Here is a 67,399-nt window from a genome sequence, read left to right as displayed (position 1 = left end):
TTATCACTAGTTGGGTTAAATTCAGGAGCAGGACTAGTGGGTGTATCGTCATCCGGTTGAGTTTCATCAAAATCTATTTCCTCATCATCATTTTCATCAATAGTTGGATTAGAATAAAGAGCATTCATTAATTCATGGTCTATTTGTTCACCAGCTCCAACATTATGGCAAAATTGACTCTCAGTAAATTGTAATAAACTATTATCGCTATCAAGAATAACAGGTGTAGGACGAATATGGGGTTTGGGTCAGGGAGCCGGGGCAGTGGAGGAGGAATAGATTGGCCACTAGATTCGCCACTCTTGGATTTTTTCTTATTTTTACCAAATTATTTTTAAGGAAGCCATCTTAATTAATCAAATAATAGAAAATAAATAAAACAAACAAAACTATAATATTAAAAATTATGAGTTGGAACGAGTTTACCGAATTGACGAACAACTTGTTGAAAATTGATTATCGTTGAAGACTTGAAAACTTCAATTCACCAACTTCATAATTTTTTCACAAATTGTAACAATAAAGTAAGGAATAGTAGCAATTATGGAAGAAAATTAGAGAGAGATTGATGATTTTATGAGAAAATAAAAGAATGAGGGGGTATTTATAGTTGAAAATAGGGAAAAGTGTAATTATAAAAAGTTTGGGGTTAAAACAAAGTTGGGGGGTTAAATGGCTGTTTTGTAAATAGCCAACGACTATTTTTTAAAGGCCAACGACCAGATTTTTCAAAGCCCAACGGAAAAGTTTATTTTTTTTGAATTTTGACTGTTGGGACCGTTTGGGCCCGCCAAGAACCGGTCCGGTCCCGGACCTAGCGGTCCTAAAGTGAAGAACCGGCCCGGAAGACCGGACCAGGCCCACGTACATGGTTCTAACCAGTTCAGGCCCGTTTAGGCCCAAAAGACCGTTTGGTCCGCGGTCCTGGGCCGGTTCCAGACCTGGACCGACCCACTTGCCACCCTTACCTGCATCTGTATAACTAATCAGTTGTGAACTGAATTCATTTGAATAAAATAATCACATATCAATGGTTCTTCGGAGATATCTGAATAGATGCTTAATACCATTCCAATGTCTTTATATTATAGAAGAACTAAATCTTGCTAACAAGCTTACTGAGAAAGCTATATCTGGTCTAGAATTATTAGCAAGGTACATTAATGCCCCAATTGCACTAAAATATGATATTTCAGCACCTAGAAGTTCTTCATTATTTTCATGAGGACGAAATGGATCTTTATTTATTTCAAGCGATTTCACAACCATCGGGTACTCAATGGATGTGCGTTATCCATATAAAAGCACTTCAAAATAATTTCGGTGTACATTGATTGATGGACAAATATTCCATTTTGCAAATGCTCAATTTGTATGCCAAGACAAAGTGTTATCTTTCTAAAATCTTTCATTTCAAATTCTTTCTTCAAACATTCTAGTGCCTTTAAAAACTCTTCAGGAGTTCCAATGATATTCAACTCATCAACATACACAGCTATTATGACAATCAAATCCAGATCCTTTTATAATGACATAAGAAAAAATTGGGTCATTCTTGTACCCTTCTTTCAATAGGTATGCTAAGGAGATTATACGACATGCGCCCTAATTTCTTCAATCCGTATAATGATTTCTGAAGCTTTATCGAACAAGTTTCTCGGGAATCTTTATATGTTTTAGGCACTTTGAATCCTTCGGCGATTTTCATAAAAAAATCATTGTTCAGTGAACCATATAAATAAGTCGTGACAATTTCCATAAGACGCATATCAATTTTTTCATGAATTGCTAGACTGATAAGATATCTGAACGTTATTTCATCCACTACAGGAGAATATGTCTCCATAAAATTATTTCAGGTTGTTGTGAAAATTCTTGTGCCACAAGTCGTGCTTTATATCTGTCACGACCCAAATTATCCCTCCGTAAAGTGTCGTAATGGCACCTAGTCTTTACGACTAGGTAAGCCTAATATTGCGAAAACTATAAAGAAACATAACATTTTAAAGATAAACAACATATTATAAATAGCCAAGAGTAGTACCACTCGGCATATACAAAATAATTTTCCAAGATCCGGAATATTACTAAGTCACAAGCTTCTATAATCTATGTAGCTCTATACAAAAGTCTGAAGATAATAAAGAAAGTCTCTAGGCGAGGGAGTAGAATGGGACTCCGAAGATCTGCGGACGCAAGCAGTAGTACCTTGAAATCTCCTAAAATCAGCAGCACATACTAACCCCGAGGCTGATAGCTCGCACCTGGATCTGCACATGAAAACATGTGCAGGGAAGGGCATGAGTATACCACAATGGTACCCAGTAAGTGCCAAGCTTAACCTCGGTCGAGTAGTGACGAGGTCAGGTCAAGGCCCTACCGGAGTAAATATAATAAATTAAACAGTAAAAGATATAAGTAAAATTTATGGTGACACAGTTAAAGAAATTCTCAAAAATTTAACAATTAAGGGAGCCCTCAGCTCAAAATAAGGTAAACATAGTGGGAAATCTCTCGGGATACCGTCCCGTAGTTTTAAATGAATATGTAGTACAGGAGGATCTCCCGGAATACGTCTGTAGTCCCAAAATAAATATGCAGTACAAGGGGATCTTCCGGAATACGTCCGTAGTCCCAAAGTAAATATGCAGTACTGGGGGATCTCCTGGAATACGTCTGTAGTCCCAAAGTAAATATGCAGTACGGGGGGATCTCCCGGATTACGTCCATAGTCCCAAAGTAAATATGCAACGCAAGATGAAATGACAGGTATGACATCGAGTTATACAGTTTATACTGGACACAGATAAGGCAAATAAGGACTTAGCTAAACATGACGCACAGAATGTCAATTAGGCAGTTAAAACACGTAAACATATTTTTCTAGTCTAAACTACACAATTAAACATATTAGTACAACTTAATAAAAGAAGCAATTTATGATTTAAAAAGGCTAAACAGGATTTTTGCAATAATAGCCCGTGTACTTATTCGTCACCTCACATACACGGCGCCCACACACCAAATAATATCAAGATATCCTAAGGGGGAAGTCCCCAACACAAGCTTAGGCAAGCCACTTACCTCGAACCTCTCAAATCACCTCGATAACATGTTCTTGCCACGAGTATCCGACTCCAAACGGACCGAATCTATTCAAATAAATTGCATAATGTAAATATAACTACGAGTAACTAATTTAGCTAATTAATTCAAAGCTAAAGCGTGAAATTAGGAAAAACGCCCAAAAAGGTCACCCCGGGCTCACGTTTCAGAATCGGGTAAAATTCGCAAAATACGAACACCCATTCACTCACGAGTTTACTCGTACCAAAATTGCTCAAATCCGATACCAAAATCTCGATCAAAATCCCAAAATTTGTCCTAAGAATCTTTCTCAATTTCTCACCTTGAATCCGAAATTAAACGATGAAATCAACCATAGATTAGTGGAATATAACCATAAAGGAGTTAGGAATCATTACCCAAAAACTTCGGCCAAAAATCTCTCCAAATTTCGCCTTCTTCCGAGCTCTCAATCAAATTTTTGTGTTATGAACTCAACCCTCGTTTTTGAACCTTAAATTCTGCCCAGGTGCGTTCTTCTTCGAGAACGCGACATCACGATCGCAAACACGATGAACAATCTTCCACTGGCCCAAAATTCTTCTTCGCAAACGCGAGGGGAATCTCGCGAACACGTACCTTCCACTGACGGACCCTTCGCGAACGCGCGAACCTCTTTGCCAACGCATAGGCTTAATGCCCGAAGCTTCCTATGCCCCGTTCCTCTACGCGAACACGAGGACCATATCACGTACGCGTAGGCTTAAGGTCCCACACCTTCGCGAATGCGGGAACAATATCGCGAACGCGAAGAACAACTTCACTGCCTTTCCCAGATGCTCTACGCGATCGCGAGGCACCTCTCGCGAATGCGATGAAGGATTTTTCTGCAATAAAACACTAGAAATCTGCCACTTCTCTAAGTTTAAAGATGACTCGTTGAGCATCCGAAACACACCCGAGGCCCACGTGACCTCGACCAACCATACCAACCAATCCTAAACACCATACAAACTTAGTCAAGCTCTCAAATCACATCAAACAAAGCTAAAATCACGAATCACCCTCCAATTCAAACTTAAAGAACTTGAAACTTCAAAATTCTACAACCGATGTCGAAACCTACCAATCACGTCCGATTGACCTCAAATTTTGCACACAAGTCATAATCAACATTGCGGACCTACTCCAACTTTCAGAATCGGAAAACGACCCCAATATAAAAAATTCCACTACCGGCCCAAAACTTCAAAAATTCGACTTTCACTATTTCAAGCCTAAATGAGCTACGAACCTCCAAAACACAATTCGGACACGCTCCTAAATCCAAAATCACCTAAGGGAGCTAACGGAACCGATGAAATTCCATTCTGGAGTCGTCTTCACACAGTTCTGACTACGGTCCAAATCCTAAGGCTTAAGCTCTCATTTAGGGACTAGGTGTCCCAAAACACTCCGAAACTCAAAACCAATCATCCCGGCAAGTCACAATAGCAGAAAATAGATTTGGGGAAAGCATTTAATAGGGGTTCAGGGCTCTAACTCTCAAAACGACCGGCCGGGTCATTACATCCTCCCCCTCTTAAAACAATCGTTCGTCCTCGAACGAGTATAAAGACATACCTGAAACTATGAAAAGATGAGGGTACTGGCTGCGCATATCCTGCTCGGTCTCCCAAGTCGCCTCCTCGAGCGGCTGACCCTTCCACTGGACCTTTACTAAAGCAATATTCTTTGACCTGAGCTTTCTGACGTGCCTGTCCAAAATGGCTACTGGCTCCTCAACATAAGATAGATCTTTATCCAGCTGGACTGAGCTGAAATCTAATACATGAGTCGGATCACCATGATGCTTTCGGAGCATAGACACATGGAATACCGGGTGAACTCCTGCTAGGCTGGGAGGCAAGGCAAGCTCATAAGCAACCTCCCCAACTCGCCGCAATATCTCAAAAGGACCAATGAACCTCGGGCTCAGCTTGCCCTTCTTACCGAACCTCATGACACCCTCCATAGGTGATACCCGAAGCAAGACCCGCTCACCAACCATAAATGCCAAATCACGAACCTTACGGTCTGAATAACTCTTCTACCTGGACTGGGTTATGCGAAGTCTCTCCTGAATAACCTTCACCTTATCCAGGGCATCCTGGACCAAATCTGTACCCAACAATCGGGCCTCGCCCGGCTCAAACTATACCACTGGGGACCGACACCGCCTACCATACAAGGCCTCATACGGTGCCATCTGAATGCTGGACTGGTAACTGTTGTTGTAAGCGAACTCTGCAAGTGGCAAGTATTGGTCCCATGACCCTCCGAACTCCATCACACATGCACATAGCATATCCTCAAGAATCTGAATCGTGCGCTCGGACTGCCCGTCCGTATGAGGGTGAAAAGTTGTGCTCAACTCCACCCTAGTACTCAACTCCTGCTGTACGGCTCTCCAAAACCATGATGTGAACTGTGTACCTTTGTCTGAAATGATGGATACTGGAATACCATGAAGGCGGACAATCTCTCTGATATAAATCTCAGCTAACCTCTCAGAAGAATAAGTGGTCAACACTGGAATAAAATGAGCTGACTTGGTCAGTCGATCCACGATCAATCAGATAGCATCGAACCTTCTCAAAGTCCGTGGAAGTCCAACTACAAAATCCATGGTGATCCGCTCCCACTTCCACTCTGGGATCTCTAACCTCTGAAGTAATCCACCCGGCCTCTGGTGCTCATATTTGACCTGCTGACAGTTGAGACACTTGGCCATAAACCCAACTATATCCTTCTTTATCCTCCTCCACCAATAGTGCTGTCTCAAATCCTGGTACATCTTTGCGGCACCGGGATGAATGGAGTACCGCGAGCTGTGGGCCTCCTCGAGAATCAACTCCTGAAGCCCATCTACATTGGGCACACAGATCCGGCCCTGCATCCTCATCACACTGTCATCACCAATAGTCACATCTCTGGCATCACCTCGCCGAACCCTGTCCTGAAGAACTAGAAGATGAGGATTATCATATTGGCGCTCCCTGATACGGTCATAAAGAGAACACCGAGCAACCACACATGCTAATACCCGGCTAGGCTCTAAAATATCCAATCTCATGAACTGGTTGGCTAAGGCATGAACATCCAAGTCTAAGGGCCTCTCAGCTGCCGGAAGATATGCCAAACTCCCCAAACTCTCTGCCCGGCGACTCAAGGCGTCGGCCACTACGTTGGCCTTCCCTGGGTGGTATAATATAGTGATATCATAGTCTTTAAGTAGCTCCAACCACCTCCGCTGACACAAATTAAGGTCCTTCTGCCTGGACAAGTACTACAAACTCTGGTGGTTAGTGTAAATCTCACAGGGAACACCGTACAAATAATGACGCCAGATCTTCAGGGCGTGAACAATAGCTGCTAACTCGAGATCATGAACTGGATAATTCTTCTCATGCACCTTCAACTGTCTAGACGCGTAGGCAATCACCCTACCGTCCTGCATCAATACCGCTCCAAGGCCAATCCTCGAGGCATCACAATAGACAGTGTAGGACCCTGAACCTGTAGGCAATACTAATACTGGGGCTGTAGTCAAAGCTGTCTTAAGCTTCTGAAAGCTCTGCTCACACTCTTCGGTCCACCTGAACGGAGCACCCTTCTGGGTCAGCATGGTCATAGGTGTTGCAATGGATGAAAATCCCTTCACAATGCGACAGTAATACCCCGCCAAACTAAGGAAACTACGGATCTCCGTAGCTGATGACGGTCTAGGAAAACTCTGCACTGCCTCCACTTTCTTTGGATCTACCTTGATCCCATCACAAGACTCTGTGTGGCCCAAGAATGCCACTAAATCAAGCCAGAATTCACACATAGAAAATTTTGCATACAACCTCTTCTCCCTCAAAGTCTGAAGCACGATCCTCAGGTGCTGCTCATGATCTTCCCGAGACCGGGAATATACCAGGATGTCGTCAATAAACACAATGACGAAGGAATCAAGATAAGGCCGGAATACACTGTGCATCAAATGCATAAAGGCTGCAGGGGCATTGGTCAGCCCAAATGACATGACAAGAAACTCATAGTGACCATATCTGGTTGTGAAAGCAGTCTTCGGGATATTCGGATCCCGAATCTTCAACTGATGATAGCCAGAACGCAAGTTAATCTTGGAAAACACCCTGGCACCCTGTAACTGATCAAATAAATCATCAATGCGAGGCAAAGGATACATGTTCTTCACTGTAACCTTGTTCAGCTGCCGATAATCAATACACATACGCATAGAACCATCCTTCTTCTTCACAAATAAGACCGGAGCACCCCAAGGTGACACACTGGGCCGAATGAAGCCCTTATCAAGCAACTCCTACAACTTCTCCTTCAACTCCTTTAATTCAGGAGGAGCCATACGATATGGAGGAATAGAGATGGGCTGAGTGCCCGGCAACAAATCAATGCCAAAATCAATATCTCTGTCGGGCGACATGCCCGGAAGATCAGTTGGAAACACATCTGGGAAGTCCCTCACTACTGGAACTGACTCGACTGTAGGGGTATCAATACTGACATCTCTCACATAGGCCAAATATGCATCACACCCCTTCTCAACCATTCGCTGAGCCTTAAGAAATGAAATGACCCTGCGGGGAGTATACTCTAAGGTACCTCTCCACTCTAATCTCGGCAAATCTGGCATAGCCAGCATCACGGTCTTAGCGTGACAATCAAGAATAGCATAATGAGGCGACAACCAGTCCATGCCCAAGATAACATCAAAATCTACCATACTGAGTAATAACAAATCGGCTCTGGTCTCAAAATCACTAAGAGCAATCAAACACGACCGATATACACGATCCACAACGAGAGAATCTCCCACAGGAGTAGATACATAAATAGGAGAACTCAAAGAATCCCGAGATATCCCCAAATATGGAGAAGAATAAGAAGACACATATAAATACGTAGAGCCTGGGTCAAATAATACTGATGCATCCCTATGACAGACATGGACGATACCTGTGATGACTGAATCTGAAGCAACGGCCTCTAAACGGGATGAAAGGGCATAGTACCTGGCCTGACCTCCCTCTCTAGGGCGACCTTGACCTCCCCGACCTCCACCTCGAGCTGGCTGAGGAGGTGGGGTAGCAGCTGGTGCTGGAAGAATGGCCGGAGGACCCGGTGGAGCACATGGAGGTTGATAAGTCTGTGGAGGTGCACCCTTCCTGGCTCTGGGGCAATCTCTAACCAGGTGACGAGTGTCACCATACTCAAACCAACCTCTCGGAGGACACGGCGGCTGAGACTGATTCGGACCTGGCCTGCTAGACTGGCCGATAATAGCACCTCGAGTAGGAGGCATAGTGGATACTGGCGGTGCATAATAGGGCTCCTGAGGTCTAGGAGGAGCTAGAACACCGCTGGCTGCTGGAAGAGCTGAATGAACAGGGCGACTCACAAAACCCCTACCATAGCGTGCTGCTGGTGCACGAGCTCCTGAATAATGACCAGTCTCTCGAGACCTCTTGGCTTCTCTCTCCTCTCTGTCCCGGGCAAATATTCCCTCCACTCTCATAGCAATGCTCATTGCATGCTGATGTCCATCTCCAACTCCCTAGCCATACTGGTCCGAATACTGGGGTGGAGTCCCTCAATGAAGCAACGAACCCTCTCTCTGACTATAGCAACCAGAGCCGGTGCATGGCGAGCTAACCCACTGAAATGGACTGCATACTCCGACACAGTCATAGAACCCTGACGCAACTGCTCGAACTCTGCGCGCCAAGCATCCCTGAGGCTCTGAGGAATATACTCACGCAAGAACATCTATGAAAACTGAGTCCAAGTGAGTGAGGCTGCCTCGTCCGGACTACTCAGCTCATAGGCACGCCACCACTGATATGCTGCTCCTCTCAGCTGGAAAGCGGTGAAAGAAACCCCACTCATCTCCACAATGCCTATAGTGCGGAGAATACGATGACACTCCTCAAGAAAACCCAGAGCATCATCTGAAGCTAGTCCGCTAAAAGTAGGTGGGTGGTATTTCTTGTGCCTCTCAAGTCTGAGCTGCTCTGCCTCAGAAGCAGCTATCCTGATCTCATGCTGAACCGGAGCCACTGGGGGCATAGGAATATACTCTGGGGCCTGATCAACCTGGACCCTCTGCTCAGGGGTGCGGGATGCGGGAATCTGTGCCCCTCCCCAGTCCTGAGATGTAGCGGGAGCTATCGAAAATAGTCCAGCCTGAGCCAGAGTGCTGAACATGCTCAAGAACTGAGCTAAAGTCTCCTCGAGGGCTGGAGTAGCAATAGGGATCTCCGGTGCTGGCCCTCCAGCTGGAGGTGTTGGGGGCTCCTTTGACGCAGCTCTCGCAAGTGCTCGGGCTGCACCGCATGGTTGTCCTCTACCCCGATCCCGGCCTCTGGTGGCTTTGGCAGGAAGCTCGGGTGCCTGATCGTCGGTCCTCTCGTTGCGGGTCCTCACCATCTATGAGAAAGAATAGAATAGAATCTTAATTTTCTTTTTGGTGTCAATAACTCGCACGACAAGGAAATTAAAGAAATATGATTGTTCTTAATAGTTACATAGACTCTCGAAGATAAGTACGGACGTCTCCGCACCGATCCGCAAGACTCTAATAAACCGGCTTGTGACTCGCGACTCCTATGAACCTAGTGCTCTGATACTAACTTGTCACGACCCAAATTATCTCTCCGTAAGGTGTCGTGATGGCACCTAGTCTTTACGACTAGGTAAGCCTAATATTGCGAAAACTATAAAGAAACACAACATTTTAAAGATAAACAACATATTATAAATAGCCAAGAGTAGTACTACTCGGTATATACAAAATAATTTCCCAAGACCCGGTATATCACTAAGTCACAAGCTGCTATAATCTATGTAGCTCTATATAAAAGTCTGAAGATAATAAAGAAAGTCTCTAGGCGAGGGAGTAGAAGGGGACTCTGAAGATCTGCGGACGCAAGCAGTAGTACCTTGAAGTCTCCTAAAATCAGCAGCACGTATTAACCCCGAGGCTGATAGCTCGCACCTGGATCTGCACACAAAAATATGTGTAGGGAAGGGCATGAGTACACCATAATGGTACCCAGTAAGTTTCAAGCCTAGCCTCGGTCGAGTAGTGATGAGGTCAGGTCAAGGCCCTACCGGAGTAAATATAATAAATTAAATAGTAAAATATATAAGTAAAATTTATGGTGACACAGTTAAAGAAATTCTCGAAAATTTAACAGTTAAGGGAGCCCTCGACTCAAAACAAGGTAAACACAGTGGAAAATCTCTCGGGATACCGTCCCGTAGTTTTAAAATAATATGCAGTACAGGGGGATCTCCCGAAATACATCCGTAGTCCCAAAGTAAATATGCAGTACAAGGGGATCTCCCCGAATACGTCCGTAGTCCCAAAATAAATATGCAGTACAGGGGGATCTCCCGTAATACGTCCGTAGTCCCAAAGTAAATATGCAGTGCTGGGGGATCTCCCGAAATACGTCCGTAGTCACAAAGTAAATATGCAGTACAAGGGGATCTCCCGGAATACGTCCGTAGTCCCAAAGTAAATATGCAACGCAAGATGAAATGACAGGTATGACATCGAGTTATACAGTTTATACTGGACACAGATAAGTCAAATAAGGACTTAGCTAAACATGACGCACAGAATGTCAATTAGGCAGTTAAAATACGTAAACATGCTTTTCTAGTCTAAACTACACAATTAAACATGTTAGTACAACTTAATAAGAGAAGCAATTTATGATTTAAAAAGGTTAAACAGGATTTTTGTAATAATAGCCCGTGTACGTACTCGTCACCTCACGTACACGGCGCCCACATACCAAATAATATCAAGATATCCTAAGGGGGAAGTCCCCAACATAAGGTTAGGCAGGCCGCTTACCTCGAACCGCTCAAATCACCCCGATAACACGTTCTTGCCACGAGTATCTGACTCCAAATGGCCCGAATCTATTCAAATAAATTGCATAATGTAAATATAACTACGAGTAACTAATTTAGCTAATTAATTCGAAGCTAAAGCGTGAAATTAGGAAAAATGCCCAAAAAGTTACCCCGGGCCCACGTCTCGGAATCGGGTAAAATTCACAAAATACGAACACCCATTCACTCACGAGTTTACTCGTACCAAAATTGTTCAAATCCGATACCAAAATCTCGATCAAAATCCCAAATTTTGGCCTAAGAATCTTTCTCAATTTCTCACCCCAAATCCGAAATTAAACGATGAAATCAACCATAGATTAGTGGAATATAACCATAAAGGAGTTAGGAATCATTACCCAAAAACTTCGGCCAAAAATCTCTCCAAATTTCGCCTTCTACCGAGCTCTCAATCAAATTTTTGTGTTATGAACTCAACCCTTATTTTTGAACCTTAAATTCTGCCCAGGTGCGTTCTTCTTCGCGAACGCGACATCACGATCGCGAACGCGATGAACAATCTTCCACTGGCCCAAAATTCCTCCTTCGCGAATGCGAGGGGACTCTCGCAAACGCGTACCTTCCACTGACGGACCCTTCGCGAACGCGCGAACCTCTTCGCGAACGCGTAGGCTTAATGCCCGAAGCTTTCTCTGCCCCGTTCCTCTACGCAAACACGAGGACCATATCGCGAATGCGTAGGCTTAAGGTCCCACACCTTCATGAACGCGGGAACAACATCGCGAACGCGACGAACAACTTCGCTGCCTTTTCCAGATGCTCTACGCGATCGCGAGGCACCTCTCGCAAACACGATGAAAGATTTTTCTGCAATAAAACACCAGAAATCTACCACTTCTCTAAGTCCAAAGATGACTCGTTGAGCATCCGAAACACACCCGAGGCTCCCGGGACCTCGACCAACCATACCAACCAATCCTAAAATACCATACGAACTTAGTCAAGCTCTCAAATCACATCAAACAACGCTAAAATCACGAATCACCCTCCAATTCAAACTTAAAGAACTTGAAACTTCAAAATTCTACAACCGATGTCAAAACCTATCAAATCACGTCCGATTGACCTCAAATTTTGCGCACAAGTCATAATCAACATTACAGACCTACTCCAACTTCCAGCCCAAAACTCTAAAAATTCGACTTTCGCCATTTCAAGCCTAAATGAGCTACGAACCTCCAAAACACAATCCGGACACGCTCCTAAATCCAAAATCACCTAACAGAGCTAACGGAACCGACAAAATTCTATTCTGGAGTCGTCTTCACACAGTTCCGACTACGGTCCAAATCCTAAGGCTTAAGCTCTCATTTAGGGATTAGGTGTCCCAAAACACTCCGAAACTCAAAACCAATCATCCCGGCATGTCACAATAGCAGAAAATAGATTTGGAAAAAGCAGTTAATAGGGGTTCGGGGCTCTAACTCTCAAAACGACCGATCGACTCGTTACAATATCTTACGACTTAATTTTTTTAATTTCTTTTTCACACAAAAATTTATTTGTACCCAACTGGATTTACACCTTCAGGTGTTCGGGTTATAGATCCAAAAACTTTACGTTTTTCAAGTGAAGTCAATTCTTCTTGGATAACGTCTTTTCATTTTGGCCAATCATTTCTCCGTCTACATTCATCGCCAGATTTCGGTTCAAGATCCTCATCTTATTGCATTATTTCAACAGTAACAAAAGATTATCGACAACTATATCATTTCGATTCCATCTTTTTTCAGTTGAGGTATAATTTATCAATATCTCTTCATTTTCAACATTTTTAGGTATTTGAACCTCTCTTGAAATTTTATCAATTGTTATGTCTCGGGGCTCTTCTTGAGTAACTACCTCCATATTATGACCATCTTGATCATTTGTCCCTTTTTTGAGGATTTTTTTAATATTTGAACCGATTGGTCTACTACGTTTTAAGTGCGACTTAGACTCATTTGCTTTAATAGAGTCCTACCGGGTCATCAACTCGAATTGGAGCATTTGCAGTTGAAATATGAGATTTAGTAATCCTTGGTAGATTGGTAAATGCATTGGCACTTGATTTATAATACTTTGCAAATGAATTATCTTTTGAACCTCCGGTTCATATTGATTTATACAAGAATCTAAATAAGACAGTGATAATGCATTCCAATCAATATCTTTTTTCAGCTGCTTATTCTCATCCCCTAATGTTAAAAGTGATTTTCTAATTGTTCTAAGAAATTCACAAATTAATTTCAAAACAGTGATCCATTTGTACTATAACTGATAATCCCATAATAATACCAGTATAAATTTGACCATCATATTCACAACTATTAAGAAATGTTTGGACGTATGCTTAGTGAAGGGAAAGTGGAAACACATGCGGGCCTGCATATAATAGTTATTTATTAAGTATATTAGCCTGGAGGATGTGTCTAGTTACTAATTTATTTTCAACTGATAAATAGTATGACGGTGCCAAGCAAATATTGGTGAAGGGATTATCCAGCCGCAGATGTAACTATTATCATCATTTTACTCTATTATCGTTCATGTAATATAGGTCCGAATTGGACATTCAATTGCTTCAATTTGAATTATTCGGAGAATGCAATACCTGTATTTAATCTATTTCTTATACATATTTATATATATCTACAGAGTTTCAACCAAGGCATCTAAGTGGCTTGGCACTCCGAGCCTTCCACATAAATCCGTCCCTGAATGAACAACGCATGCAGTGAGAAGCAATCTTATGGACAATCAAACCTATTTCTCGATTCAATCAAAGAGGTGAATAGGATTCCAATAGAGATATGTAAAAAGTAGGTCCAATTACGCGTACTCCTAATCCTAATTAAATAGAATGTAACGATATAGGAATCCATGTGTAAATATAGTATCTATCAAGATAGGCCCGAATGCCCCCTTCTCATAATGAGAATGTATATAACCCTATTCCGGTCTAGTCCGGTATGGAATGAACTTATAATCATGGAATCAACTAGATCATCAGATTATAAGTTCATAACCCTAGCCCATTTTCATTTCTGGCGGAACAGATCTACTAATTCTTTGATTCCGATTAGTAAGAGGGATCTTGAACTAAGAAATAGACCCTACAAGCTAAAAAAGGCTACATGCGTGATGTTGAATTCAAATAGAAGCAGTAACCATTTTGCGGTCCTTCCCGTTATGTTAAGACGTGTTTCTCGAACAAATACTTGTTTTGTAGGTCCATGAAAGCTATTAAACGTATGTATGTGAGATAACAGTAAAGCATGGTTACAAAAGCGCAAAGTACACGTCAAGATTCTACATACAAAATATGCATAGCAGTAGCACCAGAATAAGTTTAAAAGAAATATACCCTGTTCTGAGAAAGAGAATAAACAAAACTTAGGGTGTGTTTGGTATAACGAAAAATGTTTTTCAAGAAAATATTTTATTGGAAAATAAGTAGTAATTTTATTTATTTTTCGGTATTTGGTACGCGCAAACTTTCAAACACATAAACCTCCGAACTCATAACTTTGGAACTTGTAAAATTTCGAACATGTAAACCGAAAGATGAAAAAACTAAAACAACAGATGAAATTACAAAAAGAAAATATTTTTTTTGCGGGGGGGGAGGGGGGGATGCAGAAATTTGAAATTATAAAATAAAAAGTTTTTTTGTGCGGGGGTGGGTGGTGCAGAAAAATAAAAAATAAAAATTTGAAATTTCAAAAAAAAAAAAATATTTTTGGGGGGTATGTGTGTGTGTGGGGGGGTGGGGGGTGGAGTAGGGTGGATGGTGGAAAAAAAAAACTGAAATTTGAAAAAACAAAAGCTTTTCTGAGAGAGGGGGTGGGGTAGGTAGACATGGGGTGGAGTTAGGTGGGTGGGTTGGTGAGGGTAGGGAATAGGACGGGGAAGGTTGAGAAGGAGTTTTGGAAAATATTTTCCTTCTCTTGATAAGGAAAATATTTTTCTCCAATTGGAGAAAAATGAGTTAATAAGAAAAATATTTTTCAAAATATTTAAACCAATCAAACATGAGAAAATTGAAAAATATTTTCCTTCATACCAAACAAACCCTTAGAGATAATGAATGTGTTATAAAATAAAAGCAATAAAGCAAGAACTATGTAATTAACTAAGACTAATAATTGAAGAGAATGATAATATTAGAAAGGAATGTTTCTTTCTTTATTAGGTTTATTAATGAACCTATTTATAGAAATATTTCAATGTTACAAATCAATCCTAAACCTGTTATGAATACAAAACCAATTCAAAACCTGTTATGAAGGTTCGTTGCAAGTGGATGATTCCACTTGCCGAATTTATAACACAAGTCATATTTTAGTTGCTCTTCATTTTTTATTTCAATATTATTCATATTGATGTACCTTAACATTTTTCTAAAATTATCATATTTGATTTGTTTTGTTATATCATTTCTCTTAATTTTTTTTTATATGAATATGTGTGGGGATATATGTATAGTTCGCTGTGAGGCACCAGATTGAGAAATATTAAGAATAGAATAACACAGGTTACCATTGTTGATTATCATGACATCAATAAACGTACCATCAAGAAGCCATTAGTATCTTTAGAAAACTAAATAAAATTACTTAACAAGAATTTCGAAAAATATTATAAAACTAGATATTAATAATAAAATAGATAAAACCTTGAAATAACTCCATTTGAATTTGAAGACTAAAAGACTTTATTAAAATGTGCAATAGTTGATATTAGAAAAAAATATTATCCTGTAAATCTAATATAATTACTTTTTCTCAAACGCGAAAAGCGTGGACAACTTTACTAAGTGATTAACTAATCCAATTACGTAATTTGCTAAACAATGTAAATTCACCAATATTAAATTAAAAAGTTGATGTAATAATATGTTACGAGGGTTTATAATTTAGTTTTCATTATTTCCTTTTCATTACATACAATAATTTTCTCTCGACTCGAGAAAATAGCAAACATCATTCCTTTTATTAATAATTTTAAATTAGTCGAAAAAAGAAAAAACCACACTAGAAAGCCCATTTCGGTAAGACTTTAGCAAAAATCTTTCTAAAACCAATACACCTATATTTTGAGGGGAAAACCGGTCATCAAGTGGAGTTAGAATTCTAGCTATGGATTTAGTAGAATATATTAGGAAATTCACTGAATAACTTTTATAAAATCCAGAACCCAAAATCTCCAAATTCTGAACCGCCTCTGTATCTCGTTCCTTTAGTTGCAAATCTTGTTCTTGATCATCTAGTAAGCATATAAGTCGTATTGTTAATTGAAGAAGAAGATGGTGGCGGTGGCTCCTAATTCTAATTGTAGCAGAGATGAGAAGATGAAGAAAATCTTCGACAAGTTCGACGTTAACAAAGATGGCCATCTCGACATGACGGAGCTGGTGGAATGGGTCAAGGCTTTAGAACCCGAATTGAATAACAATGTGCAGAGCATTCAGTTCAAACTTTCAAGCTTCCTCACCCCCAATTACTACGCTGTCCTAGCTGGTAATGTTAGCCTAAACTATATTGGCTTCACCCGCATTTATGCTCAAGGTTTTCGTAACGTTGATCATGACTTCAACTCCCTCGGTCTCCAATTTCAACCCAATTCTGCAATTCAGCAGGTAATAATTCTTTTGTTTTGTTTGTTTCCCCAACCCTTATGTCACTGGTAGGGCTGGCAAACAGGCGGGTCGGGGTCGAAAACGTGTCGTGCAAAATGGATAAATTATCCGACCCGACCCATATTTAATACGGATAGAAAATGGGTTAACCGGCGGATAATATACATGCTTCTTGAATATATCACTTTTGGAGAATTACTTGTCTCCCAAATTTGATGAACCCCAATTTGAACTTTTACAAATGTAAAAGTTACTCATTAGTTATCCATTGGTTATTCATTTTTTAATCTAAGTGGATAATACGGTTCTTATCTATATTTGACCCGTTTTTAAAAAGTTTATTTTCCAACCCATTTTTTAGTCGATAATATAGGTGGATAACTGTTTTTTCCAATCCGTTTTGCCACTAGGGTTTTAATAAAGGCTTTACTACTTGGATTCCCAAATTAAAACTGTAATGTTTGCTTTAATTTGTGTGTTAGTTTTCAAGGAGTGTCAGTCTATCACCCACAAAACAAATAGAGAAGAAGAATACGACACAAATATCTAACCAAGTTCAGGCAACGCCACAAATGTCTAACCAGGTTCAGGCGACGCCACAAATATCGAACCAAGTTCAGGCAATGACACAAGTGTCTAATCAAGTTAAGGCAACGGCACAAGTGTCTAACCAAGTTCAGGCGACGCCACCAGTATCTAACCAAGTATCTAACCAAGTTCAGGCAACGGCACAAATATCTAACCAAGTTCAGGCAATGACACAAATGTCTAACCAAGTTCAGGCAGCAACGCGATTATCTCAACTTCAGGCTACCCAAGGTCGGTTAATGACACAATTATCTAACCAAGTTCAGGCAAGTATTTCATGAAACTTCAATCTTAAGTAGTCGCTGGGATTGTTATATTATTTTCTTTTCCTTTTTCCAACTTCTTTCTTTTATTAGGTTACAAAGTTTCTGTTGTCCAATGAAATTTTTATAGGGGGGAAGCTACAGTTTTGCTGGGCAGGTGAATAATTACAGAAACACACTGCAACAAGCGATACCAACACTGAATAATTGCAGAAACACAGTGCAACAAGGGGTACAAACACCTCAGCTGCCTGGGCAGGTGAACAATTATAGAAACACAGTGCAACAAGTGGTACAAATACCTCATCTGCCTTTAATACTATTCGAGAACATTTTGATAATGTTGCTTTTTGGGCACCATCTAGGCTCAAATCACAAAGTATTTTACTAAACTCCAATCTTAAATAATGTTTAATCTTCGCTCTGCAAGGCCAAATTGATTATAGATGAGATTTAATATAAAAGCGGTAGACTTTACTGCTATATAAAATTCAGTAACCATGCGTGAAACTAACACATAATGTTTTAGAGCAGTTGGTGTAGTGACACTGCAAAAACTGCTTTACTCTATTTGTACGAAGCTGAGACTTTAAGTTCTTTATAATATTCACAGCGTCCTTCTTTACAACTATCAGAATGCTGTAGCTGGCGTTAAGCCAAAAGGAGAGTATAACGGGCCTGATCCCCAACTGGCTGCTAGTCTTGAAAAAGAAATATTGGATACTACTCCAGGGGTGAGATGGGATGATGTTGCGGGACTAAATGAAGCAAAGAGGCTTCTACAGGAAGCAGTGGTACTCCCACTGTGGATGCCTGAATACTTCCAGGTACTGCAGATAGTTTATTCTGATTATAAGACTACTAAATAATGATACATCTGTGTTTGGTACGATGGAAGTCATATTTTAGGAAAATATTTTTCATCCTTTTCTGGTGTTAAAAAAGCTAGAATGATGTCATTTTCTTTATAACTACCTTAACTTTCAACTTCATATTCATCTTCTCCAACTAACATTTAGACATTACTATTGAATCTTAGTTCTTAAAAAATTTCATCAAAATACTTCCGAATTTGTTAATTTTATTATTATTTACAGAAAATATTTTTCATTGACCAATCAAACACCGAAATTTGTTTTTAGGAAAAAATGTTGAAGCATTTTCATCTGTTCTGAAAAAAGTGTTTTCTTTGGGGCAAAATAACTTCCGACATACCAAACACACTTATGTTTCCTTTTCTTTTGCCTTGTTACAAACTGTTTATTAGATGTGGAAACGGTCCTCGAAGTTAATTAAGAAAATAAGCTGGTAATAGTTTTTGCTATTGAAAACTGAACTGTCTCATATACCTGTCATCACATAACGAGGATACAATCTGATCCAACGGAAGTCGCAACTTCTTGCTATGTACAAGTTTTGACTTGCAGCTATCCACATGTTGTAACTACATGGCACATTAATAAAAAGAATAATGAATACTTATATTATGAAACTTCTATATAGTTTACATATTAAATGTTACTTGCAGGGAATCAGGAGACCTTGGAGAGGAGTTCTTATGTTTGGTCCTCCTGGCACAGGGAAAACACTCTTGGCCAAAGCTGTTGCTACAGAGTGTGGGACAACATTTCTGAATGTTTCTTGCTCTTCGTTGTTGGCAAAATTGTATGGGGAGAGTGAACGACGGGTACGGTGCTTGTTTGATCTTGCTCGTGCTCGTGCTCCAAGTACAATTTTTATTGATGAGATTGATTCTCTTTGTAGTGCCAGAGGGTAAGCAATCTGTTCTTTCTAAAATGATTTCATATACATGTGATAGCTGAGGATTTTTCTCATTGTCTTGCTGTTGTGTAAGATTTATTTTCATCACCATATGTGATAAATTTATGTACTAGGCATAGATTATATGTTACGGGTCTACACGTCATAGTAACTAGACTTCAATCATCTAATAGACACATGATTGGTGATGGACCGTATATTAGTTTGACGACCAGTTCGTTCTTGCTTTTTCCCGAGTAAATAAGTGAAGGGCCTCTACTAATCCAAAGCCTTGCATAGGAGCTGCAGAGAGCAGAGAAGGTTAAAACAATTACCTTAATAGAATACCTAGTAGAAGGAAATTAGAGGCTGTATGTTTTTCGGAAACTGGATCATACTGTAGTATCACTTGAGCAGCTTAGTCTGGTCTGAACTGATAGTCCCATCCGTACATACTGACAAGTCTATGTTTTTCAACCATAGAGATTTTTATCAAGCTACCAAATAATGCGTCTGAGAAGTGCCGGTGACTTTAAACTGATATTTGCTAGATCATAGATTGTTATATTATCTTTATCAGGTCACCGATTAATGTGTTATCATAAAGATTTATATCTACATTTTAAGTAACCTGATTGTGAATAATTTTTGTAACATTATTGCATACTAAATATTTCGTCCTGCTCCTCTTTCTTTCACCTACCTCGTGTGTACGCACACATCCCACAATAACATTTATGCATGTGCTCAACAATCAACATTAATTTGAGCATAAAATGTTCTTAAGTATGTTAAACTTATAATTTTTTAGTTTTACTTCTAGTGATAAAACTTCATGAACTCTGGACCTGTTTCTCAGGGCTCCTGGAGAGAATGAAGTATCCCGAAGGGTGAAGTCTGAACTTCTAGTTCAGATTGATGGGTTAAACAACTCCACTAATAATATAGCAGGCAAACCGGTCACAGTTTTGGCAGCAACAAATTTCCCCTGGGGTCTTGATGAGGCACTAAGGTTAACTTTACTCCTTAACTTCCTAGTCAATATTAGCTTTTTTAGTCTGATTTGTATTCTGTTTCGTATCTGGATCTTGGCTAATTAGTGATTCACTGTACTACTGTAGGAGGCGGCTAGAAAAGCGGATTTACATCCCACTTCCTGATTTTAAGAGCCGTAAGGAGCTTATAAAGATAAACTTGATATCAATCACGGTAAGCTCTCATTATTGGTGTTGGCTAGTTTCTTAATTTGTAGGTACTGTGCTTCATTGTCTTGAAAGAAGTTCATCTGCTATATTATCTTAATGTCTCTACTTAAAAAATAGGTTTTGATTCAAAGTCACTAAAGGAATGAGTATGACCACACTGAAAATTTTCAAGTTTCAACTTACAAAGAAAATGTACATACCATAATAATTACAAGGTTCACTCATGGATGTCTCATGGGGATCAAATCCATGGCTTGTAGTGCTATGTAGAGCACAAAGGTTCCGAAACTAGACAAATGTTTACATATATTTTATGGTATGGTCCTAACAGACATTGTTCCTTCTTTGGCTGATAGCGTAGTGGATTCAACAAAATGAGTAGGAACATGAAGATTGATTTTGTTGGTTAATTATGGCCAGCTTGGTACTATCTTTAGCTAGAAGGTGTGCCACATAGTTTGCTTCCCCGAAGCTATGCCTGATGACAGGGCTCTCCAGCTGGAGCATTTACCACCTGCAAGAATCCATAATAGTGTTATACAATGGGGAATCATTTTCAAGTAGGTTTAACACCTCCATGGAATCTGTCTCCACTTCCAGTGGCTTTAAGTAAACTACATTATGTTATTGCCGATACTAGTTCAATGATTATTAATAGTATTAACAATGAATACGATATTAGGATATATAAAAGAAAAAAAGAAAGAAGAAGAAGCTGATAATAAGAGACCTTTTGGTTGGATCTCAATATAATTTTTAAGTTACTAGAATGACAAGGGTGGTGCTGGAAATCAGTAAGAACTTTAAACATAAACTTTTGTTACATTGTGACTTGAGCTAAGCCTCATCCAGGATTTAGAGTTTGTGTGATCTCATTATATGTATAAAACAAATTTTAAAGTTTTTCTCATTTGCATGCGGCGTTTGAGCTGAAAGAAATGTGTTCAGTCGAACCATAGAACTGGCCCTAGATCTGCCTGTGATTATTATTGCTCCTCGAGATTGAACAGAAAATTTTGTTGATACTAACAATCTGTATCATGTATCATGAATGCCAGTTAGCTCCTGACCTGGATATTGACCAAGTGGCACGAAGAACAGAAGGTTTCAGTGGAGACGATCTAACAAATATCTGCAGAGATGCTTCTTTAAGCGGCATGAGACGTAAGATAGCAGGGAAAAACCCAGATGAGATTAAGAACATGTCCAAGGCTGAGATTTTGAAAATTCCAGTTATGATGGATGACTTCCTAGAAGCTTTAGATAAAATACAACCCACAGTTTCTGCAGTGGACATTGAACGACACGAGAAATGGTTTTCAGAATTTGGATCAACGTAGACAATCAAGTAAATGCAAGTTAGGAGTGCTTAGAAAATCACGTAAATGCTAGTTAGAAGTGCTTTTTTTGGTCCAGAAAGATACAATTACTAGTGAGTCATTGGTCATATGTCACAGTTGTTATTCCTTCAGTTTTGTGCTCTACCTATTTTGACATTGTCGATTGTCTGTATGTATATGAAACTGCGAAAAGGCTCACCATCGGCAAGGTTTATAATACTGCGATATTTTACAATCTGCTTAATGTGATTCAGATTTACGAAGCAAAAAAGGATCACCCCATTGAAAGTGTCTTACCATGAACAAGCTTTTCTGCACAAATAAAGTATCTTAGTTCAGAGAATTAAAATTAAATTAATCAAAGGAGAGTTGTTCAATTTTGTAAAATAAAAATAATAATTCTATCTCCGTAAGCTCTCATTATTGTTGTGAGCTAGTTTCTCAATTTGGAGGTACTGCTGGATTTAGAGTTAGAAGAGTACTCATATATAAGCATTTTCACTCTTTTGACTCATAGACGAATCCAAAATTTTAATTCTACGGGTTTAAGATTTCGACTTCAACCATTGAACCTGTCACATTGTTTGAGTTATGGGTTGATAGCTCATTTTCTTCAGTAATTTTAATGAATTTTATAGTGAAAATCCAAGTCTAAGATAAAAGTTATGAGTTCAATTGAACTCATAACTCGCCCCTGTTATGACCACCGGGAAAAAGAAGAGGCCATCTGTGTCTTCCTCCTCATTACAATACCCAGCCTTTTTCTAGAGTGAAGCTCTCTACACTTTCTTTTCTTTTTAAATAAAAATAAAAAAATGTTACAAAAATGTTTCTCCAATCTTTATTCTCGTTTGTGAAGTAATTCTCCATGTTCTCTGTATTCATAATCAATGCCTCATTTAATACCATTAAGATTAAATTGTCAGAATTTGAATGCACACTGAGATGTTATTTCTAGATCTGAGCATTGAATATATCTAATCAAATAATGCATTCATATAGAAATAAACTACTTTTCCTTATTAAGGGGGTGACAGAGAGACGATAATATATATAGAGGCTGAGAAACCAAAAGATGGAGTTGTCAAACCTCATTAGGAGCATAAACGCAACGATCTGACCGGTCGTTTTGAGAGTTATAGCCCCATTCCCCCATTTACTGCTCATTCTGTACTTTATAGCTGTATTGTGACTTGTCGGGGTAGTCAGTTCGAGTCCGGAGAGATTTCGGAATGAATTGAGACACTTATTCTCAAGGTTGAAAACTTAAGTTGAAAAAGTTGATCGGATATTGACTTATGTGTAAACGACCCCGGAATAGAGTTTTGATGATTCCAATAGCTCCGTATGGTAATTTTGGACTTAGGAGCGTGTCCGAAAAATTATTTGGAAGTCCGTAGCTAAATTAGGCTTGAAATGGCTAAAATAGAAATTTAAGTTTGGAAGTTTGACCGGGGAGTTGACTTTTTGATATCGAAGTCGGAATCCAGTTCTGAAAATTTTCATAGCTCCGTTATGTCACTTATGACTTATGTGCAAAGTTTGAGGTAAATTGGACTTGATTTGATATGTTTCGGCATAGAATGTAGAAGTTGGAAATTGTTAAGTTCCTTAAACTTGAATTGGAGTATGATTCGTGGTTTTAGTGTTGTTTGATGTAATTTGAGGTTTCGACTAAGTTTGTATGATGTTGTAGGACTTGTTGGTGTATTTGGTTGAGGTCCTGGGGGCTTTGGGTAAGTTTCGAAAGGTTAACGGATCAATTTTGGACTTGGAGAACAACTGAAAAATTTCTGGTGTCCAGCTCTGGTTTCCTTCTTCGCGTTCGCGAGAAAGGTCTCGCGTTTGCGAAGGGGAACTAGGGCAGGCGAGAGTTTGTTCTTCGCATTCGCGAAGCAAGGGACGCGTTCACGAAGGGTGAGGGCCAGTGTGCATCGCGAGCGCGAGAGAGGCCACGCGTTCGCGAAGAAGAGTGAGGGCTAGGGTGGACTTCACGCGTTAGCCTACGCGTTCGCGAATGAGGCGTCGCATTCGCGAAGGCATGGGACCCCTGGTCATCGTGTTCGCGAAGAGGAGATTTTGGGCAGCACATTTTGTGCTTCGCGAACGCGAGGCAAGGGTCGCGTTCGCGAATAAGAAATCCCTGGGCAGAAACTTTAAGTTCTGAAATTGGAGCTCGGGAAGAGGCAATTTTCGGGAGATTTTTAAGAAAAATAACGGGGTAAGTGTTCTTTACTCAATATTGGTCAAATTACCCGAATCTATGGTTGTTTTTAATATTTAATTGAGGATTTAAGTTGGAAGATTTAGAAAACCCTCTTGATTTAATTTGAAGATTTGACGGTCGAATTGATGTTGAATTTTAGTAAAAATTATATGGTTGAACTCGTGGTTGAATGGGCATTCGTATTTTATAACTTTTGTCGGGTTCTGAGACGTGGGCTTATTGAGTTAAATTTCGAATTTTATTGGAAAATTAGTATTTTCATATGGAATTAATTTCCAATAATTTGTATTGAATGAATCGAAATTATTATGACTAGATACGAGAATTTTGGAGGCTAATTCGCGAGGCAAAGGCATAGTAGAGTAAAGAATTACACAAGTCGAGGTAAGTGACTTGTCTAACCTTGTGTGGTAGAAATTTCACTTAGGATTGATATTGATATGATAATTGTGATGTGTGAAAAGTCATGTACGCGAGGTGAAGAGTGTGTACACGGGCTAAATATGAAAAACTATGGTTTTAAATTGTGTAGATCTCTGTTGCAAATTAATTAAATTATTTAACCGGTTATATTCATCATCATTGATCTATTTTTATATTTTAAATTTTTCTGACATTTTTCCTGCTAATTGCTTTACCTATTTAGTTGAAATTTTGTTTCTTTTATTTTGTGCTCAATATTTGAAAGTTGAATTTCTTAATTGAATTAATATTAATATGAAGTATTTGACATTTTAAAATTTGGTATTGAAGCAACGTGCTAAAAATTGTGAAATATTATTTTTGCTGAGTTATTCATTCCCGAATATTTTGTGAGATTTTTATACTCATTGTGATTGAGCCGTGAGCTCCTTATTGTGGAAAAATATTGTTATTGTTGATTTATTTTGGATAGCTGAAATATTTGGGTACTTGAGGTGCAAATTGTGATATATTGTGATATTGATACGCATGCGGTTGTATAAGGTCTGGGTGTTGAAACACATGCGGTGAGATAAGGGTGGCTTGATACGTGTGGCTAGTAGGGGAACTACTAGAAGTCATGCGGTGTGATAAGGGTGGCTAAAACGCGGGATGCTATTTCGGAAAAAATATTTTTTTTAAAATTAAATGTGAAGGCTCCCGCGGTGATATAAGAAAATGAGATATGAGATATTGTAAATTTATTTATGATTTGGGACTACGAGGCGGTACCTCGGGAGTGCCCTTATTGATATTTCTTTATGGCTGCATTTGCCTTTAGTTATTTTGGTGTTTTCCTTAAAGTTGTAAATTCCTGTTTTCCTTCCGTGAGGTATTCATGGACACTATAATTCAGGCCGGTTTATTTTCGGCAGACCCAGCCACATCTCAGGCGAGAAGGGGAGCACAGACTCCTACAGCACATGCTCATGGGCAGGCAGCTGCTGTATATTAGACCCAGGGTGCACTACCCGTGGGTGGAGCCCAACCAGTGGCAGCAGCTACACCTGAGCCCAGACCAGCTGCAGCCGTCGAGCCGCAGAAGCTATTGGACAGATGGACTAGGCTACATCCTCATGTCTTTGGGGGTGAGCGACATGAGAATACCAGGACTTCATTGATCAGTGCAGAGACAGACTGCACAACATGAGGATATTGGAGTCTCATGGGATAGACTTTGCTACTTTTCAGCTGGAGGGCAAGACCCTAGGTGGTGGAAGTCCTATATTCTTGGCAGACCAACAGATTCTCCTCCCATGACTTGAGACAGGTTCACCTGTATTTATCTGGATAGGTATATTCCACCCTCCCAGAGGGAAGAGTTGCGGTTTTAGTTTGAGCAGCTCCAGCAGGGTCAGATGTCAGTGATCGATTATGAGGCGAGGTTCTCTGAGTTGTCTCGCCATGCACTTATGGTACTCCCTACTGATGCGGAGAGAGTACAGAGGTTTGTTGTGGATTTGCACACTGGCATTCAGACCACTATGGCCCGAGAGGTTGAGATGGGGACTTCTTATGAGTTGGTCGTGGAGATAGCCAGGAGGATTGAGGGTGTACGTCAGCATAGCCGAGAGCAGGTTATGAAAGATAAACGGTTTAGATATTCTGGAGTAAGGGTGGCATATGGGCCGGTTAGGACCGGGCCCGGCCTAGGACCGCAAGCCCAAATAGGCGGTGGGCCTAAACGATCCTAACCGGATAGGACCGAGACCGTGGGGAGGTGGGCTGGGTAGTGGGACGGTCCCATAGGCGAGGCCCGCGAGACCAGGACTGGTTGGGACCGGGACCGGCTGGGAAGTGGGCCGGTTCAAGCGGTCCTAAACGGGCTTATCCGGGCCCAACGACTAATTTTTTTTTAAAAAAAACCTACCACATTATAGCCGTTATGGCATTTAAAATATGGCCATTTTACCTGCCAAAATAGCCGTTGGCTATTTATAAAATAGCCATTTAATCCCCCCAGCTTTGTTTTAACTCCAAACTTTTTATAATTACACTTTTTTCCTATTTTCAACTATAAATACTCCTTCATTCTTTTATTTTCTTACAAAATCATCAATCTCTCTCTAATTTTCTTCTATAATTGCTTACTTTATTGCTACAATTTGTGCAAAATTGTGAAGTTGGTGAATTGAAGTTTTCAAGTCTTCAACGATAATTAATTATCAACTTGCTATTGATTCTATGAGAAAAAAAGTTTAAAAAATATTTTTTCCCTATTCCCCTATTTATGGTGTTGTTGCATTGTTAAATTAACTCTCGGTAAATTGGGGAGACGAAGCTTACGAAGAAATGCTAGTTGAACTTGCGGAGGATGCTGCTTCGCCCGGAAGCGGTGATGACCAAGCTTCTTTTCCGCCACCACCAACTAAAATTCCTCCGGACCTTGAAGGATTTATGAAATTTGTAAGAGATACCATGTAACTTATATGAACAAAAATCAATATGTAACTTGTATTTTGGCACATCTTGATTAGTTTTTTTTCTTCTTAATAATGGTATTAGCACCTTGTTGTTCTTATTCCATAGGGGGAGGAAGACTAAGAAAGATATTGCCATATTTTTTTAATGCTATAATAAAATTATAACGCATTGCTTTGAATATTTCTTTAAAATATTTTTGTCTTTAAATTTGAATTAAAACATTTAGGTCACAATTCTATAATATAATTTATAAGGAATTGCCTTAGATATTGTTATTACTATTTTTTTCTCCAACTGCTATAAATTTTTTTAAAAAAATAGAAAGTATCCATTGGGCCCACTTAGTCCCACTTGGGCCCACTAAGCCCGGGACGACCCACTTAATCCGGAACCGTTAGTTCGTGGTCCCGGTCCCGGGTCGGTTCCAACAAGAAGCCCATGAAGCCCGGGACCACTTAGGACCGGGCGCACGAAGCCCAATTAGGACCGGGCCCGACCCACATGCCACCCTTATTCTGGAGAGTTCAAAGGTGGCCCGTCTGGGGGTAGAGGTCAGTTCGTGAGAGGGCAGTCCAGCATGCCTCCATATCCAGCACCATAGCCTTCTCGGGGTGCTCCAGTGCGACCTTATTTCAGTGCTATGCTAGAGAGTTCTTACCGCCCACCGGCTATTCAGGGTTCTTCCAGTGGGTATTCAGGTCACTAGGGCCAGACTTCAGGTTAGCAGCCCATCACATTGAGAGGTTGTTTCGAGTGCAGGGATTTTAGCCATATGCAGAGATTCTGCCCCAGGCTTCGGGGTAGACCAGTGCAGTAGGGCCAGCAGCCTATGATTACCGCACCATTTGCTCCATGGAGGCCAGCCAGGTGGAGGCCAACCAGTTAGCGCTCCAGCTCGATTCTATGCTTTTTCAGCCAGACCAGATGCAGAGGCCTCAGATGCCGTGATCACAAGTATTATTTCTGTGTGCGGCAAAGATGCCTCTGTATTATTTGACCCAGGGACTATATATTCCTATGTGTCATCTCTATTTGCTCATTTCCTGGGTGTTTCTCGTGAGTCATTGGATACTCCTGTTTATGTGTCCACTCATGTGGGCGATTCTGTTGTGGTAGATCGGATCTACCGGTCCTGTATTGTGATATTTTGTGGTTATGAAACTTGAGCAAATCTTTTGTTACTTGAGATGACCGACTTTGAGATCATCTTTGGCATGGACTGGTTATCTCCATATCATGCCATCCTAGATTGCCATGCCAAGACTGTTACCTTGGCGATTCCAGTGTTACCTAGATTGGAATGAAAGGGTTCGTCTATCAGCGCATCTAATCAGGTTATTTCTTTTCTGAAGGCTCGACACATGGTCGAGAAGGGTTGTTTGGCTTATCTAGCCTATGTTTGGGACACTACCGCAAAGACTATGGCAATTGATTCAGTGCCTATAGTCTGAGAGTTCTTCGATGTATTTCCTTCAAATCTTTCAAGTATGTCACCCGATCGTGATATTGATTTCTGTATTGACTTGGCTCCAGATACCCAGCCTATATCTATCCCACCGTATCGCATGGCTCCGAAAGAATTGAAGGAGTTGAAAGAACAGCTTGAGGAGTTGCTAGCCAAAGGGTTCGTCAGACCAAGTGTATCGCCTTGGGGTGCACCAGTATTATTTGTGAAGAAGAAGGGTGGAACGATACGAATGTGTATTGATTATCTCCAATTGAACAAAGTCACTATTAAGAACAAGTACCCGTTGCCACATATTGATAATCTATTTGACTAGTTGCAGGGTGCTAGGGTGTTCTCTAAGACCGACTTGAGGTCGGGGTACCATCAGTCGAAGATTCGGGTGTTCCGAAGACCGCTTTTCGGACTAGATATAGTCATTATGAGTTTATGGTGATGTCCTTCGATTTGACTAATGCCCCGACGGCGTTTATGGACTTGATGAACAAGGTGTTCAGGCCATATATTGATTCGTTTGTCATTGTCTTCATTGATGACATTTCGATCTACTCGCGCAGTAAGGAAGAGCACGAGTAGCATATGAGAGGGGTGCTTCATACCTTACGGGAACAAAAGCTATATGCTAAGTTCTCCAAATGTGAGTTTTGGTTAAATTCTATAGCATTTTTGGGGCATATTGTATCGGGCGGGGGGTATTAAAGTTGATCCCAAAAAGATCGAGGCAGTTCAGAATTGGCATCGTCCCACTTCGGTGACTGAGATCAGGAGTTTCCTAGGTTTAGCAGGTTATTATCATCGGTTCGTGGAAGGTTTTTCATCTATTGCAGAGCCTTTGACCAAGTTAACCCAGAAGGGTGCTCCGTCCGATGGTCCGATGATTGTGAGGTGAGCTTTCAGAAGCTCAAGACAACATTGACTACAACACCAGTGTTAGTATTCCCTTCTGGTTCGGGGATGTATACAGTGTATTGTGACGCTTCACGTGTTGGTTTGAGTTGTGTATTAATGTAGGAGGGGCGAGTTATTGCATATGATTCACGTCAGCTAAAGCCCCACGAGAAGAATTACCCGGTACATGATTTGGAGTTAGCTGCGATTGTTCACGCTCTTAAGATTTGGAGGCATTATCTTTATGGGGTGTCTTGTGAGGTTTACACCGATCATCGCAGTTTGCAGCATTTATTCAAGCAGAGGGACCTAAACTTGAGACAACGCATATGGCTTGAGTTACTAAAAGATTATGCTATTACTATCCAGTATCATCCGGGCAAAGCAAATGTAGTTGCAGATGCCTTAAGTAGAAAGGCGGAGAGTATGGGTAGTTTGGCTTTTATTTCAGCAGAGGAGAGTCCATTAGCTTTGGATATTCAGTCCTTGGCTAACAGACTTGTGAGGTTGGATATCTCAGAGCCCAGTCGCGTTCTTGCATGTGTTGTTGCCCAGTCGTCACTATCTGAGCGGATCAAGGCCCGCCAGTTTGATGACCCGCACTTATTGGTTCTTCGAGAAACGGTACTACGAGGTGGTTCCAAGGAGGTTACTATCGGTGAATATGGTGTTCTGCGACTCTAGGGTCCTCTGTGTGTTCCTAATGTTGATGGGCTGAGGGAAAATATCCCAGAGGAGGCACACAGTTCTAGGTATTCTATTCATCCGGGTGCCACGAAAATGTATCGTGGCCTAAGACAACATTATTGGCGGCGGCGAATGAGGAAGGACATAGTTGAGTATGTAGCTAGGTGCCTAAATTGCCAGCAAGTTAAGTATGAGCACCAGAGGCCAGGTGGCCTACTTCAGCAGATGACTATACCGGAGTGGAAATGGGAATGCATTACTATGGACTTTGTAGTTGGGTTGCCGCGGACCTTGCGGAAGTTTGATGCAATTTGGGTCATTGTCGACAGGTTGACCAAGTCGGCACACTTCATTCTGGTTGTGACTACGTATATTCAGAGAGGTTGGCCCATATTTATATTCAAGAGATAGTTCGGTTGCACGGTGTGCCAATATCTATCATATCAGATAGAGGCCCTCAGTTTACTTTGCATTTCTGGAGAGCAATACAGAGTGAATTGGGGACCCGTGTAGAGCTCAGCACAACCTTTCATCCGCAGACCGATGGGCAGTCGGAGCGGACAGTTCAAATTTTAGAGGATATGCTCAGTGCATGTGTGATTGACTTTAGAGGTCAGTGGGATCATTTCTTGCCTTTGGTCGAGTTTGCTTATAACAACATTTACCAATCCAGTATCGAGATGGCTCCATTTGAGGCTTTATATGGTAGGCGATGTCGCTCGCCATCAGATGGTTTGAGCCCGGTGAGGCTAAGTTATATGGTGCTGATTTGTTAAAAGATGCCTTGGAAAAGGTAAAGTTAATTCAGGAGTGACTTCATACAGCACAGTCCAGATAGAAGAGTTACGTGGATCAAAAAACACGTGATTTATCGTTTATGGTGGGTGAAAAAGTTCTCTTGAAGGTTTCGCCGATGAAGGGAATCATGAGATTTGGGAAAAAGCAGAAGTTGAGCCCAAGATTTATATGCCCATTTGAGGTGTTGAGACGAGTTGGGGAGGTTGCTTACGAGCTTGCTTTGCCTCCCAATTTATCGGGAGTTCATCCGGTTTTCCATGTATCTATGCTCCGGAAGTATCATGCCGACTTGTCACATGTGTTAGTCTTTAGTACAGTTCAGCTAGATAAAAGTTTGGGTTATGAAGAGGAGCCAGTTGCCATTGTTGACAGATAGGTTCGCCAGTTGAGGTCCAAGAAGATTTATGTGGTAAAAGTCCAGTGGAGTGGCCAACCAGTCGATGAAGCGACTTGGGAGACCGAGGAAGACATGCAGAGCAGATATCCACACTTATTCAGCACTACAGGTATAATTTTAAACCCGTTCGAGGATGAACGTTTGTTTAAGAGGTGGAGAATGTAACGACCCAACCGGTCGTTTTACCTCTTAGAACCTCGTTCTCCTAAATAAAACTCCCCGTATGTGATTTTACTAATTTATGACTTGCGGGATGGTTAGTTTGGGATTTGGAAGGGTTAGGGTTAAAATCGGAACACTTGGTTCCTTAGTTTACTTTAAAAAGGCCAAGTTTGACTTCGATCAACATTTTTAGAAAACTACGCCGGAATCAGGATTTGACGGTTCCAATAGGTTCGTATGATGATTTTGGACTTGGGCGTATGTTCGAATCGGATTTTGGATAACCCGGGAGCATTTCAGCGCTTAACAATGAAACTAGTTATTTGAAGGTTTTAAGGTTCTTTAAATTTGGTTTGGAGTATGTTTTGGAGAAATCGAGGTCCATTTGGAATTTCGAGCCTGGGAATAGTTCCGTATGATGATTTAAGACTTGCACGAAAAATTTGGTGTCGTTCCGAGTAATTTAAGTACGTTTCGGCGCGTTCGGAATAAGTTGAAGAATTTGAAAATTTCAAGTTGAATCAATTTGGTTTGAGGTATGATTTTTAGTTTTGATGTTGTTTTACACGTTCCGAGGGTTCGAGCGAGTCCGTTTTATGATTTCAAACTTGTCGGTATGTTCGGGCAGGGCCTCGGGTGTTAACTAGACGAGGCTCAGACCAAGTTTAGACTTAGGAGCAGCAGCTGAAGCTTCTAGCTTCTACTGCAACCGCACCTGCGCTTGGCCGGCCACAGGTGCGAGCTCGCAGAAGCGAGCCGCGAGCCACGAGCCACGAGCCGCAGAAGCGGCCAAGAGAGGGGCTCCCAGTGACCGCGGAAGCGGGGAAATGGACCGCACCTGCAAAGGCGCATGTGCGAGAAAGGCAGCGTAGGAGGGGACGGAGGTCGCAGGTGCGACACACGCACCGCAGAAGCGGTCTCACAGAAGCGAGCCGCTGGTCGCAGAAGCGAAGGAGCCGGCTAGAGGAAGGACCGCATTTGCGAGGCCCTTTCCGCAGATGTGGTTGTTGAGCCACAGATGCGGAAATCACAGAAGGCAGAATGCCATTTAAGTCGGGGCTCAGCCATTTTTTATCCCATTTTCTTCATTCTTGGGCGATTTTGGAGCTTTTTGAGAGGGGATTTCAACTAGAAACTTGAAGGTAAGTTAATTTTATATACTTTGAGTTAAATACATAGATTATGGGTAGATTATAACCTGTAAATCATGGAAATCAAGGGTTTAGATGAAAAAAACTAGGTTTTGATAAAAATGAGATTTTAACCACGAAAATGGTTATGGAATTGGATAAAAATTGTATATTTGAGTTCTTGAGATTATGGGTAACGTTTTCCTCTAAAAATTTTCGGAATCCGGGCAAGTGGGTCCGGGGTGAATTTTAGGAATTTTACCATTTTGGGTTGGGTAATTAATTTAATAGTCTAATTTCGAATTATTGAGTATGTATTAATTATTTTATATAACATTTGGATAGTTTCAGATTTTTCAGCATCAAATTGAGACTTTAACGCGACGTTGTGATCAGGAAGTGGACTTTGAAACAAGGTAAGTCTCTTGTCTAACCTTGTAAGAGGGAATTTACCCCATAGGTGATTTAAATTAATAATTATTGCTAATTATTGGGGCTACGTACGCACGAGGTGACGAGAGTCCGTGCATAGCTACTAATTATGCTATGTCCAGGTAGTTTAGGACTCAAATCATGAATTATTTATAATAATTACATCCTTTATTAATTAAAGTACTGGAATTATATTTAAAATTATTAGAGAAAAATAGTAAAAGACCGAAATTTCACATACTTGAATTTTTGTGTAAATTACTTGACTGTTAATAGAAATTTTACATCCTTATATATTAAACTTATAATATCTTCTCATTTTCGGAGGTTTATAAGAAAATGTCCTCCTTTCTTGTGGAGCGGGCCGAACGCCTCGGCAGTATAGATGCATCTATAGATCGTGTCGCACGTCCCTCGGCAGTGTACACGATACTCTGGACCGGGCCGAACGACCTCGGCAGAAATCGTGCCTAATAATAATAATTACACGATACCTTGGCATTTTATTGTAGCTTGTGAAGCTAATGGATAAATTAAAAATTTATTGAAATTGAAAGAATTAATTATTTCTTATTGTTAAGGAAATTAGTGTTGTTCACATAAATCATATTTATTTAAATATTTATATTTTAATATTATTGACCCATAGTGAGTATCAAGGTCGACCTCTCGTCACTACTTTTTCGAGATTATGCTTGATACTTACTGGGTACACGTTATTTATGTACTCATGCTACGCTTACTGCACTTTTTGTGCAGGATGTGAGAGAGGAGCTTTAGGTGGTCCTACCGGAGCGCATCCGCGATATCCCGAGGCCTAGTGGTGAGCTGCCTTTCTGAGCCGTTCTGCAGCAACTAGTACCTCTTCTTGTTTATATTCTGTCTATTTTATTTCAGACAGTATTTATAATTTTTATAAAATCTACTAGATGCTCAAATACTTGTGATACCAGGTCTTGACACACACACACTAGTAGAATTGGGGTTTGAATTATTTTCTTGGTTTTATTTAAATAGAATCTTTGATATTTTCTTAAATGTTGCAAGTAAAAAGAGTTTAATTACTCGAAAAAATTATTGAAAGAATAATTTTATGTTTAATTCACTAGTTGGTTGGCCTAGCTGTGACGTTGGGTGCCAACACGACCTATAGGTGAAATTGGGTCGTGATATCGGAGAAACGGAAAGATGACAATAATGATCCATGCATTCTTTCACGCAAGTGACAGGGCCGAGCCCGCCACATAGTAATGCACATTTTAATATGCAACCTATTCCCTCCTCACCAATATTAGCTTCTAACATTTGCTAAAAAAGTCACAATGAGGAAAGCTGCAACTAGAAACTTTGCCAAGTTCATGATTTTGTAATATAATGATGCACTTCCTCTTCTTAATTGAATATATTTGTTTTACTTGTTTGTCTAGGATGTTTGATGAAAGTAAAGTAACTTTATTTAGTATAAGGTCTTTCTGTTAATATTTAAGACAAATTACTCTATTAGGAATAGGGAGATAACCAAAGAGACGATAAGGGAGACCGAGGACCCAAAAGATAGAGTTATTAAAAATAATTTTCTCCACTTCATTAGGAGCATAAATCAATACATTTGGAGTAATTAATTAATATAGCATATTTGTTCTAGTCTCTTTCATTACTTTGCTTTTGCATAAAAAAAGCATAAAAGATACATATAGTCTCTCTAGCTAATTGCAGTATCTTGTTGAACATTCTTCCAAGCAGCTTCCCATCACCTTCGACTCTACAAATAATTTGTTAAAATATATGTCACAATTTACGTTATATAAACTTCATGACATGTCAGCAAACATAGAGAATTGTTGAAACAAAGAAAGTTAAGGAAATAATTATACCTTCTCTAAACTTGGAGCAACGTTCAATTAAACAAGTAAAATTACAGTTCAATATTTCAAGAGAAACGGGAAGTTGGCATTGTTTGAGGCAATCGTCAAGGCAATGGGGAGTTCTACTTAAGGCACATGCAAGTATACATTTTGCTTTGCAAGATATTCCATCGTCGCCAACAGCTTCATTATTTGTGGCTTCAGCACTTGCTAAAATAGGCACAATAAGGAAAACTGCCACTAGAACTTTTGTGAAATTCATGATTTGTAATATTATGCACTTCCTGTCCTTGATTGAATTTTTTTTTTACTTTGTAACTTGGATGTTTGATAAAAGCAAAGTAGCGCTATTTATAGTAAGAACTCTACGTCAAATTTAAGACAAATTACAATATAATCTTATCATAAAAATTAGATTACACCAAAATAAAATTACTGGGTCAGGCCTTTCATGTTTTGCAAGTTGTGTACAGCCTGTACTATAGCTTTATCAATCAGTTCCTAGAAAATACTTACCTGTACTTTTTGTTTATACCAAAACGAATAATTTAACTCTTAACCGTTAAAATTAAAGTAATATTACACATTACTTAACCCTGAATAAGTTATAGATGTGTGTATAAACGACATATCTAAAATTTATTAATTTGGTATAAATATCGAGCGCGAGTAAGTTTTTACGATGCGCGTCCCCTGTCAATTTGCGGCATTCCTTGTTCTTCAGTAAAGTTTCAAAGAGTATAAGTGTTATTTGAGCAACTAAATTAATTTACTTGGAATATATTATCCCTTATCAAACTGATCACGATTAAGAGCCATCTTGTTCTTCTCTTCTTTAGAAGACTTGTAATTAAGGGAGATAGGAATTACTTGATGACGGGGTTGTTGCTTCAAAATATATTGCTGTTGGAATTAAACAAAGATTAGTATTTCTAAATTGTTTAAAATTTGATATCTGCTAGTAACATTTATTCATGTCTAAGAGACAGAGACTCTAAATAGATTCGTGTTCGAGATCATATCATACAAAAATTTTGAGATTTTTTACTCGCATGTCAATTTGAGCTAAATTTGATACCCTTAGTTCTACCCCACTTTATGGTTTGCTGCCTTCCTTAACAAACCCTTGACTGTCCTTTGCACAACCTTTTTTGTTCGACCTTTGGCGTAATAGGACTTCTAGAGGCGCTTTTCGTAAAAAAAGATGGATTTATTTTTTTGTTTGACATTTGGATTACAGTAATAGGAATCAGTCTTTTATACACACATCTATAGTTGATTCATGGTTAAGTAACATGTGTATATTATTACTTTAACTTTTAACTATTAGTGTAACGACCCGACCGGTCGTTTTGAGTTCTAGCGTATCGTTCAGCGGGCTGAGGCCCTGAGCACCTTCACTTCAGGTATTATGACTTGTACGCGTGGTCGGAATTTAAGTTCGGGAAGTTCGGAGTTGATTTGGAAAGAAAATTCTAATTTCGAAAGCCTTAAGTTGGAGGAATTGACTAAAGTGTGAGTTTTTAGTAAACGACCTCGGAATCTGGATTTGAAGGTTCCAACAGGTTCGTATGATGATTTTTGACTTGGGCGTATGTCCGGATCGGATTTTGAATGACCCGGGAGCATTTTGGCGCCTATTATGGAAGTTGGAATTTTGAAAGAATTTCATGAAAATTGGGTTGAGGTGTATTTCAATGTTATCGATGTCCGTTTGGGATTCCGAGCCTGGGAATAACTCCGTATGGTGATTCTGGTATTGGGAGCATGTCCGGAAGTGGATTTGGAGGTCCGTAGGTCATTTCGGGGTCATTTGGCGAAAGTTAGAAATTTGAAGGTTTTGGAGAGTTTGACCGGGAGTGAAATTTTTGATATCGGAGTCGGATTCCGATTCAGGGAGTTGGAGTAGGTCCATAATATCAAATGTGACTTATATGCAAAATTTGAGGTCAATCCGACGTGATTTGATAGGTTTCGGCATCGATTGTAGAAGTTGAAGTTTCAAAGTTCACTAAGTTTGAATTGGAGGGTGATTCGTATTTTTAGCATTTTTTGATGTGATTTAAAGGCTCGACTAAGTTCGTGATGTGTTTTGGGACGTGTTGGTATATTTGGTTGAGGTCCCGAGGGCCTCGAGTGAAATCCGGATGGTTAACGGATCGAGTTTGGACTTGGATGAAATGCTGAGGCAGCTGATACCTGGTGCAATCGCACCTGCGTGAAAAAGGGTCGTAGGTGCGAGCTCACAGGTGCGAGCCACGAGTCGCAAGTGCGAAGGAGAGGAGGCTGGTCAGTAACCGCAGGTGCGAAAAATTTGGGCGCACCTGCGAAGGCGCAGGTGCGAAGTGGGCAACACAGGAGCGGGCGATGGGCACAGGTGCGACGCATGGACCGCAGAAGCGGACGCACAGATGTGCTACATGGAGCGCAGATGTGGGAATGTTGGAATACTTGGATTATGTAAGGATTTAGACATGAAAATTGGTAAAAATTTGGGATTTTGAAGAAAAACTAAGAAATTAGTATTCTTGGATTTGATCACGAATTTGAGCGTGAAATTGAGAATAAATTATATATTTGAGTTCGTGAGGTTATGAGTAAAGTTTATCTTCAAAAAGGTTTGGAATCCGGACACGTGGGCCCGAGGGTGCTTTTATTGACTTTTCGAGCGGAGTTGGAAATTGTTATAAATTGATTAATTATGAGTATTAGAGCATATTTTGATTGAGTTGCATCTTATTTGACTAGTTTTGAAGCGTTGGACATCAGTTTGAGTTGCTGGAAAGGTTTTGGAGCCGGTTATGGAATTTTGGAGCGAGGTAAGTCTCCTTTCTAACCTTGTAAGAGGGAATTAACCCCATAGGTGAATTGATTAAATATGTGCTTCTACATGAGGGGGCTACGTACACATGAATTGACGAGAGTCCGTACGTAGCTACTAGCTATGCCTATGTCCGGGTAGTTTTAGGTTTACATCCTGCCTTGTTGATATTGTTATTTGATTTGTGGTTACTATTTGCCTTGAAAAGAAGCAAGATTGAGGTTTGCGTATTAATTGACTTGAGAAGAATTTAAATTGAGAAAATTAAGTTTTCAAAAAGTTTTCATTAAGACTTTGTATTTTCGATAAGAAATTTAGGAATATTATAATAAATTAATAAATTATATTTGACCGCGTCGCATGTATGATCTGCGAGCGGGGTAAGAGCTTCAAGTCGAATTGTCTTTATTTTGAAAAGAATCAAGAAAAGGATTATGATTTACCGATAAATTTATATTTGACCGCGTCGCATGTATGATCCGCGAGCAGGGTAATAGATGCATGATTTATTGATAAATTTATATTTGACCGCGTCGCATGTATGATCCGCGAGCGTGGTAATAGATGCATCTATGGTTCGTGTCGTTCGACCCTCGGCAGTGCATAGTTTATATTTATTTGTTGGATCGGGCTGTACGACCTCGGCATGACTTGCGCATGATTGTATTAATTGCTTCGAAAATTATAATAATTGATACTGCTTCATTGGCCGGAGATATAAATTGTTAAACGATGAAAATGAATTTGGAGAAATTTCTTATTAACAAAAGAATTGTTTACTTATTTCATGATATTGGGCTTACAATCGTTCTACGTGATCCATGTTTAATTATATCATTAGTGTATTAATTATAGCCCATAGTAAGTGTCCGAGTAGACCCCTCGTCACGACTCCCCGAGGTTAGGCAGGATACTTACTGGGTACGCGTTGATTTACGTACTCATACTACACTTGCTGCACGTTTTTGTGCCGGTATATATATGTCTAGAGGCATAGTGGGCGCATAGGCGCGATCATTGCGGGGACTTAGGTGAGCTGCACTCTCTACTACGATCCGCAGCCAACAGTGTCTCCTTCAGAATATTTATATTTCTCCTGTCCAGGATTTGTATTCCGGACAGATGTATTTCATTTTCCTTCCTTATTGATACTCATGCACTGGTGACACCGGATTTTGGGGTGATTATGAGTTGTCCTGTATTGAACTTGTTGAAAACATTATTATTTATCTTGTAAATTTCATCTTTTACTATTTAATTGAAGGAAAATATGATTTTAAAATATTAAAAACGAGAACCAAATTGAGTATTTATTGTTGGCTTGCCTGACAACGATGACCGGCGCCATCAAAACCTTTAAAAGATTTTGAGTCGTGACAATTAGAGTTAATTTATTCATATTGGTACAAGCACGAAGTACAGGTAAGTATTTTTTGGGAATCGAGTGATACAGCAACAATACAGGCTTTACACATCTTTTAAAACATGAAAAGCCTGACCCAATAATTTATTTGGGTGTAATCTAATTCTTTGGATCAGATTATAGTGTAATTTGTCTTAAATTTGGCATAGAGATCTTACTATAATTAGCACTACTTTGCTTTCATCAAACATCCAAGTTACAAAGTAAAAAAAGAAAATTCAATCAAGGACAAGAAGTGCATCATATTACAAACCATGAATTTCACAAAAGTTGTAGTGGTAGTTTTTCTCATTGTGACTATTTTAGCAAATGCTGAAACCACAAATAATGAAGTTGTTGGCGACGATGGAATATCTTGCAAAGCAAAATGTATACTTGCATGTGCCTTAAGTAGAACTCCACATTGCCTAGACGATTGCCTCAAACAATGACAACTTCCCGTTTCTCTTGAAGTATTGAACTGTAATTTTACTTGTTCAATTGAACGTTGCTCCAAGTTTAGAGAAGGTACAATCCTTTCCTTAACTTTCTTTATTTCAACAATTCTCTATATTTGCTGGCATGTCATGAAGTTTATATAACGTAATTTGTGACATATATTTTAACAAATTATTTGTAGATTCGAAGCTGATGGGAAGCTGCTTGGAAGAATGTTCAACAAGATATTGCAATTAGCTAGAGAGACTATATGTATCTTTTATGTTTCTTGTTTTGTAAAAGCAAAGTAATGAAAGAGACTAGAACAAATATGATGTACTGATTACTCCAAATATATTGATTTATGCTCCTAATGAAGTGGAGTAATATTTTTGACAACTTTATTCTTTGAGTCTTCATTCTCCTTATCGTCTCTTTGGTCATCTCCCTATTCCTAATAAAGAGAAAAGGGTTAATTTTTATATCAATGCATCATTTAATCTCATTTCTATGAGGCTAGATATCTAATATAATGCTAATAAAACTCGTTTGATGCACGATCTGTTGATCATTGTCGCGCAATATATATATATATATATATATATATATATATATATATATATATATATATATATATATATATATATATATATATATATATTGAAGGGCAATCGTTAATAATGGGCTCATTAGTGTCATTCCGTTACTTGGACTAAAATTGCTCTCCCCCGGACTGGGAGGTATTTACCTCATCCTGATCACAAGGAGAGGTTCACTATGATGCCGGTATGGAACAAATAAAAGATTAGGATAGTCAGGATAACCTATTTCAACATCAGATGATCCACATTTGATCATGAATTACCAATAAGTCTAAATTTGATTCTTTCTGTGTCGATGTCTCAGCGGTTATTGGGATAGAGTTTAAATTCGTAGGAGCTTTTAAGTCATAATGAGAGCTTTGGGAAATCACTTGGCAAGTCTTCATCATAGATAGAAGGAAGAATAAGGGAGAAGATCTTATATAAAAGAAGTGATACGATTCCAAAAGATGGTCAAAATATTTTTGATTTTACCGTCTCCCTTGCTACTTACACTTTGCCTTTGGTCTTTATTTTTTCCAGATCTTTGACTATCTTCCGAAGCAGAAGCAAGAAAAAAGTTGATGTGTATGCGACATCTTACCTCTATTTTACCCTTTTTATTTGATAATCGATTGATCCCTGAGGTCTAGTTGGGCACAGTTTGAAATACAGATAATAACCTGTTTGATATTATATTTCGTCATGGGAGGATTCAAACTCGTGATATGCCTAACTCACACATCACTTATTGTCTTTTTGACATCATTATCCCTATCATTTTTGTCGGTACATTACTAGTTTGTGATCGAAGCTTAAGTGATCAAATTTATTGGTTGTTTCACTATGTGTGATGACCCAATAGGCCATCTTTAATTTTAAACATTCATTTTTGTGCTCTGATACCAACTTGTCACTATCCGAAATTCTCACCTTCGGGACCGTGATGACGCCTAACATTTCACTTGCTAGGCAAGCCAACGTTAGAATATTTTAAATAATTTTTAACAATTCACCTTAATTATATAGTAAAGAAACCAACAATCGGAATAATATTTGAATTTAAATGTGAAAACCAAAAATAATACGATGTCTAAATACCATTCAAGAACTGGAATCACAAGTGCACGAACTTCTAGAATAATACTAATAAGGGTCTGAATAAAAATGAAGTTGTCTGAATGAAAGCACACAGCTAAGATAAAGTAGAAGGGGACTTCAGAGCTGCGAACGTCGTGCAACTATACCTCAAGTCTCCTCTGATAGCTGAATACGAGCAAATCTACAGTACGCCGCTGGGACCAACTTTGGTATCTGTACAAGAAGTGCAGACTGTAGTATGAGTACAACCAATTCCATGTACTCTGTAAGTGCCGAGCCTAACCTCGACGAAGTAGTGACGAGGCTAAGGCAAGTCGCTTACATTAACCTGTACGCAATAATAATAATAATAATAATAATAATAATAATAATAATAATAATAATAATAATAATAATAATAATAATAATAATAATAATAATAACAGGAAAAGAAGTAAGACCGGTAAATTATATCAATAATTGAAGTCAATTTAGCAGTCATAAACCTTCAATTAATTTTCGTTGCGGTGTGTAACCCGTTCCAACAATATAAACTTAGAATAAAGTTCGTTGCGGCGTGTAACCTGATCCAACAATATAATCTTTCAATAAATCCGTTGTGGCGTGCAATCCGCTCTAACAATATAAACTTAAAATAAATCTGTTGCGACGTGTAACCTGTTCCAATAATATAAACTTAAAATAAATTCGTTGCGGCGTGCAACCTGCTCCAACAATATAAATTTAAAATAATTCCGTTGCAGCGTGCAACCCGCTCCAATAATATAATTTAATAACTTTTAAATGTAAAAAGAATTCTCGAATAAGTACCACATTCAATAAGAAATTATTAGGCAACAAGGCATACAATGATTATGATTTATTTAGGAAACAAATAATGACAAGTAGCAATTAATTGTGAAAATCAGGGAGAAAATAAGTAATTTAATATTTAATATGTTAAATGTCAAGTAGCAATTAAGACACATAAGTCAAATAAGCAGGTCGCAATTATAGCATGAATTCAAGATATAATATTGAATATGAGAGAAATAATTAATATAATAATTAATTATGATTTAAAATGATTTATGATTTTCAGATAAATACGCAAACAATCAATTTGACGACGTATAGGCGCTCGTCACCTCGCCTATACATTGTTACACATAAAATTAACGTAACAAATAATTCAAGGGTTCTATTTCCTCAAGTTAAGGTTAACCACGACACTTACCTTGCTTCGCAGTTCAAGTGATCACTCGACCACGGCTTTTTCTTTCGAATTATTCTCCAAACCAACCAAACCTAGCAATTTATTTACCAACAATTCAATTTGAGCTTTAGAAATTATTCACAATTCGAAAGAGACTTAATTTAAGTCATTTTCAGAAAAGTCAACGTGGGTCCCATTTTTTGAAACCCGACAAAAAATTACGGAATCCAAATACCCATTCTGATACGAGTTCAACCATACAAAAATTATCAAATTCCGGCATCAGATTGCCTTTCAAATCTTCATTTTTCATTTTTGGAAGATTTTACAAAAATCTGATTTTCTTCAATTAAATTCACGGACTCATGATGTAAATGAGTATGGAATTATGAAATTTAATCAATATAGGATAAGGAACACTTACCCATTTCGAATTTGTTAAAACCCCTCTGAAAATTGCCCAAACCGAGCTCCCCAACTCTATTTTTGTCAAAAATGGCAAAAAACCCCGTTTATAGAGCCTCTGCTATTTCGAGCGCCACAAGTAGCGTGGGGCGCTGCCTGTGTCACAGTTTCTAGAACCCCAACAATTCCCAGCGCCAGGGCTAGCACTCCATGCTACCCTGGGCGCTGGCGGTGACGGAAAATATTTTTTGACATGGAAATGGGCATAACTCTCTTATACGATATCCAAATTCGATAATTCATTTTGCTATGACTCCAAAATTTCAATATGGATCTAATGCTTCAATCAAAATTGTATTTTGAGCTCATTTTCTTAATATGATATAACTTATTCTTGAAGAAACGACGTCGAAACATTCTAGAATATCCAAATTAAATTCTGGTAACCATCCAAAATCCACCCGAGGCCCTCGGGACCTCAATCAAATATACCAACAAATCATACGAACTTACTCGGGGGTCTCAAATCATATCAAATAACGTCAAAATTATAATTCACGCCTCAATTCGTACTTATGAGTTTTAAACTTTTTCACATTACAAAAACCGTGCCGAAATGTATTAAATAAATCCGGAATGATTTCAAATTTGACGCACAAGTCATAAATGACATAACAGAGCTATTCCAACTTTCAAAATCTCAATCCGAGTCCGATATCGATAAAGTCAAATTCACGGTCAAACTTTGGAAATTTCTAGTCTTTAGATTTCTAGTTTCCATTAAATGGCGATAATTCGAGGTAGGGACCTCCGAATTCGATTCCGGGCATACCCCAAGTCCCAAATCATGATACAGACCTACCAGAATAGTCAAAATACTGATCTGGGTCCGTTTGCTCAAAACGTCGACCGAAGTCAACTCAAATGAGTTTTGACGTTCCATTTCACATTTTAATCAATTTTTCACATAGAAACTTTTCGAAAAAATTTACGGACTACGCCCGCAAGTCGAGGGATGCTGAAGGGTTCTATTCGAGGTCTCAGAACACAAATAAATGTTTAAAATTAAATATGACATATTGGGTCATCACATTCTCCACCTCTAAAATAAATGTTCGTCCTCGAACGTAATTAGAAAATTACCTGAGCTGGTGAAAAGGTGTGGATATCTACTTCGCATGTCCGACTTGGACTCCATGGTAGTTGCCTCAATCGACTGACCTCTCCATTGCACCCGAACTGAAGAATAACTCTAAGACCTTAACTTTCAGACATGCTGAGCTAGAATAGCTACCGGCTCCTCCTCGTAAGTCAAATCCTTCTCCAATTGGACTGAGCTGAAATCTAATACATAGGAGCGGATCACCATGATACTTCCCGAGCATAGACACATTAAACACCGGATGAACTGCTGATAAACTAGGTGGTAGTGCAAGCCTGTAAGCTACTTCACCTACCCTTTTAAGAATTTCAAAGGGTCCGATATACCTAGGGCTTAACTTGCCCTTCTTTCTGAACCACATTACACCCTTCATAGGTGAAACCCAGAACAATACTCTTTCTCCTGCCATGAATGCAACGTCACGAACTTTATGGTATGCATAACTCTTTTGCCTAGACTGAGCTGTGTGAAGTCGATCCTGAATAATCTTGACCTTATCCAAGGCATCCTGTACCAAATCAGTACCCAACAACCGAGTGTCACGACCCGAAATTCCCACCTTCACGACCGTGATGACACCTAACATTTCACTTGCTAGGCAAGCCAATGTTAAGAAAAATCTTAACCATTTTTAAACAAATCAATTTAAGCGGAAGTGAATTACTGAAATAAAGTGCGGAAGACCACAACAACCGAATCATCAAAATACATCCCCGAATCTGGTGTCACAAGTGCACGAGCTACTAGGATAATACAAATAATGGTCTAAATAAAATTCAAGTTGTTTCAAAGATAATACACAACTAAGATAAGATATAAGGGGACTTCAGAACTACGGGCGTTGTGCAGTTATACCTCAAGTCTCCTTTAGGTAGCTGAATCCGAGCAAGTCAATGGTATGCCACTAAGACCAACTTCAAAATCTGCACAAGAAGTGCAGAGTATAGTATGAGTACAACCGACCCCATGTACTCCGTAAGTGTCGAGCCTAACCTCAACGAAGTAGTGGCGAGGCTATGATAAGACACCTACGTAAATAACCTATACAAGTATATATAAATACGAAACAACAATAACACAATAAATAACAATTTATAGATTTGGGAGGGAACATGCGAAGGGGAATGATATAGAAATTTCAGCAGGAGAAGTGTCACGTAGTAGCCAATTAATTCATCAACAATAAAATGAGCAACTGATAATAGAAAAATGGCACGGCACCACCCTTCATTCTTTTACTCTCATTCCTTCCATAATTTGATAAATAAATAATAATAATTGGTACGGCAACACCCTTCGTGCTTTAGCTCTCTTTTGACACGGCATCACCCTTCGTGCTTTTACACTCTCTGAAAATGGCACGATATCACCCTTCATGCTTTTACACTCAAAAATGACACGGCAACACCCTTCGTACTTTTACACTCTTTCTCACCATGACAATGATAGTATAAATAATAAAAATGGCACGCCATCACCCTTCGTGCTTTTACACTCTTTCTCACCATATTCAACAATAATTAAATCAATAAAAATTTCATGAATAATGATCAAATAATCAATAATAAACCTAAGCAGGAATATCTTAATTAAATAAGCAATTATTCAAAATGAAATAAATTCCTCCAGCATGCTTTGACTCAACCATAACGCATAAGTACTCGTCACCTCACATATACGTTGTACCCGCATATTAAATCACATAGCAAATAGACAAATAAATCCTATTACCTCAAGTCAAGGTTAACCACGATACTTACCTCGCCTTGCAACCAACTCAAGATTCCAATAAACCGTTGCCTCACGAATTCGTGTCTGAAATCCTCAAATCTAGTCATAAACAATTCAATATAATCAATACAAATACTAGAAATTGTTTCCATATGAATTTACTAATTTTTCGGATTAAAATTTAAAATTCATTTAAAAAATTGACAGTGGGACCCATATCTCGAATCCAAACTCACGTAAACCAAATACCCGTCCCGATACGAGTTCAACCATATAAAAATTATTGAATTCCGACATCAGATTGGCTTTCTAATCTTCATTTTACATTTTTGAAAGATTTTATAAAAATCCCAATTTTTTCCATCTAAATCCGAAATAAACAATGAATATTGACATGGATTTATGAAATATAATCACTTTCAGATATAGAATACTTACCTAAGTCGAAATCGTGAAAAATCTCTTTGGAATCGCCTAAATCGGAGACTCAAAACTCAAAAATGAGTAAAAATGGTTAACTCCCGTTTTTAAGCACTATGTCTAGCATTTTTCGCATTTGCGGACTTATTTTCGCACCTACGGACTCACATTTGCGAGACAAAGATAGCATTTGTAAAATAGGGTAGCCTGTCTAGTGGCCGCATCTGCGCCCAGAAATATCGCACCTGCGACATCGCAGAAGCACACCAGGGACCGCAAAAGCGGTCTGCCTCGCAGAAGCGGCTCGCCCATTGCGGAAGCGGTTGCGCACATGCACAAAATTTTCCGCAGAAGCGGAGCTCAGCAGGGCTTTCCAATGTCATAGAAGCGACTGGAATTCCGCAGGAGCGACCACGCACTTGTGCAACGAATGTCGCAGGTGCGACGCACCAGAACTGTGTAGCAGGTTCCAATTGCTCTGTGGCTTGTCCGAAACTCATCCGAGCTACTCGGTACCTCGTCCGAATATTCCAACAAGTCCATAAACATAATACGGACTTACTCGGAGTCTCAAATCACATCAAATAACATCGAAATTACAATTCACACCTCGATTCGAACTTTTGATTTTTCAAACTTTTCACTTTACAAAACTCATGCCAAAACATATTAAACGAATCCGGAATGACTTCAAATTTGGCACACAAGTCATAAATGACATAACAGAGCTATTTCAATTTTCGGAATAGCAATCCCACTTCCATATCAATAAAATCAAATCAGTGGTCAAACTTTGGAAACCTTTAGCCTTTAGATTTCTAGTTTCAGTTAAATAGCAATAATTTGTACTAGGGACCTCCGAATTTGATTCCGGGCATACGCTCAAGTCTCAAATCACGATACGACCTACTGGAACTGTCAAAACACTAATCCGGGTCTGTTTGCTCAAAATTATGACCAAAGTCAGCTCAGCTGAGTTTTAAAGCTTTATTTCACATGTTAATTAATTTTTCATATAAAAACTTTCCGGAAAATTATTTTGTCTGCGCACGCAAGTCAAGGAATGATGAATAGTTCTTTTCGAGGTCATAAATCACAGAAATGAATGTTTAAATTAAAGATGACATTTTGGGTCATCCCATTCTCTACCCCTAAAATAAACGTTCGTCCTCGAACGGAATTAGAAAAGTACCTAAGCTGGTGAAAAGGTATGGATATTTACTCCGCATGTCCGACTCGGACTCCCAGGTAGCTGTCTTAATTGATTGACCTCTCCATTGCACCCGAACTGAAGGATAACTCCTAGACCTCAATTGTTGGGCCTGTCGGGCTAGAATAGCCATCGGCTCCTCCTCATAAGTCAAATCCTTGTCCAATTGGACTGAGCTAAAATCTGACACATGGGACAAATCACCCTTATATTTCCGGAACACAGACACATGGAACACTGGATGAATTGCTGATAAACTAGGCGGTAATGCAAGCATGTAGGCTACTTCACCCACCCTTTCGAGAATTTCAAAAGGTCCAATATACCTAGGGCTCAACTTGCCCTTCTTCCCAAACCTCATTACACCTTTCATAAGTGAAACCCGGAGCAATACTCTTTCTCCAACCATGAAGGCAACATCACGAACTTTACGGTCAACATAACTCTTTTGCCTAGACTGAACTGTGCGTGGTAGATCCTGAATAATCTTGACCTTATCCAAAGCATCCTGTACCAAATCGGTACCCAATAATAGAGCCTCTCCCGGTTCAAACCATCCAACTAGCGAACGACATTGTCTTCTTTATAATGCTTTATATGGAGCCATCTGATGCTCGTACTTCACTTGTTAACAATTTAGACACCGAGCTACATATGAAACAATATCCTTCTTCATTTTCCTTCACCAATAATGTTTCCACAAATCTTGATACATTTTGGCGGCACCCGGATGAATAGAATACCGGGATCTGTGGGCCTCTTCAAGAATTAATTCACAAATCCCATCCACATTAGGCACACAAATATGACCCTGTATCCGCAGAGCTCCATCTTCACCCACAGCAACCTACTTGGCACCACCGTGCCGTACCGTGTCCTTAAGGACAAGTAAATGAGGATCATCATACCGCCGCTCTGTGATACGCTCATATAAAGAAGACCGAGCAACTGTACAAGATAGAACCCAACTGGGTTTTGAAACATCTAACCTCACGAATTGATTAGCCAAAGTCTAAACATCTGCAACTAACGACCTCTCACCAACCGGACTATACGCAAGACTATCCATACTCACAACCTTTCTACTCAAAGCATCGTCCACCACATTGGCCTTTCCGGGGTGATACAAAATGGTGATATCATAGTTTTTCAACAACTCCAACCATCTTCTCTGCCTCAAATTGAGATCTTTTTTCCTGAACAGATACTCTAGGCTACGATAATCAGTGAATACCTCACACGAAACACCGTAAAGGTAATGCCTCCAAATCTTCAGTGCATGGACAATGGCTGCAGATTCTAAGTCATGGACAGGATAATTCTTCTCGTGAACTTTCAACTACCACGATGCATATGCAATCACCCTACCATCTTGCATCAATACTGCACCAATCCCAATGCGAGATGCATCACAATACACCGTGTAAGATCCTGAACCTGTGGGTAATACCAACACCGGTGCTGCGGTCAAAGTAGTCTTGAGCTTCTGAAAGCTCAACTCACACTCGTCTGACCATCTGAATGGGGTACCCTTCTGGGTCAATTTGGTCAATGGAGATGCAATAGATGAAAACCTGTCACGACCCAAATACCTAACCAGTCGTGATGGCGCCTATCGTGGAACTAGGCAAGCTGACATTCTCAATATGCTTTCAATATATGACGTAAGTGAGCTAAATCAATTAAATTAACTGAAGGTTTACATAATAACGAAGTAAAAACCCAAAACACAAGTGCGGAATGATAGTCCGACATCGGGGTGTCACTAAGTCATGAGCATCTAGCAACCAATCTAGAAACAAAGTCTACTGCAGTCTGTGCCAAGTGCCAATACAAGAGAGAAAAGATAATAAGAAAGGAGAAACAAGGACCGCGGATGCCGACAGCTACCTCATAAGTCTCCAATAATCAGCTCGCGCATGAACTCAGCGACCGCCAAAATCGTACACATCTGGATCTGCACATGAAGTGCAGGGTGTAGTATGAGTACAACCAACTCAGCACGTAACAAAATTAAATAAGGAACTGAGAAGCAGCGACGAGCTATAAAAATTACAGATCATTTCATAGGTTTTCAGTGAAGAGTGAACATGCTTTCAAATCCGGTGGTATAAGTTAAATCAGTTCAAGCTCAAGTGAAACAGTATGAATCTTCCAGAAATTTCACAACAACAACAGATAATAACTAAGCGCAACAATAAATAAAAGCAAGTACAACATCTTAAGGCAGCAGTCACTCAACTCATCTCAACAGCTCATACTCTCGGCTCTCAACCCTAAATACACACTCACAATAGGTACCTGCGCTCACTGGGGGTGTACAGACTCTGGAGGGGCTCCTTTAGCCCAAGCGCTATGTTGCTGCGACGCGTAGCCCGATCCAATATTGTTGCGGCATGCAACCCGATCCAATATTGTTGCGGCGTGCAACCCGATCCAATATATATATATATATATATAGTCCGAAGGCTTATTACGACGTGCAAACCGATCCATATACCTCACAGATCGCAGCTCGGCACTTAGGCCCTATCTCAGTCACTAACCTCTCCAGCCCTTCGGGCTCATAGAATATCATAATAATCAGCCCAAACAGAGAATACAACAAGTATCAACAAGAAATGAGAGGAAAGAGAGATAAAATACACAAGTAAGACTGTGACTGAGTACAAGACAACAATTAACAGTGAATTCAACAAGTATACGACCGTTACGGGTCCCAATAGTAATATTATATGGCCTAACATGGTTTCTAACATGAAAGGCAGTCAATTGTTTAAAGACAAGAAAAAACAAGTAATAACAATGGCTATTCGACTTTACAATCTTACGGGACGGACCAAGTCACAATCCCTCACGATGCACGCTCGCACGCCCATCACCTAGCATGTGAGTCACCTCCAAATATTCACATCAAACCAAATCTCGGGGTTTCATCTTAAAACCAGATTTAAGACTGTTACTTACCTCAACCGTGCAGAAATCCTACTCCGAAATGCCTTTGCCTCTCGAATCGGCCTCCAAATGCCCCGAATCTAGCCACAAACAGTACGAGATAACCAATATTGGCTAAAAGGATCAGTTCCACAAGAAAACTACTAAAGTATAGTCCAAAATCCGAAATCGGCTTAACCCGCCTCCCCGGGCCCACGTTTTGAAACCCGACGAAAGTTACAAAACCTGAAAGCCCATTCACTCACGAGTCTAACCATACCAAATTTATCAAAATCCGACCTCAATTGCCCCTCAAAAAACCCCAAAATTCACTCTTCATTTCCCAAGCCCTAATCTCCCAAATCTCACCTCAAACACTTACCAACTAGGTGTAAAATCAGTGGGGAAATACCATTAGTGAAGATAAATAGGCACAAGGAACTTACCTCAGTGATTACTCCGAAATCTCTCTCAAAATTCCCAAAATTCGAGCTCAAAAATGATGAAAATGGTGAAAAATCTTGAAGTGTTCTATTTATAGGTTCTGCCTAGATTTCTCGCACATGCGGCTCCATTTCTGCATCTGCAGAGCCGTATATGCGGGCAAAGCCCCACTTCTATGGAAAACTCCCTACACACTGCCTCCGCTCCTGCGATCAAGTGACCGCATCTGCGCTCTTCGCTGGTGCGGGAACTACGTTGCACCTACGGTCCAAACTCGCACCGACGCCCCTAAATCCGCTTCTGCGACCATCGCAGGTGCGGGAATTCCATCGCACTTGCGTCCTCTGCCCAGTAGCAGCAGCTTCAGCTGCAATCCCTCAACTCTCATCAAGCCGTTAACCACCCGAAATCACGCCGAGGCCTCCGGGACCTCAACCAATCATACCAACAAGTCATATAACCCCATGCAAACTTAGTCGAATCTTCGAATCACTCAAGACAACATCAAAACACCAATTACACCCGGATACAAGCCAAAAGAACTTCTAAACTTTCAAATTTCACAAACGACGCCGAAACCTACCAAACCATGTCCGATTGACCTCAAATTTTACACACAAGTAAAAAATGACACCACAAACCTATTCCAACTTCCAGAAATCCAATCCGACCCTGATATCAAAATTTCCACTACCGGCCAAAATTGCCAAAATTTTAACTTTCGCCAATTCAAGCCTAATTCTACTACGGACCTCCGAATCACATTCCAGACTCGCTCCTAAGTCCAAAATCACCCAACGGAGCTAACAAAACCATAAAAATTCAAATCCGAGGTCGTTTTCCCAAAAGTCGACATTCGGTCGACTTTTCTAACTTAAACATCCAATTAAGAGACTAAGTATCTCAATTCACTCCAAAACCACTGCGAACCCGAACCAATCAACCCGGTAAGACATAATACAGCTTAAAGCACAAAATAAGCAGAAATGGAGGAAGCGGGGCTATAATTCTCGAAACGACGGGCCGGGTCGTTACATCCTCCCCCTCTTAAACAAATAGGTGAGGATATTTGCTCCGCATCTCCCGCTCGGTCTCCCAAGCAGTCTCCTCCACAGGCTGACCTCTCCACTGCACCTTCATTGAAGTTATATCCTTTGACCTCAACTTCCGAACCTGTCGCTCCAAAATAGCCATCGGCTCCACATCATAAGTCATATCACCATCCAACTGAACCGTGCTAAAATTCAAAATATGGGACGGATCGCTGATATATTTTCGGAGCATAGAAATATGAAATACTAGATGCACACTCGACAAGCTAGATGGCAAGGCAAGCTTGTAGACCCCTCCTCGAACGGGTCTAGAAACATACCTGGAGTCTCAAATAGGTGTGGATATCTGCTCTGCATCTCCCGGTCGGTCTCCCAAGTGGTCTCCTCCACAGGCTGACCTTTCCACTGCACCTTCACTGAAGTTATATCCTTTGACCTCAACTTCCGAACCTATCGCTCCAAAATAACCACCGGCTCCACATCATAAGTCATATCACCATCCAACTGAACCGTGCTAAAATTCAAAATATGGTACAGATCGCCGATATATTTCCGGAGCATAGAAACATGAAATACTGGATGCACACTCGACAAGCTAGATGGCAAGGCAAGCTTGTAAGCCACCTCCCCGATCTTCTGAAGTACCTCAAAAGGCCTAATGAACCAAGGGCTCAACTTGCCCCTCTTCCCAAACCTTATAACACCCTTCATGGTTGATACCTTCAGCAGAACTTTCTCCCCGACCATGAAAGACACATCACAGACCTTCCTGTCAGCATAGCTCTTCTGCCTAGATTGCGCCGTGCGAAGCCGCTCTTGAATCAATTTCACCTTGTCTAATGCATCCTAGACCAATTCTGTACCCAAGAGCCTAGCCTCGCTCAGCTCAAACCATCCCAACGAATATCTATACCGCCTCCCATATAAAGCCTCGTATGGAGACATCTGAATGCTCGACTGATAACTGTTGTTATATGCAAACTCCGCGCGCGGCAGAAACTGGTCCCATGAACCCCCAAAATCAATGACACAAGCGCATAACATGTCCTCCAATATCTGGATAGTACGCTCGGAATGTCCGTCCGTCTGAGGGTGAAAGGTTACGCGCAACTCAACCTGAGTACCCAACTCTCACTGCACGGCCCTCCAAAACTGCGATGTAAACTGTGTGCCTCTATCTGAAATGATGGAAATTGGCATACCATGAAGGCGAACAATCTCTCAGATGTAAATCTCAGCCAACTGCTCTGAAGAATAAGTTGTACCAATTGGAATGAAATGTGCGGATTTGGTCAGCCGATCCACAATCACCCAAATAGCATCGAACTTCCTTGAAGTCCGTGGGAGCGGAACTATGAAATCAATGGTGATCCGCTCCCACATCCACTCTGGGATCTCTAACCTCCGAAGCAAGCCACCCGGTCTCTGATGCTCACACTTAACCTGCTGACAGTTGAGACACCGAGCCACAAACCCAACTATATCCTTCTTCATCCTCCTTCACCAATAGTGATGTCTCAAATCCTGGTACATCTTCGCGGCACCCGGATGAATGGAATACCGCGAGCTGTGGGCCGCCTCAAGAATCAACTCCCGAAGCTCATCCACACTGGGCACACATATCCGGCCCTGCATCCTCAATAAGCCGTCATCCCCAATAGTCACATCCCTAGCATCACCTCGTCGAACCCTTTCCTGGAGGATGAGAAGATGGGGGTCATCATACTGACGCTCCCTGATACGATCATAAAGAGAAGACCTAGAAACCATACAAGCCAATACCCGACTCGGCTCCGAAATATCCAATCTGAAAAGCTGGCTAGATAAGGCCTGAACATCTAATGCCAAAGGTCTCTCTACTGCTGGAAGATACGCTAAACTCCCCCAAACTCTCCGCCCGATGACTCAAGGCATCGGCCACCACATTGGCCTTCCCGGGATGGTACAAAATGGTGATATCATAGTCCTTGAGAAGCTCCAACCACCTCTGCTGACGCAAGTTAAGATCCTTCTACTTGAACAGATGCTGCAAACTTCGGTGATCAGTGTAGATCTCACAATGAAACCCATACAAATTAGTGCCGCCAAATCTTCAAGGTGTGAACAGTAGCTGCTAACTCAAGATCATGGACATGATAGTTCTTCTCATGGATCTTCAACTGGCGCGAAGCATAAGCAATCACTCTACCCTCCTGCATCAGAATACATCCAATACCTATCCGCAAGGCATCACAATACACTATATAAGAACCAAAAGCTGATGGCAGAACTAGAACTGGGGTCGTGGTCAAAGCAGTCTTGAGCTTCTAAAAGCTCTCCTTGCACTCATCCGACCACCTGAATGGAGCACCCTTTTGGGTCAATTTGGTCAAGGGCGATGCAATAGATGAAAAACCCTCCATAAAACGACTGTAATAGCCCGCCAAGCCAAGAAAGCTCCTAATCTCCGTGGCTGAGGATGATCTGGGCCAACTCTGCATCGCCTCTATCTTCTTCGGATCCACCTGAGTACCCTCGCTGGACACCACGTGCCCCAAGAACGCCACTGAACCGAGCCAAAACGCACACTTGAAGAACTTTGCATAAAGCTTCTCCTCCCTCAATCTCTGTAACACAATCCTCAGATGTTGGGCATGCTCCTCCTACCTACGAGAGTACACCAGGATATCATCAATGAATACAATAATGAACGAGTCCAAATAAGGCTAAAAAACAATGTTCATCAAATGCATGAACGCTACTAGGGCGTTAGTCAGTCCAAAAGACATCACGAGGAACTCATAATGGCCATATCGGGTCCTGAAAGCTGTATTAAGAATATTTGAGTCCCGAATCTTCAGCTGGTGATACCCTGACCTCAAATCAATCTTGGAGAACACCATCGCTCCTTGAAGCTGGTCAAACAAATCATCAATGCGCGGCAAAGGTTACTTGTTCTTGACTGTGACCTTGTTCAACTGCTTGTAATCTTTCTTCTTTACAAATAATACTGGTGCACCCCAAGGCGAGACACTAGGTCTAATGAATCCCTGATCAAGCAAGTCTTGTAACTGCTCCTTCAATTCTTTCAACTTCGGCGGGGCCATACGGTATGGTGGAATAGAAATGGGCTGAGTGCCCGGAGCTAAATCAATACAGAAGTCAATATCTCTATCGGGTGGCATTCCCGGCAGATCTGCAGGGAATACATCTAGAAATTCATGGACAACTGGAACTGAATCCATAGAAGGAACTTTCGCACTGGGATCGCGAATATAAGCCAAATAAGCTAGATACCCCTTCTCGACCATACACTGAGCTTTCACATAAGAGATAACCTTGCCTATAGAAAGGCCAAGAGTCCCTTTCCACTCTAGTCGAGGTAACCCCGCATGGCTAAAGTCACCGTTTTGGTGTGACAATCCAATATAGCATGATAAGGTGACAACCAATTCATACCCAAGATGACATCAAAATCTACCATATCAAGAAGAAGAAGATCCATGCTAGTCTCAAGACTCCTAATAGTAATCACACACGAACGATAGACATGATCTACCACAACAAAATCTCCCACCGATGTGAACACATACACAGAAGCACTCAGAGAATCACGAGGCACAACCACATATGAAGCAAAATAAGAGGACACATAGGAATAAGTAGACATGGATAACCATTACGATGACTTCAGATCGGAGGTGCATTAATAGGAGCTGGTGGTGCACTGTAATCTAGCTGGTAGGAGTGAGACACGTGAGGGCTATGACCACCTGAAGCACTGTGGGATGCCCAGAGCGCTGAATGAAACGGCACGGGAGGATGGAGTCTACCAATCCGCTGCCTCTAGACGAGGCACCACTGAACCCACCAAACTGACGAGGCCTCTTATCATACCCCTGCCCTCTCTCCTGTGCAAGAACTATCTCGATCCTCCTCACAACATTAGCAGCCGCCTGAAAGGAAATCTCACTTCCGGTCTCCTTGGCCATCTGAAGCATGATAGGGTGAGTGCATCCCTCAATTAACCTCCTCAGTCTCTCTCCCTCAGTAGGTAGTAAAAGGAGAGCATGACGGGCTAGATCCACAAAATGGGTCTCGTACTGAGTAACAGTCATACTGCCCTGTTGGAGACGCTCGAATTGCCTGTGGTAATCCTCTCTCAATGTGATAGGGAGGAACTTCTCTAGAAATAGTCATGAGAACTACTCCCAAGTCAGTGCAGGCGACCCAGCTGGTCTAGTCAACATATAATCTCTCCACCACCTCTTGGCGGAACACGTCATCTGAAATGCAACAAAATCGACCCCATTGGTCTTAACTATACTCATGTTCCGCAATACCTCATGGCGGTTGTCAAGATAATCCTGTGGGTCCTCAGAAGGTGTACCACTGAAGTGAACTGGAAAGAGCTTAGTAAACTTGTCCAGTCTCAATAAAGCTTCAGAAGACATGGCGGGCCTATCACCGGCCTGTGCCGCAACAACTGGATGAACTATCCCAACGGGCGAGGTCGCTAGAGCCTGATACTGAGGAGCCATCTGCTCCAGAGCGGGAGTAGTAGGAGTTTGTGCTCCTCCCCCAGCTTGTGAGACGGCTGGTACCACTGGAAATGTACCATTCTGGGCCATACCCTCCATAAGACTCACCAAACGGACTAGAGCGTCCTGAAGACTGGAGTAGTTATGAATCCTTCCGGGACGTGAACTGGTCTAACGGGTACAGTCTGAACTGGAACCTCCTCCTGAATATCCACCTGAGGTTCTACAACAGGTGTTGCTGCTAGAGCTCTAGAATGAGCTCTACCTCTGCCTCTGCTTCGGCCTTTAGTGTGACCTTGGCCTCGACCTCTACCGCTAGTAATAGTTGCAACCGGGGGCTCTGGTCCCTGTCCATCGGTATATGTATTACGTGTTCTCACCATCTGCGAGAGAATAAGAGTAGAATGATTCAATCATCGATGATAGAATAAGATCGCATGAAAGAATAAGAAAGAAGTGATATTGTTCCTAAACTTCATAGCCTCTGAAAGATAAGTATATACGTCTACGTACCGATCCTTAAGACTCTACTAAGCTTGTTTGTGACTCGTGAAACCTAAGTAACCTAGTTCTCTAATACCAACTTGTCACGATCCGAAATTCCCACCTTCGGAACCGTGATGGCGCCTAACATTTCACTTGTTAGGCAAGCTAACATTAGAAAAATCTTAACCATTTTTAAACAAATCAATTTAAGCGGAAGTCAATTACTCAAATAAAATGCGGAAGACCACAACAACCGAATCATAAAAATACATCCCCGAATCTAGTGTCACAAATTCACGAGCTACTAGGATAAAATAAATAATGGTCTGAATAAAATTTAAGTTGTTTGAAAGATAATACACAACTAAGATAAGATAGAAGGGGACTTTAGAGTTGCGGACGCTGTGCAGTTATACCTCAAGTCTCTTCTAGGTAGCTGAATCTGAGCAAGTCTATGGTACGCCACTCAGAACAACTCCAATTTGCACAAGAAGTGTAGAGTGTAGTATGAGTACAACCGACCCCATGCACTTCGTAAGTATCGAGCCTAACCTCGACGAAGTAGCGACGAGGCTATGACAAGACACGTACGTAAATAACTTGTACAAGTATATACAAATACGAAACAACAATAACACAATAAATAAAAATTTATAAATTTGGGAGGGAACATGCGAAGGGGAATGATATAGAAATTTCAGTAGGAGAAGTGTCACATAGCAGACAATTAATTCATCAATAATTAAATGAGCAGCTGATAATAGGAAAACGGCACGGCAGCACCCTTCATGCTTTTACTCTCATTCCTCCCATAATTTGATAAATAAATAATAATAATTGGCTCGACATCAACCTTCGTGCTTTAACTCTCTTTTGGCACGGCATCACCCTTCGTGCTTTTACACTCTCCAAAAATGGCACGGCATCACCCTTCGTGCTTTTACACTCAAAAATAACACGACAACACCCTTCGTGCTATTACACTCTTTCTCACCTTGACAATGATAGTATAAATAATAAAAATAATACAGCATCACCCTTCGTGCTTTTATACTCTTTCTCACCATATTCAACAATAATTAAATCAATAAAAATTTCATGAATAATGATAAAATAATCAATAATAAATTTAAGCAGGAATATCTTAATTAAATAAGCAATTATTCAAAATGAAATAAATTCCTCCAGCATGCTTTGACTCAACCACAATGCATAAGTACTCGTCACCTCACATATACGTTGTACCCGCACATTAAATCACGTAGAAAATAGACAAATAAATCCTACTCCCTCAAGTCAAGGTTAACCATGACACTTACCTCGCTTTGCAACCAACTCAAGATTCCAATAAACCTTTGCCTCACAAATTCGTGCCTGAAATCCTTAAATCTAGTCATAAACAATTCAATATATTCAATACAAATCGTAGGAATTGATTCCATATGAATTTATTAATTTTCTGAACTAAAATCCGAAATTTATTTTAAAAATCAATAGTGGGACCCACATCTCGAATCCCAGAAAAACTCACAAAAATTGAACACCCGTCCCGATACGAGTTCAACCATACAAAAATTATTGAATTCTGACATGAGATTGGCTTTCTAATCTTCATTTTACATTTTTGGAAGATTCTATAAAAATCCCAATTTCTTCCATCTAAATCCGAAAAAACCGATGTATATTGACATGGATTTATGAAATGTAATCACTTTCGGATATAGAATACTTACCCAAGTCGAAATCGTGAAATATCCCTTTGGAATCGCCTAAATCCGAGATTCAAAACTCAAAAATGAGTAAAAATGGTTAACCTCCGTTTTTAAGCACTCTGTCCAGCTTTTTCGCATTTGCGGACTTATTTTCGCACCTGCGGACTCGCATTTGCGGAACAGGGCAGCCTATCCAGTGGTCGCATCTGCGCCCAGAAATGTCGCACCTGCGACATCGCAGAAGCGCACCAGGGACTGCAGAAGCGGTCTACCTCGTAGAAGCGGCTTGCCCATCGCGGAAGCAGTTGCGCACCTGCGCAAATTTCTCCGCAGAAGTGGAGCTCGGCAGGGCTATACAATGTCACAGAAGAGACTGGAATTCTGCTGGAGCGACTATACACCTGCACAACGAATGCTTCGTGGCTCGTTCGAAACTCATCCGAGCCACTCGGGACCTCGTCCGAATATTCCAACAAGTCCAGAAACATAATACGGACTTACTCGGGGTCTCAAATCACATCAAACAATAGTGAAATTACCATTCACACCTCAATTCGAACTTTTGATTTTTCAAAATTTTTACTTTGCAAAACTTGTGCCAAAACATATTAAACGAATCCGGAATGACTTCAAATTTGGCACACAAGTTATAAATGACATAATAGAGCTATTCCAATTTTCGGAATCTCAATCCGAGTCCAATATCAATAAAGTCAAATCCGTGGTCAAACTTTGAAAACCTTTAGCTCTTAGATTTCTAGTTTCCGTTAAATAATGATAATTTGAGCTAGGGACCTTCGAATTCGATTCCGGACATACGCCCAAGTCTTAAATCACGATACCAACCTACTAGAACTGTCAAAATACTGATACGGGTCCGTTTGCTCAAAATATTGACCGAAGTCAACTCAGTTGAGTTTTAAAGCTCTATTTCACATTTTAATCAATTTTTCATATAAAATCTTTTCAGAAAATTATTCGGACTCCGCACACAAGTCGAGGAATGATGAATAGTGCATTTTGAGGTCATATAACACAGAAATAAATGTTTAAATTAAAGATAAGATTTTGGGTCATCACACCGAGCCTCTCCAGGTTCAAACCAGTCAATTGGCGAATGACATCGCCTCCCGTATAATGCTTCATACAGAGCCATTTGAATGCTCGATTGGTAGTTGTTATTATAAGCAAACTCTAAAAGTGGCAAGAACTGATCCCAAGAACCTCCAAAGTCTATAACACAAGCGCGAAGCAGATCTTCCAATATTTGAATAGTGCGCTCGAACTGTCTGCCCGTCTGAGGATGAAATTCTGTACTCAACTCAACCCACTTGCCGAACTCACGCTGTACAACACTCCAGAAGTGCGAGGTGAATTGCGTACCTCGATAAGAAATGATAGACACGGGCATACCGTGAAGGCGGACAATCTCGCGGATGTAAATCTCTGCTAACTGCTCTGAAGAATAGGTAACTGCTATTGGAATGAAATGTGCTAACTTGATCAACCTGTCCACAATGACCCATACTGCATCGAATTTTCTCTAAGTCCGTGGGAGTCCAACAACAAAATTTATAGTAATACGCTCCCACTTTCACTCAGGAATTTCTAACTTCTGAAGTAAACCACCAGGTCTCTGATGTTCGTACTTGACTTACTGACAATTTAGACACCGAGCTACATATGCAACTATATCCTTCTTCATTCTCCTCCAGCAATAATGTTGTTGCAAATCTTGATACATTTTGGCGTCACCCGGATGAATAGAATACCAAGAACTCTGGGCCTCTGCAAGAATTAATTCACGAAGCCCATCCATATTAGGCACACAAATACGACCCTGCATCCGCAAAAATCCATATTCCCCCACAACAACCTACTTGGCACCATTATGCCGCACCGTGTCCTTAAGGATAGGCAAATGAGGATCATCATATTGTCGCTCTCTGATGCACTCATACAAGGAAGACCGAGCGGCTGTGCACGCTATGACTCCACTGGACTCTGAAATATCTAACCTCACGAACTGAATAGCCAAAGTCTCAACATCTGCGGCTAACGGCCTCTCACCAACCGGAATATACGCAAGGCTGCCCATACTCACAACCTTTCTACTCAAAGCATCGACCACCATATTGGCCTTATTTTTCAAAGTCTGAAGCACAATTCGAAGATGTTGCTCATGCTCCTCTCGGTTGCTGGAGTAAATCAAGATATTATCAATGAATACAACCACAAAATAATACAAATAGGGCTTGAACACCCGGTTCATCAATTCCATAAATGCTGCTGATAATATGCTCCACCAACCAGTTGCGACTAAATTTATCCAGAAACTATTAGAATCTTTGCCCGAGACTACAGATACTGGCATGCCACACTAGCATGTTTATGATCAATTAACTTCTGAGAAGCCTCGAGAGGAAAAAATTTGTAGTATCGGAAATAATTCCTAGGGATTGAGTCAATCTATCATCCACCAAACGGTCCTCGGCAGCATACCACATCAACATACCCGACATGTCCAGTGAATGCAGAGAAATCTAGCAGTTACACCAGTTAAAAGTCGGAAGTTGGTGGTCTTAGAACACAGAAATGAATGTTTAAGAGTAAACATGACATATTGGGTTATCACACTATGGTTAAAAAGATTTATGATAATTTGACGTCCTAACTCTGGACATTCTAAGTAAAAAAGATTCTACTTTTTCTCGTATAACAAAAATCATATTTTCTTAACTTCTTCCATCCTCTCACTTATGAAAAAATAAAAAATCATGAAATCGCAAGGAAGTAAAAGTTAAAATTTAATAACTTCTTCCAGAAAGTCGTATCATAAGGATAAAATGAAGATATTAAATTAATAGCTTCTCGTAACGACCCGAACGGTTATTTTGAGCATTTGCACGTTGCTCGATAGTTTGGGAGCACGAGTAGCTCAGTATGATGTATTAGGACTTGTGTGCAAAATTTGAGTTCATTCCGAGTTGATTTGATATGTTTCGGCGCGGGTTTTTGGAAGTCGAAAGTTCATTAAGTTTGATTTGAGGTGTGTTTCATCGTTTTGATGTTGTTATGCATGATTTGAGGCCTCAAGTAAGTCCGTATTATATTATGAGACTTGTTGGTATATTCGTACGGGGTCCTGAGGGGCTCGGGTGAGTTTAGAATAGAATTGGATTGTGTTGCGCTCGTTTTTCTTATGTTTCGACGTCGTTTCTTCAAACAAAAATGGTACCAGATTGAAGATATGAGCTCCGATTTCTAGTTTGGTTGAAGCATTAGATCCGTATAATAATTACGGATCCGTAGTAAAAAGAATCGTCAAATTTAGACATCGTATGAGGATTTTATGATCATTTTACTAACAATTGGGTTGCCAGATTTTTCAGATTAATTACGCAATTGCCACCGACTTCGTATTTAAAAATCTGCATTATTTATAAATATTGAAACCAACATATCTCCTTTATTATAATGTCAAATGGAGTGATTCAAAAGCCTATCTTGACTGAAATGTCACAAGGAATACATTGGAGGAATCAAAATCAAGTTATGGGATTGTTTGTTACGTAAAAGAGGCAGAACAGCTGGGCAAAAGTACTTAATATCGAAGGTTTGTTCATTTGGTGATATTTTGAGTTGGAGAGCTCGGATTTGGACAATTGTTGGAGGTGCTTTTAACCATTTGGATTGGAGTAAGTGTTCTATACTCGATTTTGGTTATATTTTATGAATCCATCTTCGTTTTTGGCATTTGATTGATGATTTCATAGTGAAATTTGGGGATTTTGTCTAAAATTTCATAAAGTGAATTTTTGAGATTTGAACATCGATTCGGAGTTGGATTTGAGTGAAACTAGTATGGTTAGACTCGTAATTGAATGAGTTGTCGGATGTTATGAGTTTTGTCGGGTTCCAAGGCGCGGGCCCGGGTTGGGCCTTTTGGGCCGATTTCGGGCTTTGATTCAAGATTTGATCTTTTACGACCGGGATTGGTTCCTTTAGCATTGTTTTATATATTTGAATTGTTGTTGGTTAGTTTTGAGCCATTCGGAGGTCGTAACACGCGGGATGGAATCTTTGGAGCATCGCTTGGCTTGCTCGACATTGGCATTGGCTTGTTCGAGGTAAGTAACTCTTCTAAACTTAGTGCTGAGGGTATGAAACCCCACAATACGTGTTATGTGATTGGTATAGAGGTGATGCACATGCTAGTTGACGGGCTTGTGGGCGTGCACCCTGTGAATTTGGACTCTGGTGTTCCCATGGCACTGTATAGTGGCCCTATTTTATTGATATTTGTGTTTTCACCATGTGATAAAGTAACTAAGCTGTCACTCATGCTAAATATCATGTTTAGGCTTAATGCTGATATTGTTTGGACCCATAGTGGTCGTTTCTTGCTGTCATCTTACTGATTTCATTGATATTTTGTACTCAGTCATATGCATGCATTCATATCATATCTCAGTCTCAGTTGTTGTTTATTGATGCATCATATCATTGTTGTCGGGCTAGTTTCATGACATTGTGAGCCCGGGAGTGAGACTGGAGAGATTGATGACTGAGTGAGGCTGAGAGCCCGATTATGAGTGACAGTTATGGGATCGGGCTGCACGCCGCAACATATTATATTGATTTATGCCTGGATCTGGCTTATGATAGCGCTTGGGCTGTAGGAGCCCCTCCGGAGTCTGTACACCCCTAGTGAGTGCGGTTGATTATATTGAGGTATGGATCTTCCCTGGACATGGATCTTATTCGAAGCATTTATATACCTGGAGATGGATCTTCTCCATGGGACCAGATTGGCTTTTCCTCGGTACTGAGTGATTGATGGTCAGTGATATATATATTCCGGGATGGATCTTCCTTGGGCCGTATGGGCCATATACAGTACTGAGTGGTTGAGCGTGATGAGTGGAAAGTGTGAGACAATCTCTAAAAGTGTGAGTACATGATTCATCTCTGAGATACATGGCATTTGCATGCACACATGACATACATGCACAGAAATGCATTTTTCCTCATGCTATATGGTATCACGTCATTCATGACTTATTATACATAGATATGTGGGCATAGAGAGGGATTTTATACTTGTTATCTGGAGAGAAAATAAAACATTTTATTTATTGTGGAAAGGCTATTTGGAAAAAAAGATTACAGTTTTCAAACTTTAACGTATTTTTGATATTTTTGGTACAAGATTAGGATTTTCTCACTAAGATACTTGAAAGCATGACCATTTTTTGGAACTGTAAATGAGCTGAGTACTCATACTTCAAAGATACCTTTTATTACTTGTATTATGCTGTTATGAACTATTGTAGAATACCAGTATTGGATCCGACCTTCTGATAGCTCATCACTGCTTTCAACCTAAGGTTAGGTTTGTTACTTCCTCAATACATGGGGTCGGTTGTACTGATACTACACTTCTGCACATTGCGTGCAAATGTTGGCTGTTGTTGTTGCTGTGCTTGATGGTTTTCGGATTTGAAGATGTACTTGCATTCCTATTGTAGCTGCCTCTTGTTCATGGTAGCCTTAGATTTATAAAAACTCTGTTTATGTACTTTTCAAACAGAAGATATTTTTACTTCATATCAACTTTGTAAATTCTATTCTTAGAAGCTCATGATTTGTACTACCAGTCCTTGAAAAAAGTATATGATTTAGAAAATTCCTTTTGTTAATTGTCTTGTTAGTATTATTGGAATTAGATGATTATTAGTTGGCTTACCTAGCGGGTTGGTGCCATCACGACTAGTGAATTTTGGGTTGTGATAGGTTGGTATCAGAGCTCTAGGTTCATAGGTTTTACAAGTCATGAGAAAGTGTCTGGTAAATTCTTGCGGATCGGTATGATGACGTCCATACCTATCTTTGAGAGGCTACTGGACATTTAGGATATACTTCCCATCTTTCTTTCCTTATCGTGTGGCATTGATTCAGCTTGAAGCGTAACTCTTTGAATTCCTTCCATGCATTCGTATGCGCATGTGAGCACTCGGTATCAACTGTGCATCGACGGCTTGTGATTCCATGGTTAAAGTGCGAAATATGATTTTGGTATACCGTTGGTGGGCTAGTCTGGAGGACTAGAGGCCGGGTTTCGACTGTGGCTTGAGCTCGAAGATTTTGATTGTGTGAGCACTTGCTTTTGGGACTTATATGTTTGTTGGTGTCCTAATTAGTGGGATTTGTGATTGGATGACTATGTAGTGCGTATGATGTGACTGCGAGATGTGTTCAGATTGTTCGAATGTGACGAGAAGAGTTTACTTGAGATATAGAAAGGACTATTGGGTGTTTGGTTTCTGTCAAGTTATGAGTTTGGATTGGTTGAGAAAGTTGGCTGGACCGTCACGAGAATGAATGCGAGCTTAGCATATGATTTGAGGTATTAGATGGTTGGTGTTGCATGAGCTTATGAAGGATTTAGTTAAATTTCACTATGGTATTGTGGCAGTAATATAGTATGAGCATTTTGAGTTATTGTGTGTTTTGATCTATGGCTTTGAGCCAAGTGGGGGAGTCTGCTATCGATGAGTTGATTGCACGGTTATGTGTTGGATTGGTTTCGGTTCGAGGTATACTTGTGAATCAATTAAAACTTGCAGGGTTCGAGGTATACTTGTGAATCAATTACAACTTGCAGGGGTGGAGATCGAGGATGACTCGAGTAAAGGAATTTTCGGATACAGGTTGTATTACACTCTATGAGTATATGGCAATCATGAAATAATGGTGTGGTTATTCGTGAAAGGTGTAGTGTGCATGGAGTAGGAATTTGCTCGGTTGCTTAGGAGTGTGGGTTACTTCCTTGGGTGTTGGTGTGCTAATGGGTCACAGGTCGTTCAGTCCGTCTAGTCGGTTTAATTGAAATTTGAGCGGAGTGGAAGGCTCTCGAAAGGGTTCTAATGGGTTCAAGATATATATGTAGCAATTGAGAATTTTTCAGGATTTGTATACGGCTAGAAGCCGAGATTTACATTGGATGGTGTAGACACTCGCGGTATTTCTATATCCTTATAGATTCTACATTTCAGTATAAGAAAAGGGGAAGGCTTTAGATTCACGGAAAGTCTCTTCAGAATAAGTATTTGGGTTGTGGTACTTTTGGGATACTTAAGAGGGAATTCAGTGACTTATGAGCCTTAAGACGGTGTGGTTCTATGCTAAAGTTCGTGGGGCAAGCTTTGGTTAAGGTTAGTAGAGTTCTAGCAAGGAAAAGTATCAACTTGAAGGCAATTCGGAAGGAACTCGGAGAATTAGGACAAGTTGGTAGTAGATTGGACCTGCAAATTAATGGATATGATCGGTTCTTTAGGTGCTTATGATGTGGCTGGTCTCTACAGGTGTCTTGTGGTAATGCTCTTGGGTTTTGGTGACTTGCGTGGCTCGGTTGAGTTAGGGAGATTTAGTTCAGACAGCTTGATTATGTTCTAATGGATTTCAAAGTATTCTCGATGGTTTCTACCGTGGTTTGAGATGTATATTTCCTACTGGTGTGTGGAACATGTTTCATATTATGATTTTCTCCTGGATGGGATCAAATGGAAATTCTTAGCTAATTGAGTATGTAGTTTGCTCGTGACTCAGAGTTGATTTTGAGATTTTTATATTTTTCATATGATGGCATAATAGGTGTGTTGTGTTGTGTAGGATTGAGATTTGCTTGTGCAAGGTCACGATTCGATTTTGAAGGGAAAAGCATAAAATTCGTAGGCAGCAGGGACGGTTTCAAATGACTAGGTAATGATGTTACTAGTTGGCATGGCTTGATGTGAGTATACATTTCGAAAGGGGCAATGTGTTTGATTTATGGATACTACATTGGTTCTGTGGCACTCCCCTGGTTGATCGACTGCAGATATTCAAATTTTGCTATGTGGTACGGAAGAATTATATAAGTATTCCTCGTGGGATGATCATGTATGAGAGATGTGTTAGACATTCGGGCGGTGGAGACGGGATCATATATGGTGATTCGTATGTTCTATAGTTTTGGAGACTGGGAGTTCTCAGGAGCAGATTGTATCATGGTTGTGGACTGTGAAGTCGTGGCCGAAGCTAGCCAGATGATAGTATGTGTTATGATTCAGTCATTATGGAACATCAAGGGGTTATTTATCTATTTGTAGGTGACTAGAGCTGATTTGGGGGTCCATTGGTAGGCCCAATTAGGATGTGTATTCTTCACTGAGTCGAATTAGTTGGCTCCATACTGTTATTGCTGAGGGATGTTCCATTCGGTTGTTGTTGAGCTTATTCGTGTTCTGAAATGATCTGTGAGTTACTCTTCTATGCTACGAGGAGTTGTGAATTTTGGGTTATAAGCACAAATGGTGTGGTTGTATTGGGGCCTTATAACGGAATTTGAGCAAGATGAGTATTTGAGTATTGCATGATTGATGGCATATTGGTTATGTTCTTTCGGGGTTTGTATGGCACTGTGTCATTTGCCTCTTCGTGGTTATGGTAATGCACTTTGAGTACTTGATGTCGAATTGCGCGTGGTTAATGATTTTGAGCAGGGTGGCTTGAGGTATATGTCATGGATCAGTGTTTGGATGGGGCATGCATTGCAGCGAAATTATGTTGAGGTATGAACCTTTGTGTTAGATTCGTGTGATGGTCCTACGGGGTGTGATGGATTTTTAGTATTTCGTTATGGCAGTACTTGTTAAGCTTGCGGGACAATTCTCTCGTTTGAGTCATTTTTTCATGATTGGAGTACATTTGGATTGTTGCTTATTGGTGCACGGATTGCACGGGTTGTGGCTTTAGATTGTGTTGATGTGGCATATCACTAGAATGATTGTGTTGGATGAGATGAGGCCATTGGACCTAGAATGGATACTATCGTAATTAATTATAGCATAGTTGGAAGGATAATATCGGAAGTCGGCTTAGAAATTGGCTATAGTTCTTGTCGAATGAGGGAAAGTTTCATGACTTTTTGGTCTGATAAGTGGTTATGAGTTTTTGCGTGTTTCTTTCA

At 40.3% G+C, this 67,399-nt stretch overlaps 1 protein-coding gene across 4 annotated transcripts; it reads left to right on the top strand.

Moving 5' to 3' along the window:
- The first annotated feature begins 16,103 nt into the window (after window positions 1-16,103).
- Window positions 16,104-22,070, top strand: LOC104108120 (katanin p60 ATPase-containing subunit A1-like). Of its 4 annotated transcripts, none has more exons than XM_070195876.1 (8): window positions 16,104-16,678; window positions 17,161-17,532; window positions 17,660-17,908; window positions 18,165-18,356; window positions 19,058-19,302; window positions 20,150-20,302; window positions 20,412-20,499; window positions 21,554-22,070. In XM_070195876.1, the coding sequence occupies exons 1-8, from the start codon at window positions 16,346-16,348 to the stop codon at window positions 21,833-21,835; spliced, it is 1,914 nt and encodes a 637-aa protein (XP_070051977.1). In that variant the 5' UTR covers window positions 16,104-16,345; the 3' UTR covers window positions 21,836-22,070. The 4 variants fall into 4 exon arrangements, with proteins under 4 accessions (XP_070051977.1, XP_070051978.1, XP_009615400.1 ...); XM_070195877.1 differs by having other exon boundaries at window positions 16,105-16,678; window positions 17,263-17,532; XM_009617105.4 differs by having other exon boundaries at window positions 16,105-16,678; window positions 17,660-17,788.
- Window positions 22,071-67,399: the final 45,329 nt, after the last annotated feature.

This window comes from Nicotiana tomentosiformis, chromosome 2 (assembly GCF_000390325.3).
Source record: "Nicotiana tomentosiformis chromosome 2, ASM39032v3, whole genome shotgun sequence".
NCBI lineage: Eukaryota > Viridiplantae > Streptophyta > Magnoliopsida > Solanales > Solanaceae > Nicotiana > Nicotiana tomentosiformis.
Note: the sequence above shows the minus strand (reverse complement) of the source record. Positions and strands in the feature narration are given on the sequence as shown.

Coding starts and splice junctions, on each gene's coding strand:
- LOC104108120 (XM_070195876.1), top strand. CDS start 16,346: ATGGTGGCGGTGGCTCCTAATTCTAATTGTAGCAGAGATGAGAAGATG. Junction 16,679..17,160: donor CCAATTCTGCAATTCAGCAG/GTAATAATTCTT, acceptor TTTGTGTGTTAG/TTTTCAAGGAGTGTCAGTCT. Junction 19,303..20,149: donor TCTCTTTGTAGTGCCAGAGG/GTAAGCAATCTG, acceptor CCTGTTTCTCAG/GGCTCCTGGAGAGAATGAAG.